Genomic DNA, 70435 nt, shown 5'->3' on the forward strand with positions numbered 1-70435 from the left:
AAGGAGATGGTGGTCTCCAAAAGTAACAAACTCCCAGATGCACTCTTCACACTAAGCTAAGTGCTTAACACATGCACTAATGCATCAACCATGGGTCACCAAAGCACCAAATCTCTCTCTACTCTCCAAGTCACAAAGCCCTTAGAAATCACAAAGCAAACTTGAGAAAAAAGAGGAGAGCACTTATAGGTGGAACACCAAGTTTCAACACCTCTCAATCCTTTCCTAGCACTAGCAAAGCAACTTTAAACCCCACTAAAGACTTGCCCCCACACAAGGAGGAAAAGATGTATAAATACCCCAACTCTAAAAACTAGTCGTTAGACAAATTCTACACTAATCAGAACTTCCAAACCCATGATCGAAACTTCCGATCCTATGAATCCCAACGGTCAGATCTAGTGCACATAGCACACAAAGACCTACTAAAAAACACACATCAGAACTTTTGATATATCGATCAAAACATCCAATCCAAAACTTAACTCGAACCAAGAACACCATGTTCCCAATAAACGAAGGTTTCGACACATTAGAACTTCTAATCTACCCATTGAAACTTCCAACATATCAAAACTTGGATTGGAACTTCCAACAACACTAAACACAACTTCCCACACAGATCTGTTGAAAACAATACATCAGAACTTCCAATCCCAACCCAAGGGAATGACCTTTGCAATTCCCAGAGGTTCCAATTCAAACGGAACTTCCGATGCTTTTTACACAGCTACCCAAGAACTCCAAGTTCCCAAATATCGGACTATCCAACCCCACTCGTAACATCCGATACTAAAGAGACTTTTGCCCAATAAAAGCTCTCATGAAATATTCGGAACAACCGATTCTGATACTTCCACACATCTTACTAAGCTTAATGACTTAAGATTAAACTAAATGTCACATGGAACATACCAAACACCACTAATACTTGGCCAAAGACACTTTCCACCACAAAGGTTGACCACAACAAAATTTTTAAGTCTAAACCACCATTTAGATACCTCGAACACACTAAACAAAACTTACTCACACACCCATCACGCACTGAGTATATGGTATGGGCACTTGATAGCCTATAATAATCGAGCTACACATCTGGCAGTCCTTTTTGATAGTACGGCTATCGAACCTATAAACTAGTCTCCCATCAAACCGCTTGAGATCAGCAAAATTAGAAGACATATTCTAGTTATACCTTTTTCCTTGAGCTATTCCGTTGGACTTGACGAACACATCATTTGAGTCCTGACACTTCTCATTTATCTTCTAGGCTTGCCATCAACTCCACTTGATCTAGATGATAATGATCACCATCGCTTCTTATCTCGATCTTCTCTTGATCTTTCAAAAGCTTGATGAAGTTTACTCGATTGCTTCTCATGCACCAAGCACGTGAGACTTCTTTCTTCACATTATTTTTATTTGTTCCCCGCCAAGATATAAACTGCAAGCATCAAATACACAAGTTGTCCACTAATCTTGTTTTGATCTTGCTTTTCCAACTCAGCTTATTGAATATCTCAATTCAATACTTGCCTTTATATGGAATCTAACCCTAACTCACTCTCAAGCACATAGCATATGGGTTAGACTATAAAAACTCAATTGGCAATCTTATATATTTAGGCACTTGATCTCTACGAGTGACTTGTCCTTTACGCTTATTGCCAATCTTCTTGAGTCCACCCTCGATCTCCGACATCTCTTTTCACTTAAGCTTCTTCTTCATCTCATGATATTCCTTAACGAATCCATACTTTATCACTTCTGTATCACCTATAGGACAACTTACTAACAATTCTCAATATAATTATTATATCTATAGATATTATCATTACTCGTATGAGCATCACTTAGAGCTCATTCATCTTGATACATATCTTTTGATTACATGACATTCCTCAATAAATTCATGCTCTATCATCCATGCATCACATATAAAATATTCTATAAACAAATTTTAACATAATTAGTAGTCAATTGGTATTATCGTTAATTACCAAAATCACACTTAAGAGCTAGATATACCTTCACTAACTCACATAACATGATAACCCATGTCATCTCCCAAGTGAGCGATACCAAAGTCAGCCTCGGTGTATGAAGAGAAACACTCCTTCTTAGATGTTGCATGATATGAGCTTGCGGAATCTAACAGCCACACTTTACCACGAGACTTTTCACTTGATAGTACGAGAATATGATCAATATCGCTCTTCAAGTTATCTTTCTTGGAAACCACAACATTTGCTACACCCTTCTTCAATTCCAGACAACCTCTATTCACATGTCTCTAATCCTTCCATTTATAGCATTATGTCCCTTTCTTCTTTTTCTTGTCAGTCTCCCTGCCTCAATCACCTCTAACCAACAAAGTGTATCCTGATGAACACTCACCAATATTGTTCTTCCCCTTTTGTTCATGAGCAAACAACATCGCAAGGATTTCATCCATTTTAACTATCTCTTTGCCATAAGTCAATATAGAAACCAAGTGCTCATAAGACATTGGCAAGAAACATAAAAGAATAATCGTCTTGTCTTCATCATCAATTTTTACCTATACCTTCACAAGGTCAGCTACAACTTAATTGGAGACGTTTTTGTGTTCAGCAAGATCCAACCCTTTCTGCATCTTCGGTTCGTACAATTTTTTGCTTCAGATATAGTTTCTGAGACAAAGTCTTGGATATGAATTGATCGGTCAATTTATCCCAAATCTTCTTAGGTGATGATTAATTCATGACATAGTCCGTAATCTGGTCAAAGAGGCACAACCTGATTGTTGTCGCCGCTTATACTCGCATCTCCTCCCACTTATCACTATCTACTGTGACCAGCTTCGTGATCTACGTAGCCTTTAGGACACCATGCTGTGCTAACATATCTGTAACTCTTATCCGCCAAAGTCTGAAATTGCGAGTCCCATCAAATCTCGTCATCTCAAATTTGAATGCTATCGACGCCATCTGTCTATTGCCGCAAACCGTTGAATACCTTCAATCACGCGTACCTAATGTGTGCTAAATGCATCTCCACACGCTCGTCCCCGCACTTGGCTTGGACGTGCCACCTATGCATAATCCGCTGTTTTTAACCCATCGACAACCACGCTGTACGTACGTGATGAAATTGACTCGCTCGATCATCGTTCACTATTCACCATCAACCCAAACCGGACTCCAACTCATCACATCGGCCGATTCCGACTAAAAAAACCCTGCTCTGCCGATCTGGACTCCACGCGCACTGACCCTGCTCATCTCTGACCGAGCGCAGACTCTTCCAGACTCCGGACCGAAACACCCGCCAACCCGTCTCCCACCGCGGCCACCGGCCAACACAGCGCTGAGCCGACACGGCTCCCTGGCCACGCCAAAACCTGGCCCGCCCGGTCACCCGCCGAGCCTGCCATGCATCTGGGCCTCCCAGCGCCTCCACGTGGACCATTCTAGCGCCAGCAGGCCGCCTGGGTCGCCCGGCTGACACAGCTCCACACCAGGTCTCCCCACCTGGGCCGCTCGCCTCCATCCAGCCTGCTGCCAGCCCGCGCGCCACACACGGCCCGCTCGGCCTAGGCCGCTTTCCCGCGTTCCGCTGTCTTGGGCCCAGGCGCACCTCGGCCTACTGGGCCGGGCGCACCCTGCCAGGGCCGCTCCTACCCGCACAAAGCACTCGCCTGGGCTTCTCTTGGCATGTGCTGGCGCCCGCTCGGTCCCCCTCCCACGCACGTCTGCCTGGTTAGATGCCGCACCCATTTCGTGACTGCCTGAGATACCAGACAGCATCATGTGGAGGTGGACACTAGACGACACCTTCTGCAGTTTTAGAGAAAATCAAATTTGGAACCCAAAAGTGAGAATAAATACAAGTTTTTTTCCTGGTTGTTTGCGCAAAGCAAGATCAACACTGCAGGCAATCTAGCAAGAAAGAATTGGTCGCACAATAGCTCATGCTCTCTTTGTGATCAAGCATAGGAATCTGCGATTCATCTCGGTATTAAGTGTGTTTTTTTCGAGAGAAGTTTGGGTGCATATAGCACGATGGTCGCATAAGTTAGAATTCAAAACTATGCTTCAGCGAGACTAGGATTTTTCAGTCATTGCCTGATGGGAGGAGACAATGGTGTCCATCGCAAAGGCTGATTGGAAGGTTGTCATCTCTATTTTTATCTACACATGCTAGAATATTTGGAAAGAGAGAAATAATCAAATCTTCCAAAACAAAAGCATACAACCAACTTAGATTTCCTACATGCTAAAAGATGAAGTTGAGGCCAAGCTAGGAGTGGACATAGCGCCAGGCTAGTTGGTTTTGTGTAGCTTTTTGGTTGCTTTATCCTGGGTGCTATTCTATGCAGCTGTAACCGTTTTCTTTTCTTCCTGTTCTTCATCTTTTAGTTGTTGATCACGGTCGCGAGTGGTACTCTATAGTTTGAACTTGTTGTAATTCTCTTTCTCCTATAATGAGTGTCAGATCTCATTGGTGTAAGAAAATTTCTTCCACAATAAATACGATGAGAGACTCATCTAGAGGTAAGACTCAAACTTAGAGAAGAAGTAGGAAAAAAAAAACCAAATGTGTTATTGATATTGATAAGAAAAGATCCCCCCTCGATCTAATGGTTAAAGGTCTGTATTTATAGTGTCGTTATGGTGCAAATATATAAGTTTGCCTTTACAAAGATAACAATATTAGCCATCACTATACCACATACACCTAGGACTGGTTCGATTATCCAGCCTGGATCTAGACAGAATACTTTTATCCCTACTTAGAAAATATTATCCACTATGACAAATACAATGGTGCAAGTGGTCCTAAGGGCGATGTACTGGGCTGACCGCCTATTACGGTGCCGCATTGTCCAAGGTGTTAGGTCGGCCACCACTTCACTTGCATGGATATTAAATACCAGTCACTTTTTTGCAGATGAATGATGTCTGGTGGACCCTCTCTGATTAATCTTTTGCCAAGGTCTGATGGCTTACCCTTCGGTTTTCGGGGAGGCTACCCTGTCTTTCAGGGGATAGGGGCTCCGGAGAGCCTTGTAGCCTGGAGAACTGAAGGGCCTTCGGAGATCCGTGATTCTCAAACATAGGCTGATGAAGCTAGAGATATCGGGATCCTTAATAACGACCCCAACCCAACAAACCTCTTGCCCTCTTCTTCGGGGAAAAAAAAGAGTATGGAGGAAGACCCTTGGTCCTATTTTTGCCTGGTGCAATACCATGGTGGGAGCAAAGGGGAGAACACAAAGACTTTGGCAGAAGTGCACAAACAAAGGTGGAGAAGCTCCTGCGGTTAAAACTAAAGAATTTTTGGAGGGCAAATCTGGACTTTTGCCACGTAATTAGTATACGTGGCATGTAAATGGGCCTAGGCCCATGGGGTTTGAAGAGTGTACCTATCTGTGAGAGTTAAGAAATTTTGCAAATATATCCATTAAACTTATATCGACAATTACAATATAATCAATATTTCAACCGTCCCTTAAAGACTTGCGTTACAAGAGCACGCAAAAGGATCATTGCGCACATTTCGTTAAGAGGTGCTTATAGCTTTTTGAAGAGCTTCCCTGATCATCCCAGGCGCAAAGCCGGTAGAACTGGCAAACTGCAATAACTCAAAATCATAAGTAAATCAAACTCGTACTATGAAAGAAGTGAGCACTAATTATTGATGATTTCGTAGCTGCTGATGACCTGAGCTTGTATCTTCAGTCCCAAGAGACCATTCGTTGTCGACGCCTGCACCGAGAGAACGTCAAGATGGAGGCCCTTGAAGGCGTCGAAGAATCGCGTCATCAGCAGCTCCTTCCACCGGCAGTGCACCTCCAGCAGCACTTCCATGCCGATGACGGTGACGTTAACGTTGCTCGTGCCGTCCTTGGATAGGACCCAGTGGTGCTCCCTCTCCATGTCAGTACCGCTGAGCTCCAAGGCCTTCTTCGTCTTGGCTCTGGCAGAGACTCTCTTCACAGTGATCTCATTGTCATGGCGCCTTAGCCTTGTTGTTTCGCCTGGGTGTGAGATGGGTTCCCTCCTGGATTCCAGCTCTTGCACCCTTTGCTCAAGTTCTTTGAGGTACGCTATTGTTTCTTCAAGGATGGATACTTTGTCCACCTGCAACAATCAACAGCTCAGAAAATAAGTCCCTGGAAACATAGAAATTTTCAATCGACACAGAAAAATAACTGCATTACCTTGTGGATGGACGGAACCAATGACTTGAGAATCAGGAACATCTCGTTCATCTTTTCTCGACGCCTTCTCTCTGACATGACATGGTTCTTGATGCCACTTTCCTGGGTTGTCTTGGCGGTGCGTTCACCACCATTGTTCGTCCAAGCTCCGCCGGCTACCACTTTCTTCAGCAACTTCTGTGGCTCTCCGATGACCGCCACGGCCAGTTCATCGGAGTCCGATCTTGTCCAAGCCATAAAACTCGTCACGCGAGAGCTATCACCAGGCGTAGCCTCCGCCGCCGCCGCCGCCACCAGAGAAGAGCCGTCCATGATCCAACTATCCTCAAGAGGCTGCATGTCCAGTTCGTCCCAGATGCTAGAGAAGTCATCGATCTCCATTGCGATCTGCTCGAGATTGTTGGCACTGTACAGGCAATCGACTTCACCTAGCTCGCGTCCCTCAGCTATGATTGTTTCCATGGCATTTTGATCCAAGTCATCGGGCAGTACGATAACATTGTTGGCATCTACGGTTTGGTTTTCTGAAGGGTCCACCGTGCATGCCGGAAACTGCAGTTCGTTGAAAGATGTGGTGGTTCGGTTTACCAAGTCTGGGTCCTCTGGGACCTGACAGTAGCACTTAGTTTGGTGAAAATCTGATGCATTTGACCTTGAAGAATCCAAAATTGAGTGTAATAACTTGTCTGAACTGTTTGCAGAATACTATGATTTATGTTTCAAGTGCAAGGTATATACATGAGCTGTACGAATCATATAGTATACATTGCGAGTGTATATATTATCATGCAATGCATAAGTAAAAAAAATCTACATCAGGAACCGTGGTATAATTAATACTTTATTATTTATGATTCTTCATGGGCAATGCATAAGGTGCGGCGAGAGCCAACTTATTTAAGTGGCTTAAGCTTGGAGAAAAAGTAGAGAGAAAGAAAATACCTTGAGTGATGGAAAAATCTGTCCCTTGACATGGCGGTTATAGGTCAATATTTATATTGCCATCTAGAGATACAAGTTGTCACTGTACAACTGATACATAGGGCCAGTCTCGTAAAACATTGCTACGGTAAGTGGCAATGACTGTTATGGCAAGCGGCCACAATACTTGGTCGGTCGTATGTTGCAGCTCTGGTCCTGCCTAGTGTGTTAGCTCGGCTGCCAATCACATCGGCACTAAAAGCAGGTCACTTCTGGCAGATACCATGTGGTTGATGGGCCCCTTTCTCGCTGGTCCTACTGGGGGGCCATTACTTCCCCAAGCCTCTTGGGGTTAGCGGCTTTTGGGGGTCCGTAGGTTCGAGAGGCATGGGTATCCATGGTAACTCAAAGTCTAGGGTCTCCAGAGGATTTTTGATCCTGGTGGCCCTCGAACATAGGCTAGCGAGGCCTAAGGACGTCGGGAGTCCTTGATGGTGATCCCCCAATATCAGCCCCTCGAGAGGGTGGCCAGCGGAGCGGTCGGCCCCGCAGTCCTCGGAGCAAGGCCTCCGATGATCCTTTGCTCTGTTGTTGGGGGGCCCATGGTATTCGGTTATTTTGAGTCGTTTCAAGTGCTGGTCCAACGATCGAGCCGAATGCCCAATGCCACATGCGGGAGAGGGTATTAAATGCAACATACGGTTAGTGGTGCAATCATGTCTTGCCATGCGATAGTGGGACACGTGGCGTCTCGGCATTGGAGGGTCGTGGAGAACGGTTTCGCTTCCCCATGACCGTGGGCGAAGTGACGGTGGGTGCGCATGCGTCTCAAGGATTCAACAATTCTTCCCCTGGTCTATAAAGTACGGATCTCAGTAGAGTGGTGTCCTTACCTGGCATCCTTGCTCCTTTCCGCCCTTGCCCTTGCGCCTATGCCCACTGTCCCCAACACTCCCAACCTCCATCACCGACGAGCGCTCCATGCTACATCCCAGGGACCTCATGACTCTCTCTGGCGCTCGTGGCAGAGATATTTCCCCGGCGAGGGACCACGCGTCATCCGGGAATCCTGCTGCCGCATTGGCAACCTCAGTCGCCGCCACCCATTTGGTGGAATCGGCTTCCGCCACCACCGGCATGAGTGAGCCAGCAGCGGGCGAGGACGTCGATGCGAGCATGCTAGTGGGAGCCATGGCGGCAGAGGTTCCTCAGCCATTTCCCAAGCCACCGCCGAGCGTGACGCTCCGTCATGCCAGCAAGAAGTACCCACTACAAACCAACAAGCTGGGGGTGTGTGATAGCCCAAAATTCTTAAACTTGTCATTAAATATTAATGAGCAACATTAGAATCATAATTGAAGTTTTGAGCAAGTAATTAATTCAATTGAAATTGAAAATTAAATTGACAAATTTAATAGAAAATGATGCACTGTGAAGGAACTCACAAAATTTCTATGCAACATAGGGTTGGAAATAATTTTATAAATTAGTCCATGTCACATGAAAAATATTAGTGAATTTTCCCAAATTTTTTGTATTCAAATTGAGGCCTTAAAAATATGTGTAATTTGTAAAAGGTTGCAAATTTGAAGAATTTTAATTCAATTTTGGGTCAAACAAATTAAAATAAGTTGCACATCAATTATAGTTTCATAAAAATTTTGTCTCACGATTTTTGGGGCTTAGGAAGACATACTTTTGACCAGAGAGATGAAAGGGGATATTTTTCTCTTTGTTGGTTACTGTTCCTCATGGCTCACCGGTCATCCCCTCCCTCCCCTGTCTCGGCTGAGGAGCTTCGAGAGAGGCTGGCCACTGAGCCACACAGCCATCCACTGAGACACGATGTCGGCGCCGACTTCCTTGACTTTGAGCATGTTGGTCGCTACCCTTATCCCCTCCCCCCCCTCTCTCACTAACCCAAACTCCACATAGCAGAGTGGCGCACAATACGGCACCGCCGCCACCCAATCCACCATGCCGAGCCCCGTATGGCCTAGCTTGTGCGCCTAGGAGCACGGAGGAAGGTCACAAAGTCCCTCCATCGCCGGATTCCCTTCTTCCCCGGCTGGATTCCTTGCACAGGCGCCTTATTCTTCGGCACCGGACAGCCAACTCCACCCCTCACCATTGAGCCGCCTCACCATCACCTCTTCGCGCCAACAGAGCACTCAATGAGCTTCCCTGTGCCCTCGTAAGGCTTTTGTGCGTGCTCATTTTGTCTTGACTTGTCGCTGGCGTGGCTTCTGTGTGAACCGCCCACCGCTGCCGCCTCTATGCTTGCCGCTGACCTTGTTGTAGCCAAGCCCATCAGCCGGTATCCATGCCGTTGGATTTGCACGCCCACATTGAAGATTTAGGTGCCCTCGGCCGAGTGGTTTGCGTCGCCTTTTCGCCGCTGGTGTGCCGGATCGAGCCGTCACTGAGTTGTTACTGCCGTGCTCCACCGCTGGTTGCTTACCGATCATTGCCGATCACCATGTGTAACCCAATCGTGATCCCCATGTCGCGTTGATTCTGTGGGTGAAGCCAGGCCGAGCCGCTGGCCGGTCGTGGCGCTGTGCTTATTTAATTTCGAATTTTTTTAAATGTTTAATAATAATCAAATAAGAAAATCATAGATGTTTTAAAATTCATGGCACAATACATCGCATCTCCACTATTGTCTTACACTATGGAGCATCTTTCATTGCATATCATCATACTCATTGCGATACATTGTCATCTTTATTTAGAAATCGATGCTTCGGAGTGTCGCGTGGTTGAAACCACAAGCGAACAAGTAGAGTTTTGTGAGTGTTACGTAAGAAGCATCACGCAGGCACCAGGCAAGCATCTATCATATCTCTCCCATATTTTTGTGAGTTGTTGGTCAATTTACTAGGTCTTGCTATATGTCATATATGTATGTTTTAGCGAGTCGATGTCGTGAATCGGGTACATCCTATTTGTTGCGCAGTGCCTACCTTGATCAAGTTGTTAATCCTGATCCTTGTAGCCTAGGTATAACGTATTATGGTCTAACTTAAAAGTGATATGAGAATTGGTTAGTCTTTGCATAGGTCATCAGTAGAAGTCAAGCGATAGATATCACCGTTGTTCACGAGCTACAGGTCTTTCAACTACTGTTACAAAGGAATGATAAGTTGGGATGATGAGTTGGAAAAAATGAGACAAGATATGAGCGGGTGTCAGGGAAGTTCGGGAGAGGAGACCCAGGTGTCATAGACTGCTTGCATCGTTTAAGCACCGTCTGTGGTGTCATTTGGCTTAAGCACTTCATGTACTTACCACATGTCGATCTAATGGTAAGATAAGCTGATTATCATATACTATGCTAACATTTGACTTGTGGTCCAATGATGCGCAAGAAAAAAGTATGAGGAGATGCAAGATGGTGGGGAGCCGGAGGTGTCCGGCACACCTCGCGGTAACCCTGTGTCATAGGGGCATGAGCAAGTGGGTAGTTTTGGGTATGAGAAAGGTTATCTCGAGAGCCAAGAGGATGGACCCGAGTCGTGTGGGTAAAGATGTAACCACTGCAGGGTGTAAGAACAATTCGAATTACCGCGCTCTTGGTTATGAGCATACTTATATCCATTGGGCAAAATCATAGAGTTTTGATCAGTTTGCGAAAAGTAATGGAAAGTATGTGGGCTTGTGGGAGAACCATGTGCTAGTACTTATTTAAGTTGAGCAAGTTTACTTTATTGAAATTTATGTTTATTGTCAGTCAATGCTAGCGGTTTATGTCTTTACATTGGTTAAAGTACTTTCCGCTGAGTAAACTTAACTTTGTGGTTATTCCTTGCTATTCAACTCAATGTATTATCCTTAGAGTCGAGATAGTACATTCCCATATTGTGTAAGTCTTGCGAGTACCTTCGTACTCAGGACGCGTACCTTAAGTATATACAGGTTACGACGAACTCGTATACAAGTGCTTTTATCCCGCTGGTGCTGGAGATGGACAGGTGTAGAGATCGAATGCCTGAGCTAGTCTCAGTGGTGCATTATGGACAATGGTACCACTGGCAGTTTGTTTTATTAATATCTTTCCATTGTATATGAAAACTTTGATCTAAGTAGAAGCAGGAACTCGGAATAAGGTTTGTAACAAAAGTTAGAACTTTTATACTCTGTTCATATCTTATGATGAAACTATGTTGTAAATGGTATATGCTGTGATATTGGGCTTTGTTGAGCATATATCAGGACTGCCAGAATTACCTCTGTTTTAATCGACTTCATTGTTGATTAATCCATGTTTAATTTGGACAGGTCTGACAGGGCATCAACCGTCACCGAGACCAAGCTCTATCGAATGGTCGAGGAGGGGAAGATCCCTTCTAGATCCATTGCTCGTGTCTCGCAGAAGGGGGGGGGGGGAGGAGGCGATCCCGGCACCGTAGGGCCATGAGACCATGATCTTCGAGGCATTCTTCAACGCAGGCCTTGGTTTCTCGATCGTGTCGCTCCTCTAAATGGTGCTCCACCACTTTTACATAGAACTCCCCCAACTCTCAGCCAAAGCTATCTCTCGTCTGGCCATCTTTGAATTGGCCATGCTAGCGGAGGGCTGTGAGGGATGAGAGGAGCTCTTTTCCACAATTCATGAGCCAAGCTGCTAGCCGAAGACTCAGATGGAGGGCGGAGAGACGAAGGCCCTCAACTTTAGTAGCATGAACATCCAGCTCCGCCAGGAGTACCATGACGCATTTCGGGCGAATGCCATTAATGACGGTGGTATACCAGGTGGTCGAAGGGGTGATTCTACTATGACGTGGGCTTTGGGTCCCCCTCCGCTCCACTAACCGGGCATTCATTATGTCCAGACCCCGATGGTGGACATACTCAGGGCCAGCTTGCTTTGAGAGTGGCGCTCCTCCGGAAGGTGGACCGGAGGATGATCATGCATGATCTCGTGGGGGAGTTCATAATGCTGTGCATTAGGCCTCTTCGGGCAGATTGGGACCACGCCTTCGAGCAAGGTGAGGAAGGTGAGCCGAACGCGTACTCTAGGCCCACCGTCAATTCAGGTGAGTCCTCCCCTTTGTCTAGCATCGAATCCATATATGTGAGATGTCTTTTACTTTCAAAGCAGTGCCTTACTATGGAACAGGTGACCGAGGTCGTGGACAAATTCCTCGGCGAACCTTCTGTTGTAAAGCGGGACCAGCATTTGGAGCTAGTCGAGAGCTGGGAGTGGCACAACCGCGTCTGCTCCCACCTTGGAATGGTGGCTTCGGCATGGCCAAATTTGATAGAGCCCTGGGTCATCGGAAAGCAATGGAGCAGGGCCTCGGGTGCCATAACCTCCGTGATCCCCATGATCCCACTCCGGACTCTACCCCCATCTAGCCTCGCAGCCTCGTGCACTATCTCAGTGGCCGAGTCTTTCGAGGAGGAGTCATGCAGGATAAAGCATTAGAGGCATGTCAAGGGCACCGACGGTGTGAGCGGTGTGACTGAGGATGAGTCCTGGGCCGAAGGGGTGGCCTGGGGAAGGCTCTGGCTATCCTAGACCCGGCAGGCCATGGCCAAAGCGGAGGGGGACGTGATGTCTCCCTTGATGATTAGGCGGCATGGGGGATTGCTAACCCCTTCGATAACGAGGATGTCATGGGTCCCGTTACTAATGCGACTGCTGGCATGGGTCAGGCATTGTTTCTATTTTTACCCTACTATGCTTGTTCCTAAGGTTCCCGACTTTTGCGTTTTTTCTTGTTTACAGGGACCATCGAAGCAGATTCGACCTCGACCTCTGCATCGGAGGTTTTGGCTCCCTAGGAGGACCCCATGACTCCTCCGGAGGCACTCGCTCTGGAGACGACTGCTTCATTGCCTCGGGGCGTCTCCCGTGGTCGGTGCTGGGGAAGCCGAACCCTCCGTGGCAGTCGCCTCAGCACTATAAGAGAGGGGCTTGAGCTTCGAGGCCCTGACCCCTGATGACTTTGCACTACGCCTGAAGGCATAGAGTGCCTTTGCATCTGCTTCATCTCTCCTTAGGAGCGGGGAGGTCGAGCTATCTCTAGCTCAGAGGCCCTTAGAGGAGGTGGCGTCGGGTCTAGAGGCGGTGGCCTGGCAGGTACATCCTTAGATGAAGCCTTTCTGGTTTCGGCCTTTGGACAACGCCAGACCCTCGCGACGGCCCATGACACTAGTCATGAGGAAGTAGCAGGGCTACCTCTCAGGGAAGGTGATGAAGTGCCCACAAACTTGCCCCCTGGATCGGTACAGGCTCAGAGCCTCTCGAGCATGGTCGATGTTGTGGATACTGGGGCACTGGTGTTGTCAGGATCTACGCCCTCCAAAGCCTTCGGCCTCATCGGAGCCCTTTTTTGCAGGAGGAGGTGGCAAGGCTAAGAGGCCCCCGCTTGAGAGGCTAGCATCATGGGCTCGATGGAGAGGGCCACGACAGCATTCATGGCCTCCCGATGGAGCCGCTCCTCCTCTGCGTGACAGTACTCCTCAAACTTACACATGAGGGCATCCATGGTGCGCACCGGGTGTCGGTGCAACCGATCGAAGAGGGGCCCGGAGGCCAAGCCTTGGGTCACTGCATGGAAGACCGACGACTCTGAGATGGCCATTATCTGGGCCTTCGTTTGTGTGAACTTTCAGAAGTAATCCCAGAGGGTCTCACCTGACTGTTGTTTGACAGCGAACAGACTCCCAGAGGTTACTGGCTAAACAAAGGTGCCCTAAAGTTATTGCAGAAGGCATCTTAGAGCTGGGTCCAAGTGTAAATGGCCCTCAGCTCTAGCACCCAAAACCATCGGAGGGCTACCCCTTCTAATGCGAGGGGGAAACATTTCGCCATGGTGGTTTGCCTGCATCCGTTGGCCTCGATGGCCAGGGCGTATGAGCGAACAAACTCGCATGGGTCCGAATAGCCCTTAGACTTAGGAAGCTTGGGGGTTTAGAACCCGTTTGGGAAGGGCTCTTCCTACAGACTTGCCTGCAAGGGTGAGTTGAAGTCTAGGGGCGGAGCCTCGCGCCGACCTGCTCGAAGCTTCAGGTGACTACGGACTGACCGTAGGCGATGCTTGGGGAGGACGAGGAGCGAAGATGATGCTTTCACTAGCCCCCGGAGCCTGACCCACCACTGTGGTGGTCGTCATGGGAGCAACGATGGTTATGGCCACGACCTGCTACGTGGCCCGTAGGGCTGCTTGCAACTCCTTTAGTTGGGCCTTAAGGGCCGCCATGTGTGCCTGTTCATTGGTCGTGGAGGCATGTACAACTGCGACCTCAACCGCAACCCCTTAAGGTGCAACGAGGTTCTCCCTATACTGCTATTGAAGGGCCTCTGAACCAGCATTGCCACCAGCGTTAGCCACAGTCGGGGTCATGACCGGATCAGTGGTGGCCGTAGGGCCCTCGTTCCGTCCAAGAGTGGACTCGTCATGATCCCAGGTTGGGGTGCTGGTGTCGGCATTGCGAGCATTTAGCCGTGGCTGCCATGCAGACTTTCATGCAGGCGTTGCTATGGAGCCAGCCACTCGGGTCGCCACCTTGGTGGTCTTCTTCTTCTGTGGCATTTTACCTCTGTGAGTGTTACACTATTCCTCCCCATGGACGACGCCAATTGTTGGTGGAAGAAAAAGTCTTCCACGAACAAGGTGTAGCGAGAGCTAACCTACTAGAGTCGCTCAATCTTAGAGAAGAAGTGGAGAGGAAGAGAATGCACTGAGTGATGAAAAAATATGTCCCTTGACGTGGTGGCCATGAGTCAGTATTTATATTGACATCCAAAGTGTAAGTATACAAATATACCCCTATGGGTTGGTAGAGATACAAGTTGTAACTATACAACAAGGATCTAGGGTCAGCCTCGTAAAATATTATTACGGCAAGTGGTAGTGATCATTATGGCAAGCAACCACAATACTTGGTCGATCGTCTGTTGCGGTGTCGGTCCTGCCCAATATGTTAGGTCAGCCGCAAATCACATCAGCATTAAATGTCGATCACTTCGTGACAGATACCACGTGGCCGGTGTGTCCCTTTCCCGCTATAGCGAACATGGTCCTTTTAGGGCATGTATGTGATTTTGGTGATTAATAAAAACATAGTCAATGAGACTAACATGTTTGTCAAGTTTGCCTTAGTAAGTCTTATGGATGCAACATATGAAGAAGCCACCAAAGTGGGACAAAGATTGGATTAAAATGGACAAGTCCTAGGAAAAATGTACACGCCAGATGGTCGACCCTGAAGGGCTCGCACACTCCGGAGTGTTTTGTCAGAAGTGGGAATTTGAAGTTATACACACCGGATGATCCGACGATGAAGTGTTGAACACATCGGAGTGTTTCTCAGAGGAAGATTAGAGTTGTACACGCCGGATGGTCTGGCATATACACCGAAGGCTTCACCAGAGCATTTTTCAAGAGTTGGTTTCAAGTGATGAAGAGTTGGTCATACACGCCAGATGGTCCGACGATCAGAAGCTTGTACATGCCGGATAAATGCACAAGGGAAGTAGCTCGGTTGGCTCAAGTCTACACACCGGATAGTCCGGTGGTGAAGTTAAAGGTAACACCGAAACATCTGATGTTCTCAATGAGTTTGAGTGGAGTTCGAACGGACAGTGATAGCTGGCAACGGTAGGTTATGAGTGGAGGATACACAACAGATGGTCCGGTGTCTGGAGTTGTGCATGTCAGAATATTCAACGTTCATGAAAAATGTAATCGTTGGGGCAACGGCTAGTTTGCAGGTTTGAAGCTATAAATACCCCCCACTCGATCATTTGATTGTGCTGGAGTCCAGAGAAGCTCACATACACTTTAGAAGACATCCAAGCTACCAAAGTGCTAGAAGTGATCATCTAAGACAATTAGCATAAGATTAGGGAGTGATTAGTGCTATTATACATAGATAGAGTTGTTGCTAGATGTTGTTAACTAGAGAAGGGATCAAGGAGTGATCCTAGATTGTACCAAGTGGTACGCCGATACCTTGAAGTCTTGGTGACTCCTCGACATCGTGAGCCTTGGTAGCTCAAGCTTGTTGACTCTCCAACTTGGTGTGGAGTGATGGCAAGACACTTGTATAGGGATGCAGAGATCATTGCCTTAGCGACTCAAGCTCTGAAGTGAAGACGGTGGAAAGTGACACGAAGAGATGCTTGTTGTGAGCCTTGCCTTAGTGGCTTGGTGGCTCAACCTACTTGAGGTCTAGGTGGCTCAATGGTCATGACCAGGTACTATCCAAGAGCAATAGCCCAGGTGGCTACTCTAACGTGGACTAGAGGTGACGTTTATGCAATCGATACCATAGGATAAAAATCATTTATACCGAATTTACTCTCTCTACCTTCCTTACGTTTCTGCATTTATATACTTGTAATCTACCTTTGTTTGTTTACTTTCTTAGTGTAGTTTTTTAGGATTGGCTATAAGTTGTAAACATTTTTAAATAGTAGAATAGACACACTAGATGAACCTAGAGCACATTTAGATAGAAATTGATATAGCTTTATCTTATGAAATTTTTGGAGCCGATTAGTTTTAAGTGTCATAATTCATCCTCTTTTAGTATGTCACCGATCCCTTTCATCGGCTGATCCTACTAGGGGGCCATCGCTCCCCAAGCCTCTGGGGGTTAGCGGCCTTCGCGGGTCCACGGACTCTTGAGGCTTGGGTCTCCGTGGCGACTTGAAGCCCAAGGTCTTCGGAGGGGTTTTGATCCTCATGGCCCTCGGACTTAGGCTGGTGGAGCCTAAGGGCGTCAGGGGTCCTTAATGACGACCCAACAATAATTAAATTTTATGTAAAAAACAATGATAATGAAGAATAATATAAATAATCAATTAATTTTATGAAAAAACTACGATAATGAACAATAATTTAACTAAAACATGACAAATGTTTACAATTATGGCAAACATATCCATTGGTACACATTGGTTTTAAATGGTTGTATCTGTGTTCGTAAAATGCATGTCCGAAAAAGCTATAGCAGTTCCAAAAAAAAAAAGCTATAGCAGACTATTTAAAACAATGATTCACTATGAAATTGACTAAGAAATTTGTGCTGGAGTTTTATCAGGTGAAGTGGTGAGAGGGATTTTTTACTCCAGCATGTGTCCCACAGCTATTTCATCGCGAAATAAAGTACAAGCGGTACATCTTAAGCAGGGATGAACTTACCGAAGCAGTGGTTCCAAGCTCAAGCACACCACTCATGAGAGGGATGCAGACGATTGTCTGTAAAAATACGATTCGTGATGCAGATCGAGTATACAGTCAGGAATTTGCAACGTACAGAGTCTGAAAGGTGCAGATATATGTATGTGGACAATACGAAGCATTAAGCACTAGGTACCTGAATGGACGCGCTCTGCGCGAACGGGCCGATATGCCATAGTAGTCATATACAGTGTGCCCGTACCATGAAATAAATCACCCAACGAGGCGTAAGAGCAGAGAATCCAGCGAGGTGAAGCATGCGGTTAGATTTACATGGACATGCATGAACTCCAGTCATGGAGAGAGAATAATGCAGATCGATCGATCCGTCAGAACTCTGAAACACGTACCTTTACCAGGAGGGCGCGGGGGAAGGTTTTGCCATCCGCGAGATGAGCGTTGCACAGCCAGACATGTTCGTTGCTCGCAAAGCTTTTGCCCGGCAACCTGGCATGAATCAACCCAAACACGTCATGACTCATGACAGCAAATGTTACCACGATAAGGCTCGTCATTTTTTTAGGACTAGGCTCGTCAGGTTAATCAGTTCTTGATTTCTTGCTAGATGCTCGATGTCTCTCGTGGAGGTCGCCGACAATGCTGGCAGTTCGCCGTACCATTTCATTAGTTTTTGCTTAAATGGATCGAGTAATTGCGTGCATACCCTTGACCAGGCCGGAAGGCGTAGGTCATGCAGACCACGTAGTACCACTCGGTGTCCCCGAGGTCCTCCGGCGACAGAAAGGCTTCAGGCCGCGCCGCGCGGTGGTCGCACTTGCCGGACAAGAGGGACTCGTAGAGCTCCCGCAGCTGCTCGCTTCTCTGCAGGACGAGCTGGTCGGCCGTCAGCTCCATCGAGTTGCTTATCTTCCTCGTCTTGACCTCGCCGTTGTAGAACCCGTCCTTCCATGTCAGCACTCTACAAGTTTCCATTGTCAAGTCCTTTTTTAGAGAGGAGAACTCTGATGCGCGGTGAAGTTTAGGGCCTTTTGAAACAGATGAAAATGGAAGAATATTAAAGGAATCGAATTGTAAGATTTCCCCCCGTCCCCCCTTTGGATCCACTTAGGACAAGGAACAGCCCTCAAAAGTTCTACGAAATTCACATGGAATGACTAGTTTCATAGAAAGTTTTGAGAAATTCATCTATGTTTTTAAGAATATGGTCATCCAAGTTGTTTGGTTGGGAGAGATGATCCAACTTTATGTTGTTTCGAGGGACGGGGCAGATAGAGTGAAATAATTAACTAAGTTATATATCTAAATTTTAAATAATTATAGTTAACTATACAATAAATTATGTTCAAATATTCCTCTACACATTTTTCCTAAAAAACTCCATCGCACTTCTAATTAAATAAAAATTTGAACAACTCCATATTAAATTTAATTTTGTTTTCATGGTTCCTATTTTCATGAATGCTTTTGGAAGTTATATCAAAGAATAATTTGTTTTTCTTTGGAAAAAGTAGAATCAAACATAAAGCAACAATATGCCATTGCTGGATATGATATTTTTTAGTTTGTATATGAGCTCACATATAAGCTCAGCATGCAAGTGGTGAATTGCGCTATCAAAACTGTATAAATCTCTTTGCCAAATATTGAGTCTATATTACTATGTTACCCTTGGTGGCTGCTTGAAATTGACCAAAAGATGGCATAACTCCAGTTGATGCTCCTCACGGCTGCAGCAAGCTGGTTCCTCAAGTGCTTCACAGGTTGTGGTTTTTCCTGAACTAGAGCTGATGGCGCCATTGCCACACCGAAGCAAACTTCATGCAGCTGTCAGAAGGTGATGTTAAAATAAGCAAAGAAGCACAGAATCAGCAAAGATAAGTTGTAACTGATCATCTACTTCAACTAAATTTCGTAGCTGATACTGTACAAGCAGTGAAGGAGCCTAGTGCACAAAGAATAGAATTTGATCTTAGGCTTGTAGTAGGAGGCTATGAACTTCAATCGACCTCTGTGATCGGATTTCTCATGAAGCTCGAAGAGCAAACTAGGTAGGAACTAGCTATGAAGTAGGAGCAAATAAAGCAAGAGCTTGCAAGGCTATCCAAGAACAGGAGGGACACCACCACTATAAGGGAAGCGCTTACTTGAGCAGTAGACCAAGAGCTAGCTCAGGTGCCAAGCATATACATCCACATGCACTATTGGCAATGGCAACCACAGTCGCAGAGAATAAGTGGTCACTACATATAGGATGCAGATCTCAAGTGTCGGGGCAAGACTTTGACACATGTGCGGCTTATTACTATGCAGCAATAAGCCACTAATATCAGAGTTTAAGGCCAAGATCCCCTACCTTTTTGACATATTAATATTGAATCAATTTTTTACTTGAAACTTGTAAGACATCCCTCAGGCACTCCTGTGTACGTCGCCGTTAGCATTAAAAAATGCTTTGCCACATGAACACATCTGTCATTTAAGAGTTTACGGTTATCCAATGGGAAATGGGGCGGGGATCGAAATCCTCTTACTTAGAAGTCATGGATAAACAGTGAAATGTGAGGGTAAATAGTATCCTGATTTTAAATACTGTAGCAAAATATACTATAGTATGTTATCGTGGCTGAAAATACTGTATCACTGTACTGTAGTGGTACTACATCAAATCTAATCTATTCACTCAAATCCAACGTTTTACGAAGTCAGAGGATCTCGTTCCGAGGATGGCGGCTTGTTTAAAAAAGAAGAAAGAATACATTTGTAACCGCATGTATTATCTATTCTTTCAATTAGCCTTTGAGATCTGTGCTGGAAATCCTACATACTACTTGCTCCAGACTAGTTTTCCACAAACTCTAGCACAAATCATAAATTAAACCGATGGTTTGGATATATAAGGCATGCAGGCGCATGTACATGCGCATAACGGCATTCGAGCATATATGTAACCACACTTTTCTCGATTAGGAAAAAAAAATTGAAAGATCTCTGAGCTACGTACAGAGATCCTTGACATCTCTTTGAGCATCGGCCGAGAGAGCCTAAACCAAGGGGTGGATCCAAAAAATTGAACCATTGGTGTCACCGGGCAATAATCTTGCTGTGCCATGGGGTCATGTCCTGCTCCGTTAGCAGCTATCTTACCTTGTTTTTTTGCCAAAAATCACTGGGGTCATAGGATCCCGGTAGATCTGCCCCCGCTCTGAACAGTGTAGGATCCTACCAAGCCTAATAAACTTAGCCGAGGGTTCAGATGGTGCAGGCTGGTGCTTCTTTTGCTTCACTCAATGCTTAAGTGGAGTAAACAGTATGTGTAGTAATCCCTCTCTGATCTCAAATATACACTACTGTAGAAAACTAGGAATAATATTATTTTTGAATTGGTAGTGAATAGGAGACAGTGATACTATTAGAGTAAACACTAGTAAGTGTAGTACTCCCTCTCTGATCCTAAATATACAATACTACAGAAAGCTGGCAATGATGTTATTTTTGAACCAGCAGTGAATAAGTGGCAATGATACTTAGTAGTATCACTATCGGTTTTAGAACCGGTGGTAATAGAGTTATCACTACCGGTTTGTGTTACGAATCGGCAGTGATAATCAATCCAAAATCTGATTTTTTTTTTGTGATCGATTTTTTTTTGCACTCAACGAACAACCCTGTAGCTTCCCGTGGGCTTTTCTCACTTGTGACGATCCCTCGCGGCTCATGTGGTCGCTCTCACTCGAATATAGCAAATTACGCATCCGTGTATTTTGTGGGATTCAAACTGGCAACCTACACCCTCACGCACAAGCTTTCTAACATCTCACCTCACAGTCTTACCTGATGACTATGTTAAAATTTATTCTTTTGACCTTTTCTGTTCAAATTTTTTGACAGATATTTGAGTATGTATGGCTTTAAATGAAAAGTTTATCAACTACAAAGTTATACATCTCATCAAGACCAATAATATTCGTATAAAGTTTGTCTCCATCCGACTCCGTATGAAAAAGTTTATCTTCAATTCGTGCACCATTCAGTAAAACAAACATAACTTTTACATACGGAGTCCGATTACGATATTCGACCTCTACTTTTGAAGCTAACGAAGAGGCGCATCTGAAAAATATAAGTGTTTATACCTATACCTTTCTTGGCCTGCAAAAACGGCTCAGAAGACCCTCGATGGGACCTCTGATGTTTTTTTTATCGAAAATTGACCTTCTCTAATTTTCTTGAATTTTTTTTTGGAGGCATAGTGCTACATCCAAAAGTCAGTGCTGTGTAGATGTTTCATAAATTTGAGTTACCAAACTCACGATAAAAATCTTTAAAGTTGTAATTTTTAACTTTGTGGCTTTGTGTGTGGTTTTTTAATCATTCCTACTAGTATTACACCAGATCTGATAATTTACTTTGTAGTTTAGTACGTGGCTTTCTTTGATAGTCTTTAGGTGCTTATTTGGTCATTTATATTGTTTCAAATAAAAAGTTATCAACTACAAATTTATAGATTTGTCGAGACTATAATTTTCATATAAAGTTTGTAATCATCTGACCCCGTATGAAAACGTTATGAATTTTCAAAAAGAGCTACATTTAATAATGAACCGATAATAATATTTGATTATCACTATCGATTTTTGCTGAATAGGCTATTACTGTTGGTTTTTTTTAAGAACCAGCTTTGATACTTTATCACTACTAGTTATTTTTAACCTACAGTGAAAAAAGGGCACGAATGACTTTTTTAAAGTAGTGATAAGTCTGTTAGGACATCGATACGATCTCCAATATGATACTTTAACTAATAGTATCTTTTAGACTATATTATTTCAAATAAAAAGAATGGTATATTATGACATTATTTTTCCTGATGAACCTAATAACACCAACCTATATTGTCAATCTATATAACTTTTTTGTTATTAATGGTCAAATATAAAAATATTTGATTTAAGATGAATCTAAATAGATTTATATTTGAGATCGGAGGGGGAGGGAGTAGCACACAGGCCGGCTCTACGTGTGGTCAGTGGTGGAGCTTGAGCGAAATCTGGGGTGGGGGGGCAGACACACATCTTTATAACAACCATTCAAGGCCTATAGATGGATAAGGAGGGGGGGGGGGCTAATAATATTGCATGGACCAAATTAGCTACTAATACTGAAAAAAAAATTGAATCCAAGGGGGGGCATAGCCTACCTTGGCCACTACCAAGCTGCCTCCATGCTTGTGATCTAAATGCACGCGCGTGTATTACTTGGGCGCTGAAGTGAGGTGAAAGCCAGCTAGCCTGAAAAGCAAGAGTCGCTCGATTGTGTAAGCTAGATGGAGAGCAGCAGGAGCGGTCGGGGCCGACCACATAATTGTAGAGGGTGACAACGCTCATGCATAGGGCGAGCATCACCGACGGAATTAGCTAGCATTTCCAAATATAGTTAAGGATCAGCACATCGTTCCACAGTACACTCGATCACGACCAAGAACTACTCCGGAGTAATGCGCAGCCACTTGTACAAGGGACCGCTTGTACGAAACTTTATTGCCTACGGGAGGTGACTTTATTGAGCTCACCACAATTATTGCGGCCACGTACACGACTTTTGTATATAGTGGGTGCGGGGACTATTCTGTTACAGTAGTCCATAGCAATCTTAACGAAGAGCAGAGAGGCCAAATGCAAACACTACCGCACGGCCAATATTCCGTTATTCGGTAACCGTATCCGTGTGTGCATGCATATCCTTGGCCGAGTTTAAAAAAAAAAAAACTCGATTAGGGTCACAAACGTGCCCAGTAGCCAAGTTTTCAAAAAACTAGACTAGGATATGAGAATAAAACCCGATTGCTGATTGACAGCAACCACCCCCAGTAGCTACCATATCTCAGGAGATTCTCATCCTTAAATAGCCTAATTTTCATAATATATATAACACTTACATTGAAGTGCATTGGAAGTAATTTCCTTGTGTATCATGCCTGACATATATCACCCAGAGCTTCAGGTGTCGTAATATATCATTTCTTTTTAAAACTAAGAGTTTGTGTAATAAAAATAGCTCCCAGACTTGTTCAGAACTCATTTTTGTCACACAAAGAAAGGCTGACAAAAAGTTTACATGGTTCGCACATATTGGAGCAGTCCACAATGACCAGGTGTAAATAGAAATTTTCCTGAAACCTGTTCAGCTAAGCAGGTTCTAAGAAACTTAACCAAACTGCGTAGTTGAAGTCTTAATTAATACAGGTAAAACAAAAGATCAATTGACACCATCTTTGGGAAGTTTTCTAGACCTGAAAGACCACATTAAAATAGTATCGATGGCGTATTCCAACAAAGGCACTGGTCAGGGAATTAAGACGGCTTAACTGACACGGGTTCGTTTGATTTTAGTATTTCCCTTGTCTCAAGTTGTCATCGGAAGTGAAATCAAAGGGTACGGCAGTTGGTACACACTTCATTAGTTCATTTCTTCGAGCACAAGGACCAAAGCGCACCATGCACGCCAACACCCTCCAATAATCAAGAGGTTCACCTAGGGTGTGTTTGGTTGCCCGAACGTCCTCAGCCTGGCTCGTATGGCTCATGCAGGCTGAGTTGAGACAGGCTGAGGAAACGTAGTAGGGTCTGTTTGGTTGGCTGTATGTGCTCAGTCTAGCTGAGAAGAGATTATGTTTGGTTGCCCGTATGAGTATATGTTACATGAGATTGAAATAAAAAATAAGTATTAATATGATGTTTATTTAACATAAATACACTCTATAGTACTTAATTTATCATATTAAATTTTAATCTAATTTAAAAGATATTAATATGAGTTAATGTTCACTAATTATTCATCATTAACGTTAATCTGCTGCATCCCGCCGGCCAGGCCCGGGAGAAACGGCCGAATCCGGCGTTTCCCGCCGGCCTGGCTGGGCAGATGCATTTGCACCGGCGGGTGCAGCGCTTCCGACCGGTGCAGGCATCCAAACAACAGAGCAGAGCGGACGGCTGCATCCGTCGATGCATGCACGAGCGGAGCAGGGAATCCAAACACACCCCTACCGGCCGGCCACATGCAATACCATCACGTGACTGCATAGGAAAGAAGTAGCAAGAGGTACGCCCACACAAACTCCATTTTTGTTGAGTATTTTCACAGACCTTGGTGGTACCGGAAGTAACTGCACCATCACGTGGTTGTTGACACATGGGTCAACTCTTGGTGGGTTTCGCGTGTCATGGACGAAATCATCCCATGTCATTACGTGATGATGCAGTTACATAACAGTTTACTAAGACTCATCACTGACAAAGTATACAGAAACGGTTGTTAAAATAGACGTGTCTATAATATGGTCAGACGTTTCGGTGTGCCAAAAGTCACAGCCGACTTTTGATAGAAACCATATGTGATAAGACAGACGGACATTAAAAAAAACTCGTTGGTGATGTGTCATAAGATACAAAAGGACAATAATAAAAATCGTCTGTGATGTGTTACAAGACACAGACGGATATTAAAAAACCATTTGTGATTTGAAGACTCAGACGAATATTAAGAAAAATCGTTTATGATGTGAAGACACAGACAGATATTAACAAAAAACCAACTATGATGTATCATAAGATATAGACAGACATTAATAAAAACCATCTATGATGTATCATAAGATACATCATATGGATATTAAAAAAATTGTCTGTGATGTGTCATAAGACATAGACGAATATTAAGAAAAATCGTCTGTGATATGTCATAAGACACAGACATACATTTTAAAAATCATCTGTGTCTATAGGGTAAATATTTTATGATTTTCCAAATGACATGAAATGAAGAAAAATTTATATAAAAATTATAACTCTCGACGAGATCTACAACTTTACAGTTTATAACCTTTTCATTTGAAGTCATTTAAACGTCCAAATAATTATACAAAGTTTTAAACCATAAAGGTCAAAATGATAAAATATCCTATTGCTATCGGCAATGATGTATAGGTGAGATGGTAATGAGGCTACGCGTGAGACCGGAGGTCACACGTATTCGTGCGAAAAATCGCGTGAATTGAGTGATGACATGGCATGGGTGTGAAAAGATTTTATTATTATGGACATTAAGAAAAATCATTTGTGATGTGTCATAAGATAAAGATGGACATTAATAAAATCTATCTGTGACATGTAAGAAACAGATGGACATTAACAAAATCATCGGTGATGTGTCATAAGACACAAATGAACATTAACAAAAATTATTTATGTATAGCTATATTACAGACGGAGTGTTACCCGTCTATGACAAGCTTAATATTACAGACACTTTTGCAGAGACAAAAAATAAAACCGTCTATGATAAGATTTAACAGCCGTCTATGATGACCCATTCTGAGATAGTGATTCCTTCGAGGTACCAAAAGTTGGTACTTAGATATCAAAATTTAGTTTCTCTCTAGTTATAATTTTTGGTGACCACTAATGATGGTAAAAGGGCTCATTTTTCTTAGATGGTCTCTTTATAACCCGACTGTGGCTCACACCTATTGAGTTGTATGCGCTAAGCAACTCATCAAGCAATTCACTTATGCTTCAATGCTCCCCTCACATGGAGACTCTTTCAGGTTTCCTCACGCGGAGACTCTTTCAGGTTTCAGACATAAAAATAGTAGTCGGTTATAATTTTTTATTTAATTGTATCCATCATGACTTGAACTCGAGATATTTAACTCTGATAGAATATTAAGCTGTATGCATCAACTAACTCACTTAAAATCTAAGCTGATGATGAAAGATGAATAATTAATTTACGAAGTACTTGAACAATGCCAACAGTCAAGGAAACGTTGACCCATGACCAGCCGCCCTTGCAAAGCGTCGAGGATAATTGTAGCATCATTGACGGCACAAAATCAACCAATGGGAATGCAGAATCGTTGACGTAAAGGCACAGTAGTGTGGCCGCAAGAATAGTATAAAAGAATGTTTTGCTTGGCAGAAGGGTAGATATTTTTTCAGTGCATTCAAATCTTCCATTTGATCGCATGTTGTTTGGTTCTGATGGGCAACACGGTCAAGGAAAAAAGAGTAAGATTCCGGTTCATCTAGATAGAGATCTAATGTTTTTTATAAGGAAACGGGCAGGTTCTCTGCCTTTTTATTTTAGAAGGAAAAGAGTTTAGAAAGAGTACAAATTGGTTTATGAAAGTCAGCTCGAAACGGCCCAGAGGAAGTTATATGACAAACCTAAAGGGTAGCTAAAGACAACGTGACATTGTACTCAAAACAAACTATTAGTTCTCCTTTTGGTCACCCATCGGTGTCATGCGCCAACTGGTAATGTCTTCCTTAGCTCTGAACGTCACCTTCTCGAAGTCTTCTCGCGTCCTTCGAACACACGTCTATTTCATTCCTTCAAATGTTCCACCAAGCGTACAAGATTTTCCCAGTTTTCGCGTTGCGCTCCCTGCTTGTTCCTTGCGTTAGCACCCTATGCAACCACTCCGTGAGAGTGTGCTGCAACTCGGGTGGCTCAAAGTTTCGTGCAATGTGGCACCAAAGCCATACTTGTGAGGTCACAAGCCTAGCATAGGAGCACTGGAGGAGCAAATGTGTAGCTGTCTCTGATTCCTGGTGGCACAAATCGCAAACAATTTTGTTCTCCATGTCTCACGACTGTAAGACATTACCCGTGAGTAATTTCCCGTGCATGACCGTCCACGTGAAAAAAATGCACCTTGGGCTCTGCATTCGCCTTCTAGATGAAGAGCGTATCCCTGAAAGGCAGACTCGCACCCTCGAATTGTACCTCATAAGCAGATTTGGCCATGTAAGTTTCGGTGAAAGTCCACTTCCAGGATACCGCATCCTGCACCCCGTGTTGCAAGGCCACCCCTTGCAACAATGTCCAGACCTCGACGAACTCTCTCAATTATTGACTGTTGTGCAAGCGCTTAATATTTGTGATCCATCTTGAGTTTGTTTGACGATGCTATATAGGTGTCATGCCATTTGGGCTAGACAGCCATGGCCAAACCACCTGTTCGTCCGGAACAAAGCTTTGTTCCCATCTCCAATTTGAATGGAAGTTGATGCCGTAAAAAGCTCATTCTCGTTGGTGTCTAGCTGCACTGAGAAAGTGTTCCATGGTCTGCTATTTTCAGACTAGAAAAACCATGGCCACCTCATTCTAAGCGCTCTGCAGAAACGATCAAGGTCCAGAAGACTAGCTCCACCAAGTTTTTTCAGACTACACATTACCTCTCAGTTGACAAGGTTGCAACCACTGCCCTCACCCACTTCTACTCTGGGCCAAATGAAATGCTTTCTGATTTTGTCAATTGTTTTTATTAGCCATTTAGGGAGCTTGAACATTGTGGCGTGATATATGACAGTGGATGTTAGCATCGATTTCATCAATTCAATCATTCCCGTCTTTGTTAGATGCCTACCTTGCCAATTAAGTATCCTTCCTGCCGACTTGTCAATCAGTGGTTGGTAATCGACCTTTCGAAGTTTATAAAGGTGCAAAGATAGTCCTAAATATAAATATTTGCAAGGGAAGCACTTTACTTTCATTGGGAAAGCCTGCAAAATGTCATCAAATAGAGATCTAATGTTTCCTTCTCGATTCCACGAAGACTCCGTTAAGGAACATTGTTGGGAAATTATCCCTACGGGCAACCCAGAAGCTAATGCTTGATGAAAACCCATCGAGGCTGGACATTTCTGACGATTTTGGGTCCTCCCTTACAAATTCTAGGTGTCAGGGAAAAATCAGGTCTTGTAGCGACAGATGAAGGCTTCAAATTAACTGAGTGTCTGCGTTTCTAAGGGCCCTGAACTTTTTTGTTTTACGGTTTTGGTAAAAACTCTCAGGAAATATGAGTTTCATTGTCGGTCTAGGCTTGAGTGTATACGCCTGAGATACAGTCAATGAAATTATCTTGACGGTTTTCGCTACTTCCATGGCAGTTTTCGTCTGAATATTCCTATTTCTGGTAGTGAGACATCAACATATGAGACGATGTTTTATTACTTGATTTGCTTCGTTCTAGCTGGCCATTGTTAATGTCTTACTAACTAAGCTCTTGGGCAGACAGAATTGGATGTCATCTATTATCTTAATATTTGAGGTGCAAAAGGAGCTCCCACGTTCGCTCTCAATACCATAAAATTACCACATTAATCGGGAAAAAAAGAAAAAGATCTAACCACTCATTATTATGAACATCTAACGGTTTAAATTTATCCAAAAAGTTCAAAAAAAAAGAGATCAAGACCTTAACCACAAATTTTTTAATCAAAGAGTCCACCACAAATTTTTTAATCAAAGAGTCCAGGTTCCATGTTGATTTCTTTTTTGTAGTAACCACGTGTAACTGAATGATTATTTTTTTGTCGGTAACCACTGATTGTTTTTTTTTAACATCAGCATTCCATTGTAGTTGATCTCAATTCATTCACTCAGAGGTCATGTAATAGCATATAAAATAAAAGTGTGTTTGTACAATTAGTACACCTATAAATGCCTAAAATTCTTCTAACTATTAAGCGCAAACATATTGAAATTCAGTTTTGCAACAGATCAGTTCCTTCAGATGAACACAAGTGCAAGTGATAACATTTAAAGTTAAAATTTGCTTTTACAATTAGTGAACACATAGATACCTACAATTATTCTTACTCCTAAGGGCATGCATTATGGAATTCAGTTTTGCCGCTCATAAGGTTCCTTTGATTGTTTTTTGAACATCAACATTCCTTTGTAATTGATCTCCATTCATTCACTCTGAGGTCATGTAATAGCATATAAAGCAAAAGTGTGTTTGTACAATTAATACACCTATAAATGCCTAGAATTCTTCTAACTATTAAGCGCAAACATATTGAAATTCAGTTTTGCAACATATCAGTTCCTTCAGATGAACACAAGTGCAAGTGATAACATTCTTACTCCTGAGGGAATGCATTATGAAATTCAGTTTTGTAACAGTATAGCTAAATATTGGTAAGTATAGACAGTATCATATCATATCCTATATGTCATATCTGCATTTTTTTCACAGGATTTCGCACTATGACATACAAAAAATTGAGTCAGTTGACAACATGTGGACAAGCATGGAAAATTAAAGTGAAAGTGATTAGAATGTGGGAGTCAATTAATTTTGCAACTGAGGAACTTATGAGCTTAGATATGATTCTTATAGATGATCAGGTATTGCTGTAACACTTAATATTTAAAACACCTTGGTATGTCATTTTCCTTTTAGTTATTAATTTTACTGATCATTGCGAAATTAATATTTGTTTCACAGGGTGAAACAATTCACGCTACTATATGGAAGAACCTGATCAACAGTTTTAAACCAAAGCTAAACGAGGGTTGTATCTATGCACTTAGCAATTTCAAAGTCCAAGAAGACACTAGGTACCGTCCAGTTAAGAATACACTTAAAATAGTATTCATTTACAATACAAATGTCACGAAATTGGAAGAACAATCAAATGAGTATCAGGACTATTATTTTGAGTTTGCCTCTAGAGATATACTGCTAGAGCGGAGAAATAGTGATAAGCAATGCTCCGGTAAGTTTACCGTTATGTTTTTTTATAATATAAAAATCTATCTATCTATTTTATATTATTTTTAATTTAAATTTTTGTTTTCTAAATTTGCAGATGTTATTGGATTACTCATAAAAATTAAGAAAGTAGAAACTAGAATGATAATGAAAAACACCGCCAATCCACGACAAAGGGACATTCGCGAGATAGAACTTTTGATAGCAAAGTAAGCATGTTAATTTGTCTTCATTCTTATTTTATTGGAAATGATATGATTGATTGTTTGCAATTTAAAATTAAAATTGTATAATATTGCACTAAAATTTCAGGGATCATAAAGTCAGGATAACATTATGGGGGAACTTAGCTCATTCTTTGACTGAAGATCTTATTGGGAAGCAAACAGTCTTAATAGTTACATCAACAATGGTGGATGGACTTCAAGGTATTTTCAATTTATTTACTATGTATCATTATATTTGCAAATTTAGAAACACTAACATATTAATATTTTTAAAAATAGACATGCTATTTCTAAAATCAGGCAATGGCACAAGATTATATACAAATTTAGATATACCAGAAACTTTAGAGCTTATTGACAGGTATGTGAAATGATGTCTTTTTTTCCAAGTTTCAATGCACAGCTAATTTTTTTTTTATTTTGTCCTAATGCTTTATATTTTATAGTCTCCAAAATGAAGAAAATGTAGCAAAATTGATGGAGGTAGATAAAAGTACACAAGGTACAATAAAAGAGCAAATGTTTTATAACAGACGAACTTTATTGGAAATTACACAAATGAGACATGACAACCCAACAGATCAGGTACAACATAGAGTTCATATATCTGTTTTTTATATTGATTTAATGTGCATCATATTTTAAAATATTTAAAAGACTAACATCTGATTTTCACATTGTAGGATTTTGTATTTACGTCAAGAGCTACGATTGATAAATTAGATAATTATTCTTGGTGGTACATGTCATGCAAAGTTTGCAACAAAATGTGTATTAAGATAGAGAACCAGTATTATTGCAATAAATGCAATTCAGAACCAGAAACAACAACTCCTAGGTATTGATACTGTACTAAATTTTTTAAATATTTTTATTTCATAGCCCTAACATTCATGTTATGTTAGATATTGGATCCGACTCCAAATTAGTGATCACACTGCAACTACCACTTGTAGTATATTTGACGATGAAGCACGAAGAATGCTCAACACAACCATCACGGATTTGCTAGATTTACATAATGGAAAATCTGAAGAAGTTCCACAGATTATACATGAGTTATGTGGAAAATCATTTATTTTTCGATTCAAACTCAGCAGCCAGAATTTGACTGAAGGAAAAGCATACTATTTAGTTAAAAGAACATTTGTACCCAACAAAAAGCTTGAATTGGAATATTCAACAAAGAAAAATGAAGAGGTAATGGGCGATTTTTTTCTTCTATTTTTAATTCATTTTCCTTATGTCTTTTCTGATTGTTTTGCTTAGCAGGAACTAAACATCAAGAATTCACCAACCATAAAGACTTCACACATAGTGACACATGTTGAATTATTGGAAGATAGCGATATAAGCAACATGGATTACAATAAATGTAAAGGAAAATTTTCATCATCGAAGAAACTCAAGGATGTCAATCAAAGAAGAGAGAAAGTAATGATTGTCGAAGATGACTCAGATGAAGAAGAAAATAATATTACAGTTTGTAGCAAAAAAAGTAAGATTGATGATGGAAAATTGTTAAAGAGAAGACCTCAAGTTGATGAAGCTTTAGACGTTGAATACAATCATTCCAAAAAGAAAGCTGAATTAGAAAAATCCATTAAGATCGGCACAAGAGTGGCCAAAAAGATTGATGAGCTTGAATTGAAATTTTCGAATAATCAAGTTGAGGAAATAAGATTGGCCAAAAAGATGAACAGGGAAAAAAAGAAACGTGTTGTTGCAGAACAAAATGTTGGTGAAATGGTAAAGGATGACAAAGATTCAAAAAGGCAGAAAAAAAAATTTAAGGAAAGTTGTGCATGGAAAAAGAACAGGTTCAGTAGTTGTGATGGAAGCAAAATCTTCAACTAATGAGGTACCAGAATAAATAACATTTTCATTTTACATGTTGCTTTAATAGGTATTTAGAATTTAACAAGTATTTTTGTCTATGTGTGCGTGTGTTTTATTTGTAGGAAGAAGGCATCGATGATTCTGAATTTCTAAGGGATGATAATCAAGTTATCTTGAAGTCAGCCAAAAGGTCAAAGAAAAATATTTTCCACGGAAAACATAAAGAAATAAAGGTTGCATTGTAGACAATAATTTCAAATATTCAGCCATTTTACATATTAGTTTATTTTTTTCATAATTACAAATAACAATAACAATGCTTCTTTACTATTGATTACAGGATGACATTTACATGCAGAGGGAATCAGATTGTTATAACAATGAAGTACGCCAAAGAAACATAACATCATATTTCATATTTATTAGTCAATATGTAATTGTATAATATTTTTGATATGTTTTTGTAGGAACAACAAAGGGAAATTGGTGAAAATAGAAATCATCAAACTGCTCGAAAATTAAAAAAGAGAAAGTTGAACTGTGAAACAACATCAGATAATATCAGCAATCCAAAAATTTCAAATAATCAGGTACTCCAAGGGACATATAATTTGCAGTTTATCTTATCGTTGATGGCAATATTTTTACTTTAACAATATTTTGCAGACAAGTTATGAAGAGAATGAAGATATTATCAATGTAAGTGACTTTGACAAAGAATGCAATGAGGGGAGCCACATACCAATGCAGAAAGAATACAAATCAACAAATCAAGTGGAGCAGCCAATTCAATACAAATCAACAAGAGCAAGGAAAAAACCTGCGAGATACACATCTTAGGATTAGGAGATGTCAGGAAGCACTTTGGGAAAGTAGCCTAAAAGAAGTAGAAATATTTTTAGTTTATATTAATACATTATTTGAATAATTTTTCATGTCACTTCATCTTGAAGAAGCTAAAATAGTCGATGCATGTACTATAAATTTTACTCGACAAACATATTATAAGATAATGGGAAACCTGAGTCAGACATCTTATTAATGTTAAGTACTTATGATATGTAAAAAATCAGCTGTAGCATGAATTGTTTACAAATCACACGTACACTGGTATTCATTTGAAGCAAATAGAACATACATATTTGACCAAATCATCCAAACAATCAGGTAAACCCACCACCTCTAATTTCTTAGTACTCAAAAGAATAAGCAAGCAGAACATCAAAATCTTACCTCAACAGTTCTTGATTTCTCCTGCCACATGTATATGGGGGAAGATACAAACTGAGAGTAGTTCTTAACTAAGCCTTGAATCCTTGAAGGGTCTGCAAACTCATACTAATCATCAGGCTATAGAAGTCTCAGAGTCAGTCTATTCCTTAATGACATAAGAGCTACTGTCAGCCACGGCTTCCCACACATATTTTTATCTGATTTTGAGATCTTAGTGGACACCACAACCTGCGATGTGTTTAAGAAAATGTTAACAATCTGAGCTTGTGTGCAAAAAGAATAAAATGTGTTGCATGCAGAATATTTTACAAAGATAACATCCAAGAAATACTGCATACCTTCTCTGCTACAAGAAAAGCTGAGTAAAATCCAACACCAAACTGACCAATTAGAGTGTTGTCAGCCCCAAGGTCTTTGTTCTCCTGAAGAGTAATCCATTTCACATTAGAGAAAAACAATAAAACAATTACACAGAACATCGCATTTTTGCCTAAACCATACTTATACACTTCGATGTTTACATAATTGAAAAGGAAGGTACGACTCTGCACCTGAAAATCCTAACAACACTGATTGACAAATCCCATCTGAAACAACTTGAATTACATATATGAATGGTGTCCATGTCTCATCTTCACGTGCTACTCGAACTTCTCCTCGGTCACCTCCTCGGCTCCTCCCTAGCAGGCTTCTCCGCGACAGCCGCATCACACCTCACCTCGGCCAACCTCCCCTTGCTACTCCCGGACCCCTACCTGACCTCTCTTGAGCACCTTGCCGCTCTGCTCCACCGGAGCGGAACTGAGCTCGCGGCAAGCACCCTCCCCCTCTTCAGCATCCTCTTCTTCTTCTTCTTCAGAACTTATTCAGGAACAAAATTAAAAATTGAGTTATTAAGAGCAGTCCAGCAATAAGAATCAATCAAGCTACTAATTTCCCACAACTTTGAAGTTAGAACAACAATTGTACTATTAGAGCACCATAGTTCCCATTCCACAGAAAAATATCCCATGTGCATAGAAGGGAAATAACTCATCATACTGCTAATGTGAGTGCTGAGATAAAGAACCTATTATTCCTTTGTTTCTGTTGGATAGTATATCACAATGGTGATACATGACTAACTTCTATGCATCGCTTCCAAAACTCAAACCTGGAAATGAACTCAACGAATTAATTCTTTGGAATTGAAAATGGACTTTGTTTTACCTGTACTAAAGCTTTCTAGGAGTGCTTGAAAGTAGGTCTTGAACTTAAAAGATAGATTATAACACTCTCTCAAGCTCCACAATAATAGCAGTCTCTCATAGATGACACTATTAAAATCTTTTAATCCAAGAAACTGCAACGCATTGATCGAATTTTTTCTTCAAAGAACTAAAACTGTCATTTTGAGCACCACTATTTCCATTGAAGCAAGGAAATAAATATTTTAATTACATTTTCTATCCGTCACCAAAAAAGAATTATTGCTGTTCCTATTCAGTTTCAAAAAAAATCTACTCTTTTTGGAAATGAAAATTTTTCTCTTCAAGGAGATAAAACCATCATTTTGAGCACCACTACTTCCATTGAAGCAAGGAATTAAATATTAGGGGTGAGGGGCGGTAGTGGGTGGATAAGGGCGTGAGGGTAGGATACGTCTCCGAATCGAAGTTAAGCCAGTACTCCGAATCGAAGTTAAGCCAATACTGGATCAGGAAAACAGCTATACATATACTTATACATGTACTCGACATTGGGAGGCAGGTGCATTTTTTTTTTGCGCCCTTACTGCTTCATGCACTCCTTGGTGTGGTGTCTTTAGGCTCAACCGCTCAAGCTGCCAAGTCCCAGGTCCTACACAAATTGCGCATACTATTTTTATTTTCTTTTTGCAGTCCTGCAATCCAGCCACAACTCATATTGTGCTTTTATTCAAGGGTCAGCACCAACGCCTGGCAAACAAAAAGAAATTGTAACGGTATTTTTATCTTCAATTATTCCATATATTTTGAACTAATCCTTATATGCTTTTCTAATTACCAAAGTGTATTGAATATACTTTTTTACAGATCAAGAATTTACGAGAACAATCAAGAATTCAAATTTCCATATAGATATTGCTCAATCAGTATTGAACATATACTCTTCATAAAAAAAAGAGGTGATAATTATCAGACTCTACTTTCCTAATTAACCGATATTCTACTTTTCTTGCTTCAATTGTCATGCAATTCTGACTTGGCAATCTCTCTCTGTAACTGAAGTTGTTTGCCCAATCTTTTGAAGACAATACTCTCAATGATAGTTATAATGAAGCAACTATAACTAACAATTAAAAAACAACAGTACCATTGTAGGAAATAATTAGAAGGTTTCCTGCATCCCAAATGGCAAAAGTGATTGTCAGTAAGAAGCTACACATACGTACCATTATGGCATTATCTGAATATGATTAGAAGGGGATAAATAAACTAAAGAAGCATGGCTGCATATAACAACAACCTAAGCTTCTTTGTGCCCAATCACTTAGTATGGCCGATTAAACCAAAATTGGCATCAGTAAACGCATAACAGCTTCTATGATATTGCACCTATCAACCGTTTTTCTTGCATCGCCAACTCATCATACTGCTAATGTGAGTGCTGAGATAAAGAACCTATTATTCCTTTGTTTCAGTTGGATAGTATATCACAATGGTGATACATGACTAACTTGTATGCATCGCTTCCAAAACTCAAACCTGGAAATGAACTCAACGAATTAATTCTTTGGAATTGAAAATGGACTTTGTTTTACCTGTACTAAAGTCTCCTCCTCAAACTCCTCAAGCAGGTCCCTCGCCGGAGCGGTGGCGGGAGGGGTGAGGCTGTCCTCGGCGTCGGTCCAGACGGTGTCATCGGCCTCACTGGGGCGCGCCCACGCGGCGAAGTCGGTGCCGAACACCTCCTTCCCGCCCTCGTCAGTGGGCTCGACCCCGTACGTGTTCTCGAAGAGGCACTGCCTCGCCCGGCGCTGCGAGGGGTTCGTCTTTAGCTAGAGCGCCGGCCTCACGGGGGCGGAGACCCGCTGCCCCGGGCCAACCTCCAGGACCCACCTCGGGGAGGAGGCGTCGTCGCTAGCACGCCCGTTGTCGACGAAGGCGTAAGTCGCGCGGCGCTTGGCGGCACCCAGCACGCGGAGGGCGATGCGCCGCCGACGTGGAGGTAGAGCTTGGCGGCGGTCGGACGCTGGTACTTGAGATCGAGCGACCTCAGCTTGGTGTCGAGGGCCTCGAGCGAAGAAAGGGTGGCGCCGCGGAGGAGGTCGCCGTCGCGCTGGCCCGCGCTCGCAGCGGGCTCGGAGATGGGGGATCGGGTGTTGTAGTCCTCCTCTTCGTCGGAGGAGGTGAGGTCGAGGTCCTCGCGGCTGTGGGAGCTGCCCATGCCGATTGCGGTGGAGGGGAATTCGGCTTGGGAGTTGGGAGCTGCGACATGGGGTGCGATGCGGGACAGAATGTGATAAGAGGTGGGGAAAGTAAGGTCGGAGCCACGGGATTTTTTTATTTTTGGTCGGTAACCTCACGTAACAGAATCGGTGTTGTAATGAGTTAAGTTAGATGTTGATTTTTTTTTTGACATTAAGCACATGTAATTGAATTGGTTTAAGACTCCAAGTTTGATAGTGATAATTTTGTTTGACGGTAGACATGTTTTCGAATCGGTTTCAGATCACAGGATGTTTGGTTGAGAGGCCTATATATTAAAAAATATATGATGAAACTTTGCATTGCATTTATTTCTCCGTCAACCTGTATTGGTGCTGCAGGTTTCTTGCTAGGTATTTTTAATCTTCGTCGGCTCTCATCAGTTATGTATTACGTAAGTATCTTTTGCTTTCTTGGTGGGTTTTTATTGACCTGTATTGGTTCTGTGTTGCAGAAGAATCGTTCAGATTATTTTTGTCAGATTGGTTTTTGTGCCGGTTTTTTTAATCTCACCTCCGTCCAAGTTTTTCGTCGGAATCAACCTGACCGCACCATCATCTTGCTACTATGGTATAACATCCTGATCAGCTGACTTTTTATTTGTTTGGTGGTCTTTCAGCTTCTGCCTGTTGACTGGTAAGTTTATTTCAATAAGTAAAAGATGAATTCTCTAAAATTAGTTTTGACCAAAAATTAAACGCAGAATTACTTACTCATATATGTATATTGCCTTTAGCATTCTGACTCTGAAACATATGTTAATCATTGTAGTAACTTGACAACTTCAATGTTTATTTTAATTACATTTTTTATCGATCACTAAAAAAGAATTATTGTTGTTCCTATTCAGTTTCAAAAAAAATACTATTTTTGGAAATGAAATATTATTAAAAAAACGTAGGCAAACGTGTTCACTCTTATTGGAATACTGTGATAAATCTGTGTTTAATGATTTATTATACGAATTCTTCTTCCAACGAATGTACAACAATCCGTCAGATACTAAGTTTAAGTTTCATTCACAAGGTTCCCAAAATTTTTATACAATTTTGTAATTATTTAATTCTATCTTTCACCTAAACTTTTACAGGTCTCAAACAACTTTCATTTGACAAGCTACCTTCCATATTAACAAATATCCATATCTCAATCAGGCTCAATCAAGCTGCCCAATGGAAAACCAGCAAAAAGAAAAGGCATCAATTTCTAGAAAGAGGAGGAAAGAACAAATGGAACTAAAAAAGATGAAAAAAAGAGCTATGACTACAGATGAAACAAAGAAAACAAAGGCAAGATTGGCGAGAAAGAAGAGAAAAGAAATACTTCAACAAAAGAGGGAAGCAAAGCGTGCAAGAATAGACAATAGGGAGATAGATGAAGAGACCAACAGCCAATCTACTAGCGCGAATTCATCAGAAGTTGATAGTGAGATATGGAACTTTGGAAAACCAACATACAGATGCAACTATTGCAATGCTTTGCTATGGTACGAGGAACGACTAAAACCCAAAAGATCAACTACAAAGCCAGCTTTTGGAATATGTTGCAAACAAGGAAAAATCAATTTGCCTCCACACAAGAAGCCTCCACCTTACCTTGAAAACCTGTTAACAGGTGAAGGAACAGTTTCAAAAAACTTCAGAGAAAACATCAGGAATTACAACTCAATGTTCTCATTCACATCCACAGGAGGAGTTGTGGATAAAGAAATAAACAAAGGATATGGACCATACGTTTTCCGCATGCATGGCCAGAACTATCATCACATTGGAACTCTTCTACCTGAAGAAGGCACCAAGCCACGCTGGGCGCAGCTATACATATATGACACAGACAATGAGGTGGAAAACAGAATAAGCGCATCGAGAAGTGGCGAGGGGAAAACACCGATTGATCCAAACATCGTTGCCAGCCTTCAAAACATGCTTGATGAGAACAATATTCTAGCTCAATCATTTCGAATGGCAAGAGACAGGTTCAAAAACCTAGACTATCATGATTACACTCTGAAGCTAATAGCACAACCAAATAGAAATGGTACGCACGGCTTGCCATCAGCATCTGAGGTTGCCACACTGGTCGTCAAAGATCCAACAAACGAGATTGAGGGACGTGATATAATTATTGAGTTCAAAGATATGAGGCCTCAGAGGATATCAGAAACTCATCCAAAGCTCATGTCACTGCAATACCCACTGCTATACCCATATGGAGAAGATGGATTCAAACTTGAAATACCATACAAACAAAAGGAAGGAGTTACCTACAAAAGGAACTATGTAACTATGCATGAATACTACGCATATTATCTTCACCATCGTCATCAACAATCGATTGCGTTGCTAATGTCAGGACATTTATCTCTACAATTCTGGGTTGATGTTTTCACATGTATCGAACAAAAAAGGCTTAATTGGATAAGACAAAATCAAGGAAAGTTAAGGACAGAACTGTACAGCGGCTTGCAAGATGCAATTGAACGTGGGGACAATCAGACAGAGCAGGTTGGAAAAAGGATAGTATTACCCTCAACTTTCACAGGATGCATAAGAAACAAGCTCCAAAACTTCCAAGATGCAATGGTGATATGCCGTTGGGCAGGATACCCAAACCTTTTTATAACATTCACATGCAACGCAAAGTGGCCAGAAATCCAGTATATGCTAGATGAAACAGGAAGCAAACAAAAACCAGCAGATCGACCAGAAATTATAGACCGAGTCTTCATGATAAAACTAAGAGAGCTACTAAGAGACATAGTGGAAGGAAAACACTTCGGAGAAACTACATCAGGTATGTGCCATAAAAAATAAAATGACATGTTCATTTTATTAAAATTTAAAAAAAACAAACAAACAAAACTAACTACTTTGAAATTGAAATTCCAATGCAGTTCTCTACACAATAGAGTTCCAGAAAAGAGGACTCCCGCACGCCCACATATTGGTATTTCTTAAAGACAAGAGTAAGTTCTATGATCCAACACACATCGATGATATAATATGTGCTGAAATCCCAGACAAGAATGAAGACCCAAAAGCCTATGCAGCTGTTGAGAATTTCATGATGCATGGCCCATGTGGAGAAGCAAACCCAAATTCTTCATGTATGATAGATAATAGATGCAACAAGCACTTTCCAAAAAGATACAACTCAGATACTACAATCGATGAAGATGGTTTTCCAAAATACAAGAGGCAAGACAATGGGAGAGAAATCAAAAAAGGAAATACAACACTAGACAACAGATTTGTTGTGCCCTACAACAGGAATCTGTTGGTCAAGTTTCAAGCTCACATAAATGTCGAGTGGTGCAACAGGTCTAGGTCGATCAAATACTTATTCAAGTACATTCACAAAGGCGATGACTATGTAGTAGGACTAATAAAGGATAAGGACAAATCGAACAATGAAATTGACGAGATTAAGAAATACCTACAAATGAGATACATATCAACAACTGAAGCATGTTGGCGGCTATTCCAGTTTGAACTAAGTTATCGAGATCCACCTGTTGAGAGGCTAAATTTTCATCTAGAGAATGAGCAACATGTTATTTTTCCAGATTCAATTGATATTGATAAGATACTAAGAAGGGAGGCAGTGAAGAAAACTAAATTTACTGAATGGATGGAAGCGAACAAGGAGTACGAAGAAGCAAGAAGATTAACATATGCAGATTTCCCTACTAAATGGGTCTGGATCGCTAAAGATAACAAATGGAAAAAGAGGAAAAAAGGATATGCAATCGGAAGGATATACTATGCACATCCTGCAAGTGGAGAAAGATACTATCTCATGATGCTACTAAACACTGTCAAAGGATGCAAACATATGCGGACATAAGAACAATAAATGGAGTTGTTCATCCAACATTTAAATCAGCATGCCAGGCGATGGGATTCCTTGATGACGACAAAGAATGGATAGAATGCATCAATGAGGCAGCTAACTGGGCAACAGGAACACAGCTACGCCAGCTATTCACCACCATATTATCCCACTGTGAAGTTACTGAACCCAAAAGACTATGGGAATCTACTTGGGAAGCTTTGTCCGAAGACATCCAACACAAGAGAAGACTAATCCTAAATTTTCCAACACTGCAACTGACAGAATCCCAGAAGAAATCATATACTTTGATCGAAATAGAGAAAATAATGCGACAAGCAGGAAAGTCACTAAAGGACTACTCAGGAATAGAACTGCCAAACGCAGATGAGCTAGAACAACTTGGGAATCGATTGATAAACGAAGAGCTTAACTACGACAGGGACCTCTTGAAGAATGAGCATCTCAACATACTCAACAATCTAAATCCTGAACAGAAAAAAGCATACGACGCAATAATGGAATCAATCGACAATAATCTGGGAAAGCAAATATTTGTCGAAGGCTACGGCGGTACGGGAAAGACATATCTATGGAAAGCAATCACGACGAAACTACGATCTGAAGGGAAGATAGTACTTGCAGTAGCATCATGCGCCATAGCTGCTCTTTTGCTCCACAATGGGAGAACATCACACTCCAAATTTCACATTCCCATTAACATAACAGATGAATCCACATGTGAAATCAAGCAAGGTTCCCATCTAGCTGAGCTCCTAAAGAAGACATCACTGATATTATGGGATGAGGCTCCAATGGCGAACAGAAATTGTTTCGAAGCACTCGACAAAAGCCTCAGAGATATACTCAGGTTTACCAACAATAACAGCGACAAAAAACCATTCGGTGGCATGACTGTAGTGCTGGGGGGAGACTTTCGACAAATTCTTCCAGTGGTGACAAAGGGAAGGAGAGAACACATAGTGAATGCATCCATCAAGCGTTCATATTTGTGGCAACACTTTGAAATTTACATTTTAACAAAAAACATGAGGCTCACCTGCACGTCTCACAACATAACTGAACAACAGGATGTGCAACAATTCGGTGAATGGATACTAAATATAGGTGATGGAAAAACGACATCAGATGAAGGAGAAGAATGGATCAAAATACCAAGCGACCTACTTCTACAAAAAGGAGGCAACCCCAAAGACGCAATCGTCAAAAGCACGTACCAAAACTTACTGGCGAACTACCGAGACCCAAAATTCCTAGAAGAAAGAGCCATACTATGCCCAAGAAATGAAACAGTCGAGGAGATAAATGAGTACATTATGAGCCAAATAGAAGGTGAAGAAGTAACATACCATAGCTCCGACACCGTTTGCAAAGCAACATCAAACAGTAACGAAATTGAGCATATGTACCCTACGGAATTTCTCAACAGCTTGAAGTTCCCTGGAATACCAAACCATGAGCTGAAGCTGAAAGTTGGCTTGCCGGTGATGCTCCTTCGAAACATCAACCAGTCAGCAGGTTTATGCAATGGAACAAGAATGACAATCACTCAACTTGGAAATAAATACATCGAGGCAAAACTAATTACAGGAACACATGTGGGCGATAAAGTATACATACCTTGAATCATCATGTCACCAAACGATTCTAAGTGGCCTTTCATGCTGAAAAAAAGACAATATCCTTTATCAGTCTGCTTCGCAATGACAATCAATAAGAGCCAAGGCCAGTCACTAAACAAAGTCGGGCTATATTTACCTAAACAGGTATTCTGCCATGGACAACTATATGTGGCGTTATCTAGAGTCACGAACAAAAAAGGACTAAAGGTGCTAATCAACGACATACAATGTCCAGCTGAAGATACGGCAAAAAACATTGTGTACAAAGAGATCTTCTGATTAATTTTCATCGGGGAAAACCAAAAGGAATCATCAATCTCAAACAAAAAAAAGGTAACAATTTCAAATATTCATGAATTAATATCTTTTAGCAATGAACTTGAAAACAAAATATTTCAACATACTTACAGTCATAACAACATCGTAACGGCCAACAAAAATCTTTATCAACGTTGGTTCATACTGTTGTTAAGTGTTACATGAAGTTTGTACCAGTACTATATGTAGTGCTTGCACCACAACAATGGTCACTTCAAAAACAATAACATAATTACATGTATTTGCAAGCGAATCTGCAAAACAATGATACGCAGCATCCACATGAGGAATTAGCGGTTGAAGAGGAATTACATAGCAAGTTCAGCTCTGTGAGGTTCTTGCTTCCTTTAAATGTCTCCATAATACTCCCAGTCAGATTGATATATTCTAAGAGAAAAATCTTATCTAGCCGCGTAATTTGCGCGGGCCTCCTCGCTAGTTTGTACTATACTTGCTCCGTTAAGCTAGGTAAGCTGGTTCCCACGAAGTTCTGATCTTTGACTGTGCATGAAATGAAGAAGAGAACTAAAAGGCGTGGCTGCCACTAGGGAAAGAGATCAACTAATTACCTAAAAAAAATATTTAAACTGTGCGTGGGTTCTGTGGCAGTTGATCCAAGCGGTCAAAATCAAATCCGACGGTTCACAGCCCCTCTTAGTAATATATTTACTGTAGCACATCTGCATTTGCTTCTTCAACGCAGAGGATGCCGATCCGCTCTCAGCGTGTCTATTGGTGCCTAGGATTGACGTCCCGGCTGAGAACAGTACAGATAACAGATGCGTCGTTTGGTTTACCTGAGTGGGTTAGCTGACAGGTTCTCTCACTGGCTCCAAAAAAGATAACAGATGTGTCGCTTTGTGCAGTAGGTGCACTTCAACTGTTAACTCGAGAAGCTCTCCAATGAATGCAAGATGGATACACACGGCTTACAAGCTTTTCATGTTTGACTAAACCATCCTTATTAGAAATCTTGATGATGAAATGAACCAATAACTCTACGACAACTGACGGACAGCCACACGCCATCGCCCCCCCTAACCTTAATTTACACCCTCCTCAAGCTCAGAAGGCGACAAAAATGATATGTCACCGCGTACGTCCCTTCAGAAAATACTGCCTGTCTCCACCACAAGATTTAAGAGAGTGACATGAAAGCAAAGCCTTTTTTCAGCTCCATCTAATTGGGCCGTCAACAAAAGCACACGTCGTTTCATGGCTTGGATCACAGTACGTAGTAGTTACGCGCACCGGCTAATTGCATGCGATCGCACGGCATTGCTATAGGCTAACAGGCCTTTGTCTTCAACATAATGGTTCACTTATCCTAACAAAAATATATTCATTCATTTCTCATATGTCGTGTCCTACTGTACTCCTGTCTTGTAGATGTATCTACGTACTTTTTGGTGTTCTTGGTAGCTACGACAACTCAAGCAGTCAAGCACAATGTTTTACTAATAACTCCTTCAATTTACGCACGAACTTTACCCCAAGGTACTAAATGATATCTATTATATCATAATACTGAAAACAAGGCAGTCTTTGTTAAAACAAGGTTAAAACAAAGGGAGCATCTCCTTGACATGTGATACGTATCATACATCAACTAATACCCCCCACAGGGCGGATTTCTAGCCGAGGCAACTAGGGTTGTGGTCCCAATCGTGGTCAAAATTTCCCGAGTATCCCTTTAGTTTTCTTGGCTTAATATACACCACCATAAGCCGACACTAGTCATCACCAGGAAGCCTAAAAAGCCCTAGTCCTCCTCTGTGCCAAGCCAACCTATGACCGAGTGCTGGCCCATGTGCCTCCTCGGCTAGCCCGTGTGCCTAGGCTCCCCTCTCCACCATGCTGCATAAGCTTGAGTCGGGCTAGCCCACTCGCCCACCGCCCTCTTCTTCTCCAGCACGCACGAGCTCAGGCATAAGCTGCCAAAGACCGAGCCACACACGCCAATCTCCAGCCGAGCACCCTCAAATCCCGCCTCTATCTCCAACAAATTGCACCGAATCCACTTGAAATCAGATCCCCATTCTATCTCTATCTGATTCCCCCTTAAAATCTCAACGGAATCGAAGCTTTATCTCGGATTCGAAGCTTAAACCGCAGCCTATATATATCACGGGTTCGATCTACTTGTGGAGGGAGGCAGAGGGAGGACGGACGGAGCCATGCTGCGCCGGGCCCCCATCACCCGTGCTTGGTCAAGATCCAGCCACCTGGGAGTTGTGTCGTGCCGTTCTAGCTAGATGCTGACCCACCGAGCTCCTCTGCCAGTAGCGGAATGGCCTGGGGGCAGGACGGCCGACGACAGCCAGTAGCTGGCAGGTAATTGTTCCCTAATTCTCCATTCCTTTTTTCAGCTTGATTAAATTTTGTATCATTTGCACACATTAAAATTTGATTATATTTATATTGCATCTTCTAGTTAATTAGTACTATAATTACACAATGAAGAGGACCAAGACTTTATCATCTAATTATATTCATGTTGCATTCTTGATTACCAATTTTTGTTTATTAATTAATTATAATTTTACATCCTGGTTTTTTACTAGGTTCAGTTTCACATGCTATTATTGATGAAAACATGAGAGACTCAGATGGACAAAGTACTTATTTATTAGGTAATTACTTTTGTATCATTACATATTTTTATATAGTTCGTTGTACCGTATAAGTATGAAGTTAAAGTACTATCTAAATTCTATACTTTTTACTTTATTTTTGTTATATATTAGTATACGATCTGATTTGAATGGTTTAGACGTTTAATTGTTAGCCGTAAATCTTGCCGGACGAAGAGCTCCGCCACAGCCCCCGGCGTGCTAATGCGCACGGATCTCACCAGTTCGTTTTGAGTCGCTGGTGAAAGAGTTGCTGGGAACGGGGCAAGGAAGAAAGTGGAGGCGTGAGGCAGAGGAGTTGGATAGAGTTGTTTACTGGATAATAACTTGGCAAACATTTACCGAATATGCCCTCCTAAAAAAGGTCAAGCTTTATTCCAAGTAGGAGTATAATTCACGTGCATTACAGTTCGTTCGTCGAAGCATCTAACTGTATTTTTTGGGGGGTAAAATGCCAGATTCACATTTTTCAGGTGACGTGAAAAATTATTGGATCCACATTTTTGTGACGTGAAAAATATGTTATATCCACATTTTTAGGTGACAAAAATATGTTGGATCAAATGTTGAATCAACCCGATCTCGTATCAAAATGTCTTGTACGAAATATTGAATCAATATGGAATGTAAAAATGTTGAACCGGTGAGTCCTAAAAAATATTGAAATAACCGCACTTCGGAGGGGAAGAAGAAAAACATAAAACAACAGAACAAACAGTAGGCCTAAACCAAACGACAAAACACCATCAACCTGGGCTGAACTTAACTTGGGCCGGAGGCGGGAGAACTCAGGCCGGGGCAGGAAATGAACACTCATGGGCCAAAAATGAAAAATTAAACAACCCACTGATGGAGTGAAAAACAGCCCACATCTCGAATAGACCGGTAGGCTCGCAAACGCAACCCGAGACATTTTAATGGGCCTGAGGCCCTAAGCATTTGGGATTTGAAGAGTTCATCCAACGGTGGGTGTTTATATATATATAGGACACCTATTCTATACTCCTAGGAGTATGTACTCCCACATGCAATATACCACCTAAACAAACACTTTATACTCTTTTATCATTTTTAGTATACTCTAATACTAATTCTAAGATACTCCAATATGAGTTGTATGAAAAAAAATTCAATGTTAGCCTTTCATTTTTGCTATATACTCTTTTTTATACATAAAAGAAGTATATACGCAAATTAAGATAAAAATCATGGAATTTCATAAAAAATTTCGTGGGATTTGTATTGTAGTATCTTATAATTACTAATGAAGTATATTTAAAGTGATAAAGAAGTATAACTCATGTGTAAAAGTGGTATATGAGAGGTGGGAGTACATACACCCAGGAGTACATACTAGTTTACCTATTCTATACTCCTAGGAGTATGTACTCCCACATGCAATATACCACCTAAACAAACACTTTATACTCTTTTATCATTTTTAGTATACTCTAATACTAATTCTAAGATACTCCAATATGAGTTGTATGAAAAAAAATTCAATGTTAGCCTTTCATTTTTGCTATATACTCTTTTTTATACATAAAAGAAGTATATACACAAATTAAGATAAAAATCATGGAATTTCATAAAAATTTTCGTGGGATTTGTATTGTAGTATCTTATAATTACTAATGAAGTATATTTAAAGTGATAAAGAAGTATAACACACGTGTAAAAGTGGTATATGAGAGGTGGGAGTACATACACCCAGGAGTACATACTAGTTTATATAGGAAAACTAGTATGTACTCCTGGGTGTATGTACTCCCACCTCTCATATACCACTTTTACACGTGTGTTATACTTCTTTATCACTTTAAATATACCTCATTAGTAATTATAAGATACTACAATACAAATCCCACGGATTTTTTTTATGAAATTCCATGATTTTTATCATAATTTGCGTATATACTTCTTTTATGTATAAAAAAGAGTATATAGCAAAAATGAAAGGCTAACATTGAATTTTTTTTCATACAACTCATATTGGAGTATCTTAGAATTAGTATTAGAGTATACTAAAAATGATAAAAGAGTATAAAATGTTTGTTTAGGTGGTATATTACATGTGGGAGTACATACTCCTAGGAGTATAGAATAGGTGTCCTATATATATATATATATATATATATATATATATATATATATATATATATATATATATATATATATAGGAAAACTAGTATGTACTCCTGGGTGTATGTACTCCCACCTCTCATATACCACTTTTACACGTGTGTTATACTTCTTTATCACTTTAAATATACTTCATTAGTAATTATAAGATACTACAATACAAATCCCACGAAATTTTTTATGAAATTCCATGATTTTTATCATAATTTGCGTATATACTTCTTTTATGTATAAAAAAGAGTATATAGCAAAAATGAAAGGCTAACATTGAATTTTTTTCTTACAACCCATATTGGAGTATCTTAGAATTAGTATTAGAGTATACTAAAAATGATAAAAGAGTATAAAGTGTTTGTTTAGGTGGTATATTGCATGTGGGAGTACATACTCCTAGGAGTATAAAATAGGTGTCCTATATATATATATATATATATATATATATATATATATATATATATATATATATATATATATATATATATATATATATATATATATATATATTGCAGATGCATTCATGAAACTTACATCTACAGTTCAGCTGTCGTGGTATCTGATGAATCTCAAGTACATTAAGCGAACGCAACACTTTCAGACATCCCTTCACCGCTTGCTTATAGCTTTCTGAAGAGCTTCACTGATGATCGATCCCAGGTGCAAAGGTGGCATAACTGGCAAACTGCAATAATTCCAAGAACATCGATTACTGATCAAACTAGCTCATACTAAAAAGCATGAAAATTAACTAGTCTTGTATAGCTAGATACAAGACCTGGGCTTGTATCTTCAGTCCCATAAGACCATTCAGGGTGGACGCCTGAACCGATAGAACTTCCAAATGAAGGCTCTTGACGGCGTCAAACACTCGCGCCATCAGCAGCTCCTTCCACCGGCACTGCACCTTGAGGAGCACCTCCTTGTCCATGACGGTGATGTTGATGTTGCTCGGGCAGTCCGTGGAGGCGACCCAGTGCTGCTCCTTCTCCAGGTGACCGCTGAGATCCGAGGCCTTCTTCCTCCTTGCTCCAGAGGCTCTCTTCCCGGTGATCTCATTGTCATGGCACCTTTGCCCTCTTGTTTCGGTTGGGTGTGAGATGAGTCTCCTTCTGGATTCCAGCTCTTGTACCCTTCGCTCAAGCTCTTTGAGGTAGGCTATTGTTTCTGCAAGGATGGATGCTTTGTCCACCTGCAAAAACAGTTCAGAATGTAAGTCCTAGAGGGATTACATGCAAATCAACACCGAAGAATATGTGCATTACCTTGTGAATGGACGGAACCAACGACGTGAGAACCAGGAACATTTCGTTCAGCTACTCTCGGCGCCTTCTCTCTGACATGACGTGGTTCTACTTTTTATGATGAATCTATTAATATCATTTTCATGTGATAATTGTTAATATATTTTTTATAAGTATTCAATGTTTATAAAATTTGACTTTACACATCTTTAAACAACATTTATTTAAGAACAGATATAGTATTCCATGTTGCCAGTAACATGTTGTCCACCATTTCTGATCGAGCCCCCAGGAACACACGATCAGCATCCAACGGCTGCAGAGACGCCCGTCGACATCAAGACTCGGGGATATGGGCACATGATAAACGTAGCCTCCGATTATCATATCCGAGACTGTACCGCACTCGAGTCCACCCGCGAGTATTTATTTATTTATTATTCTTCCACCTGCAATAAACATAGCCATCCCTTAGATCTCCCACTGACAAGGCGGCCGCCAGCCATCCCTCTTGTCCGGCCCTACAAGGCATGGACATAAATACCCAGCACCTCAAGTCCTCAACCACGGAACCACCCCTAGCCTGACACGGAGGCCCCACACCCTCGCCACCCGACCCGCACAAATTGGAGTTCCACGCTGCCCACGGCCAACCAATCTCTTCCCCCAGCTTTTAAATCCGAGATATTTTTTGTCCGCGTCCTCGTCAACCGCAGCCGCCTCGCTGTCCCGGTGCTCTCCGCCCGCCGCCGACACCGCCTCCGCCGCTCGCTGCAGCACCGCCGGCGATGGACCGCGAAGAAGGTAAAGCAGCGCAGAGCCCGCCGAATTTGGGAGCGATTCCGGCTAATCTGGGGCCTGGTTGCCATTGGTGTGCAGCGACAGAGTTCCTGGGGCAGGTGCCCCTCCTGCAGTGCCTCCCGGGCTCCTCCATCCGCAGGATCGCCGAGGCCGTCCAGGTGAAGCGCTACGGTACGTACTAGCGCGGCGGCGGGCGCCGCTGTTTGTTAGCCGGCTAGATTGATTGGATCGTTTGATCGGTTGTGGTGTTTCAGCGAATTTTCCTAGTTTTATAACTAGCTCTGTTATCGAATCGCGTGCTATTTTGCTTTGGTCACAAATGTGTGATTTGCGAATTTGTTTGTGGGCTCTATTCATACACACTGATTGCAGCCAGATAGTTTTTTTTTTTTTTTTTTTTGAACGGCGCTTCCCCAACTTGGGCGGCTTTTGGGAGGCCAGGGGGTGCAGGACGGGGCTCGAACCCCCGCCGGTTCGACTCCTCCTTGGAGTCTTACCACCGGGCTCCATGCCCGTCCTCGCAGCCAAATAGTTATAAGGGTAAGCGAGTGCGAATGAAAGCTCTACCGAAAACAGGGTAATGCTTTTCCATCCACGCGCTAGCTAATAGTCCACAATTACTTTTGATGATGTTTAGTTGTTTAACACTTTGTGCCTGCCCAGCTTGTGGACCTGTTAAGATTTTTCCTGTGAAATGGAATGATTAGTAAGATTCTGTATCATTGAATGTGGTGTGGTGCCAAGCTGATTTATGTTTGGTATTGAAACTGAATTTCTGTTTGCTTCTGATGCTGGTACTTTGCAGAACCTGGTGATTATGTCGTTCGTGAAGGTGAACCTGTTGATGGCCTTTACATTATATTGGATGGTCAGGTAAAACTTACACTATTACTTACTTCTATTTGCTCCTATGCTTACATGCACTGTTGATTAGATGCCGAAACGAAAGGGACATGTGCCCTAAGCGTTCACAAAAAATACCTTTTATGCCTCATGGTTGCCACCCATCTTCAGCATTGTTACTTCATTGAATCTGCAATGGCGCACACGATGTTGATAGAAATAATTTTTTGCTTCATGGTTGACACCTATCTCCAATATTGATACTTAATTGACTCAGCACTGGCACATACGTGTGTGTTATCACTTATCAGGGAAAAATAATAAAATACCCTGTTAGCAAACGGCTGTTTGTACTGAGTCCTACGACACTCCCTTGTAATTAGCTGAGATAGTTAGCTAGTTTGGTTAGCTAGTTTGTTAGATTAGTTAGCCTATTCCTCAGTCTTGTATGTGTATAAATACATCAGTGATCAATACAACAAGTGTGTTGCATCCAATCAACCTCTTAAATGGTATCAGATGTTAGCAAACGGCTGTTTGTACCGAGTTCTACTGAGTCCCAAGGCACTCCCTTGTAATTAGCTGAGATAGTTAGCTAGTTTGTTAGATTAGTTAGCCTATTCCCCAGTCTTGTATGTGTATAAATACATCGGTGATCAATACAACAAGTGTGTTTCATCCAATCAACCTCTTACAGACCCAACAAGGGGATATCATATCAGTACTCAATTCAAATAGATGGACTATGCCATTTTGACTTGGCTTTTCTTTCAAGGTTAATTCCTGGCATACAAGAACCATCATTTGTATTTTTTTATAGCAATGATGATTTGTATTGGTGTTTGGGCGAAAGACTTACACTGGGCCCCATACTTTCAGGGTAGCTTATTGTCCTATTCTTCTATAGCATTTTCCTTCCCCAACTGTATTTATACTGTCATGTTGCTGTTTTTCATACTTTTCACTCAGTTATTTTGCTTTCGCATTTGTTATCCCCAAGAAAATATGCTACAATTACAAGTACTTTGCGATCTACCAAAATGGGAGAGGGGACAGAAGCTGATGCTATTCTTAGCAGTGATACTTTTTGTTACTTGAACAACATTCTCATTGTCTTGAAGGCTGAAGTTTCCGCTCCTGCAAACACAGAAGAAGCAAACCGTCCAGATTATGTGTTAAATAAGTACGACTACTTTGGTTACGGTAAGACCTTTCATGTCATGATTGTTTCTATTTTAATCCAGTTCTAACACATTATATAATCTGTATGGAAAGGGTATAAAACTCTATATTCCATAAATCATTTCCTCTTTAATTACTGATGATTTGTATTATTTGTAGGGGCCAATAGTTCCGTTCATCAAGTCAATGTTGTCACACTATCAAAGGTACTTATTTTTAAAATTTCCATATTTGACTTGACATTCTTTTAGCTGTAGGAATCCCTTTTGTAGTGATACTTGTCTGATTGCTTTCCGAATGGGTCTACCTGTCTCTAGCTTATTGTTGGCCATCTATTGCAGCTGACCTGCTTCATATTGCCCAATCAATACGGACATTTGTTACAACCAAAAACAATTTGGAATGCGGAGGAGACACCTGAAACCCATTCTTTGCTGGAACAAATTTTGCATTTAGAACCACTAGAGGTAAGTCTAAATGTAATATGTTTTTGTTTTGTTATAGATATGTAATATATATGGCATACAGTTTGATCACTGTTCTGGAATTATTAGTCAGATATACTAATGCCTGAAACATATATGCTATAGATGCTAAAGCCTCAATTTTGTTGTTTTTCACTCTTTTACCAACTCCAGTATGCACCAAATGGATTTAAGAAAGACAGTGGAATTGTGTTATTGTCATTTAAAGACTAACCTTTTGATTTTAAACCATCTGGGTCATGTGCTTTGATTTGCATCACCTAAAATAAACAAATATAATAGCAGATTCGGCAGTTTCAAATCTGCATGGTAGCAGTTCCAGATTTACTAGTTAAAAGACAAACATGACAGATGTCGTATCATAATATTTTGCAGTGAAATATTTATCTTGCTTACCAAAATTCTTGTTTCTATTTTTTTAGATCGATATCTTCCGTGGGTTTACTTTACCAGGAGCTCCTACTTTTAGGCAAGTTTATGGAGGACAGTTGATTGGACAGGCACTAGCAGCAGCATCCAAGACTGTTGACTGTTTAAAAATGGTGCATAGTTTGCATGCGATTTTCCTTGTTGCTGGAGACAATAACTGTAGGATTCTTTAAACCTATGTGCTCCTTGTGTCAACATTAATTTGTCCAATCAAATGTAATTGAAACCACTAATCTATCATTCATTTCATAAAGACATGATATAAGCAGAAGCTTTTAGTTTGGCTTATATTTATTATTATACATTTAATGTAATGTCATGATCAATTAAATAACAGTCAGTATATTCTACTTCTGCAACTTTTCTGTAAATCTGAAGCCCATACAGCCTATATCTGGCTTCTTAGTAAGCTGGAGATCCTTAATGCACCTTCCTTTTATCAAACAAAGAAGTTTGATGCTCATGGTTGTCTTTGCTTTGTCCTCTGGTGTAGTGCCAATAATATATCAAGTTCATCGGGCGCGTGATGGATCCAGCTTTGCCACCAGAAAAGTGGAGGCAAAGCAAAAAGGCCTAGTTATATTCACTTTGATTGCTTCTTTTCAGGTGATTATCCTCGTGGTGCTTATACCTTTGTAAAGAATTATATTGGGATCTTCATTGGGCAAACTAAATTATTTATGCAACATGCTACGAGCGATGATTGTCATTTGTCAATCTTTTGAACTTTCGTTGTAACATGGGAAAACATGTGCCTTGTTCATGTTAAGAATCTGTTAGATAGTAGGTCAAATGACGGTTTTAAACCTTGTAACCTCCAAAATGTTGCATAAAGTTCCTTTGGTTATTTTAAACTGTACCATCGGTCCAAACTATTATCAGATTTAACATAAAATGCAATTGAAAAGAAAACATGAACAGTTGAAGAGAAAATTGAATCCTTGTAGTACTAGCACAGAGGAATGCTATGCCACCACATACTCATGGCATACTATGATCGAAGTTCTTTAAACTCGTAACTTTCACGCTATATCCTCATCAGCTACCAATCAATATCATCCTAGTCTCAAACTTGATTAGTACATTTATTTATGGACCATGTATAAATTCTTCTGTGGTGCAACTGCTAGTTTGAGATATTTGGGAACTGCAACGGCCAGCCTCATGAAATGAGCCAGTCTGCAGAAGCAGAATGTGTTCTGACTATCCGATCAATTGGTTCTCTTGCAGAAGGAAGAACTGGGGTTTGAACATCAGGCTGCAACCATGCCTGATGTTCCACCTCCAGAACAGGCAAGAATATTTCTCTTTCCTTTGACATCCGCGGAAGAAAGAACAGACAACTAATAAGCAACCAAATGCAGCTACTAAATATGGAGGAGATACGTGAAAGACATCTTACTGATCCACGCTTCCCGACGTAATTTTTCTGACTTCCTATCATATCTTCTGATAGTTAGCTAAATTAATGTTGTTCTCAGGTTATTTATCATTTTAACCATAAAAATCATAGCCTTCAGAAGCTACTTCCTTTGTGCTGTTAAAAAAGCATTATGAAGCTACTTCATCATTTTATCCAAGCATGATGGTTAATGCGAAAAGTCGGATAGCACATTTAGAATATCAGATATTCTTTTTTTAAGCAAGTTCAATATTGTTCATCTCTTTAGCGCTTGCTGTGTGGCAGAATCTTGACTGTTTAGTCATCTGCAGGCAATATAGGAACTTGGCTGCCAAAAAAAAGTTTGTGCCCTGGCCCATAGAAATGAGATTCTGTGAAGGTTCAGCATCTCAACATAAACCAAGGTATCTATAACCGTCTTTTTCCCTCAGTGCAGCTTATTTGTATTTTCACTTCACATTTTATTTTATATTGGCCTAACTTTAGGCAAGGTCACCATAAAATTTCTATGTTTTTTTAGATAATTGGATAGACCTTAAGAAATATTAATCCTGTAATTCAGTATAGATCCTAAATACCATCACAGCAAGATGTTTCCTATTGCATACTATTAGTATAAATAGTTATGATTCAGTAACGCCTCATTCTTTTTCAGCTTAAACTTCTGGTTTAGAGCTAGAGGAAAACTTTCAGATGATCAAGCTCTGCATAGGTTTGTCATTTGATCACTGTACACCATCGCTCCTTCTTTCTGTACTCGCGCATAATGTTATTCCTTAATACCGCAGATGTGTTGTAGCATATGCTTCGGATCTACTATATTCTGGTGTCAGCCTGAATCCTCATCGGCAAAAAGGTTTGAAGACGTACTCGCTCAGTCTTGATCACTCGTACGTTTTCTGTAACCTTCACTCAATATAGTGATTTCGATCACCATCTCTTCAGTAAATTCTTGTTTTCTCTTACCGCTGCTTGTCGTCGTTCTGCAGGATTTGGTTCCACAAGCCTGTGAAGGCTGACGACTGGTTGCTGTATGTGGTAAGCGATTTATTGGGCATATTCTAGTTGATAAAGATACTACATAAGCTTTCATTGTGAGGTTCTTGTTGTGCTCCTTGAACACAGATCGAGAGCCCATCTGCGCACGGTGGCAGGGGTTTCGTTACTGGACGCATGTTCAATCGGCAAGGAGAGGTATGAACTTGCTGTTCCGCCAGAGCTTCGACTCGGCTGCGCCCGTTGTTGTGACCGAAATGATTGTGATCCTCTTCTTGAATGCTCAGCTTGTCATGTCGCTGACCCAAGAGGCGCTGATTAGGAAGGAAAAGACACGAGTACCAAACCCGAGGCCGAAGCTTTGAGAGGTGCAGAAGATTTGTACCCTCTCTTTTTTTTTCAATTTGGTTTGGCACCAAAATATAGAATATCTTGCGGTATATAGAAGTAAAAGGTGACATCAATTGTTGTGAGCCGGCCGATTTTGTAACCTAGTACACTGCTAACAGACCTACTGGAATATGATTGGCCGTTGGGGAAATAAGCAAGACCTTGGGATCTCTTTAGTCGTAATTCACATCATGACATTGGCGTGCAGCAGCTTCGGCCTCTTCGCAAGGCGCAACGACAGGCTTGGCGTTTGCACCTTTCTGGAGTATAGATGTGTGGTTACATTTGAAATACTGATATGAAAAAAGAAAAAAACAAATTCGGTTGTGCAATGCTCAAAATATGTACCACGATCCCAGTTGTAATAAGCTTGCCAGAACTCAGAACAATGCCAAAAACAAAGAACGCTGAGTAAATACATTGTGCATACAGTTCGCCTTGAACAAATAAACATCCGAGACCAATCTAATTGTAGTTGTCCTGAGACTCTACCAGCAAATCAGCAATCAATCTTAGTGTAGAAAACGCAAAGAATCTATTACTAAACACTACTGCTGAATCCATCTTTCTGTTACAGTTGCAAGTAGTTTCCTGTGAATGGCACTGCTATGATATTTCATGGAACACAATGGTCAGTGACGAGAACTACAGAACTTACATCCAACACGGCAACAACGCAGTGCGTTCTGATTAAATACACCTAGAAAACATATTTCATCCACCATCTAATTATTGCTGTCTTGTCAGTAATCAATCTCTGCCTAAATATTGCTGAATCAACCTTTTTCAGCACCAGAACAGTACAGATGGCACGTCAAGGACAAGGAGTGAGCACACGCAGTCTCATGCGATGCATAATGCCTCAGACAAAAGCATGTTAACAACTTTACAGTTTTCTTCCAAAAACAGGGAGTATATTCACATTAAAATTCTCCAACTTGTCGTACCGAGCAACAGATTCATTCACTCTCTCAAGTACCCTCGGCAAAGCAGCAATATTAGCCTTGATCTGGGATTTGAGGATCTTTAGTTTTTCAAGCTTCTCTTGTTCTTCTTCAGCAATAGATGTTTCAGAGACCGTTGGAACTTCTGCAATAACCATAGAGGCATCAGACATTATTTAATTATGAAGAGAAAATTGTGTAAATATCGTTTTGAATTTATTGAGTTTGGCACTTACTCACTTAGTGGTGCAAGCTAAGTGAGAAACAGTACAAAAAGAGGCAACAAGAGACAAATATTTTCGTAATTAACTGGTTGATTACACGGAAGAAAAAATGGGGAAAATCAATGTCCACTTTGCCAGGTTCGACATACAGAAAGCAAGGCTTCTGTGGGATTGGGATGTGGGGTGGGATAATCGTTATCCACAATAGGAAACGATGGAGGGCTAGGATTACCCAACCCCTACGCCCTATCCCACTCCCCTATCCCTAAATTCCAAATAAGCCGTTAAGCAAATAACACTAACACTCTGAGCAAATCACCAGTTAAGCTAAAACTATAATGTAACAAATCAAAGCACATCGTGCTTGCTTGCATCGCTTCTGGGAATCATGAAACAGTTTGCAAGTAACAGGTTTGTTTTTCATTTTTTCTGAAATTAACATATCCCCTAATCGTGCAGACGGCACACCATACAGCAAATTGCACAGCAAATGTAATGTGGGCATATGTCAAGAACTCAGGTACTTCAACTAAGTATAACCCGTTGCATTTAGAAGATAAGCATTGGGAGACAGCTAATTTTGTCACAAGGCAGCGGAAAATGGCGGCTACCATTTAACAACTGAGCCCCATACAAAAATTACCAAGACCATATCTATAGGTCAACCATTGATTCCTCTGAACATAGGTCACGAATTCGCAATGCAAAGAAAACCAAATCTCCTCCACCTTTTCTCTTGCTCAAAGTCGCAATTCAGAATAGGATAAGAAAAAAAAGGCCTGCACTTTCCCCCATGCCCCCCAAATAGAACCAAGCAACACTACAGGGCCTTGCGTATCGACAATTAATCCCCAGAAAACCACAAGAAGGGAGCATTTCCACACAAATACTTCGAGAACGAACCTAATGACGGCATGACGCACAAATTACACTAACCTCACACAAGGGGGCTGACCAGTCCAAAACCCTAGCACTGGAGCAAGGCAGGAAGAAGGGCAAACCCTGGCAGGCGGGTGGGCCGAGTGCAGCGAGGAGGGAGGCGGCGTCGTTGAGGAGAGGCGGGTGGCGGTGCCGCGGCGGTGCAGATCGGCCATCTTCCTCTTCAGCTCCTCTATATCCTCCGCTTCATCCTCTCCGGCTGCGGCGGCGGCAGCGACAGGGGCCGGTGACGGTGCCTTGCGCTTGCGGTGGCTGGGAGAGGGACCAGCTTGTCCTAGCGCGAGCGAGCCGCCCGCCATGGAGAGAGTGGGAGCGCGCGGGGCCGAGGAGAGTGGAGAGAGATCGGAGGGAGGTAGGGAGGAACGGGCCCAGCGCGGGGTAGGGAGCGGAGCGGATTCAATGTGTGATTTTTTTGAGATGGTACATTCTATCCCACTCATATTTCGGAAAAAATTTAAAAATACATAACATACTCGATCGTATTTATTAAAATAGATAATATATCAATATATTTACAAATTTAACATACGTATTTGGTACTTTATTTACCGAAAATAGTGAACAGTATCATATTCAGCACCGAATACAGCTAGCTCTCCCGTGGTATGAACAGTGGTCACGTTAATTAAATTTCGTTTCCACTCTATATCAAAACGGTGGTCTTCTGTTACTCAAAAAAAAATTAAAACTTTTTGTATGTGTTACATAATCCATGTGCAACCTATTTTAATTTGATTCACCCAAAACTCCTCTGTATATTTTAAACTAAAATTCTCCTAAAAAAAACTACTTTTATAACTTTTAATAATTGTTAGTGTCTCAAATAAATTTCTAAAAATCTAGAAAAATTCACTAATATTCTTATTATGTGATAGAATATTATGTGATGTATCAGTAGCAGTTCGTGACTAGAACCAGCACTAATGTATCAGTACCAATTTGTACACGAACTAGCACTGATAGTAAATTTCAGTATCGGTTCTTAATGACTCAATCACTGTTCAGTATAGGAGGTTAAGAACCGACAATGATATATTTTCAATGGCGGGTTTTACACAACTAACATTGATGAGGTGACACTAATGACTAGTTCTGTAGTAGTGAACCGTGCCTCCTCCACTTGTGTCTATGACAACAACCCTATCACCGCGTCCTGCCACCGCTCACACTGCCTCTTCCTCCCCTCCCCTCTTCTTCTCCCTTATCCCTCTCTTCCTCTGGTCGCCTCTCTTTCTCTCTCTAGAACTACTACTCTATGCTCGATGGGAGCGAAGGCTAACTGGTGGACCCACGGCGAGGTTGGGAGGAGTGGGTTGATAGTTCGATTTGTGCGACATGAATACCAAAGCATTAGACATGGCTCGTGAACCAACCGAGCTGGATTAAGCCTCCGGCGAGCCTGATTTCCTAGCTCGGCTCGCTCATAGTCGAGCTCAATCGAACTAAGCCGAGCTGATCTCGGCTCGACTCGTTTTCAACCCTATCGACATGCATGCACACGTGCAGCAAGAGTTGGCTCTAATACTCTCTGTAACACCCCGCGTTCAAAATTCATTTACAGTCTAGCTCACCTATAGAGCGGACCCGCATACGCATATCATCTATCTTACACTTTCGTCATTGCTTCGTGTAAAAGGGTTAACTCAGAGGTACTATGTTTGAAGTGTGAAGGCTTATAAGCTGGTCCTAACCTATTTAAAATATTAAGGTGGTACTGAACTCACCACACCGGAATACTTGAGCCACAAGGGCCAAAACTATAAAAACTAATGGACCGAAGTATTACAATAACCTTAGCACATCCAACCCCTCATATAGCCTTAGATTTGGTCAACCAAATAGAAACTCTGCTCAACATGTCTAGACAGATACAATCAACTTTGAACTGGAGATGTGGGTCATGCATGGAGTTGCGGACGTTCGGTTGTGAGCTCGGCCACTTCAAAGTTCTTTCCCTTTGTTATAAGCCTCAACACTCAGTACAAGTTGTAGTATCTGAGCCACATGTTAAAACGCACACCACACTCTACATGCGCACACCAACACACATCGTAAGACAAACAGTAGATCTATAACCTATATGCACACACTGCACATCCCTAAGGAGGTTGACGAAGTCACACAGGTTTCATAGGCGGCGGGCACGTCACAGTCCCACTATGGCTCCACACGTATGAGGCTAGAGATGGGAATAAATCTTCGGTGAGACACCCAATTCAATCCTAGAGATCGAACCCATGTGGGTGGGGCGAGCACCATCGCTCCCAACGACCGAGTTATGAGCTCGTTCTCCGGTCAATTAGGAGTTCACTTTGGAGTAGGTTGTAAAAAAAGATGTCCACTCGTGAGTCATGAGCTACACTAGCCTTTGTAGGAGCATAAATTGGTGAACTATGTATACCAACCGACTCTTTTTAGTTCAATCAATTACACTAGTTTTATGAAAATATGAGAAAAATAGTGTTATTAGTTCCATTAATTATACTATGGATACCCATTAGTGTTATAAATTAAACTAAAGATAGTACCATTAGGTTCACCAATTTGTGCCCCTAGTTTCAAACAAGCTGCACCTCTAATCTCGATATAAGTTCACGACTAAAACAGGCTCATAATTCAAATAATGTGGTTAAATGTTTAACTTACTCCTTCCTAGGCTCTTTTGGCTTAATATCATTTGGATAATTGGATGCAATGCAGGGAAGTAGAAGCTGTGCCAAAGAAGACCTAATTTCCCTCCATATGTATGATCTTTCCCGCGCTTTCAAGTCAAGCTCGAGTAAGAGCTGTTATACCAGATGGTATTATACCGTCCTATGGTTGCTCAGCTTTTCCACGCCGAGCTCGATCTGACTCAAACTTTTTATGGTTGATTAGCGGTCAAGCTTTTTCGAGCTCGAGCTTACTCAAGCTTTAAATATTATATAGTTTTACCATTACATATTGATGTAAAGCTTTCAAAGTTAGTGTTGGAAGTTAAGTTACGAAGCCCCTAATAGTAAATAACCCCAATAAATAAGAACATAGTGATTGGCGTAGAAGTAAGTGGTGTATCAAAAACAGTACCCAGCCATCTATGGTGGCAGGACCACAGAAACCACCGAAGAGCTTTTGTCTGTTTGGTGCCCCTGGTGGCCAAGATATTTCTTCCTCCAAGTTGGTGTTGACGTGTTAGCATATCTAAGTCAAGATCAGATGCAAAACGCAACCATGGATTTCGCAAGAATATTCCCACCTAAAGCTATCCTAGAATTTGTAGCAAACACTCTCCCCCAATAAGTGGGCATATCCCTCCTATCCCGTTTCCTTGCTTTTCCAAACAGAAGCAGGCACCCAAATCTTAAATTATTCCTGTGATAATTCGACCAAGACAGGAGAAGTTATTCCAGGATAGCACCAGTGACATAAATTTTGAGCAGTCAGCATAGTGGAGAAACTAGTAGTTTGATCGTTACAGCCGCATATATCGTCAACCGCAGCAAAGTGCGCGACACAAATTTGCACATTGGAAAAGTGAAGTTTCAGCAAATTTGGATGAGTTCGTGAAAAAGAAGCAGCAGCAGAAGAACTGAATGTTTGCGGGCCTATCGTATTTAGGTCTGGTAATGGGTAGAACCCACTCCACACCTAACCCAATCCATAGCAAAATAGTTTCTTTTCCCAACCCAACCTAACCCATAAAATCAATGCCTAAACTCCACCCCAAACAACTCACCAGTTTAATTCTACCCAAATCAACTCAGTCATGGGTTAAACCCATGGGTGCCTGCTGCCTACTGCTACCTGCCGCTTCGTGCAGCTGCTTGCTGCTACCTGCATTACTTTACAATGCAAGAAATAGAGCAAGGTATTCTTCATATCAAAGTATCCCGACTAGAAATCTCAATAACAACCACAATACTATATATATACTTGCAAATGAAATTATGTATTACAACACTATAATTTTAAGCTGAACTTCGTTACAACTTTATTCCAACATTTCAGAGGTTTTAAGAATTTGAACTTGATGCTTCGGTAGTATCTTGAGTCGCTTCTTAAGAGCTTAGGTGTTGTCGAGTGCCGAAGAACTTGAGACGTCGCACACTGTCGATTAGATCCCGCAAAAACAAAGAGGTAAAAAAACATATTAGAGACTTAAAGTAAGGATGAAGATGGCTGAAAAGTTCATGATATACTAATTCAATTGTAGTTGTTCAGAAATTAAACAAGGATTTGTCTAGAGTACACTAGTCTGGACTACTGAAATCAAGAATTATACAAACTAGACTACATCATAAATTGAATTCAACATGAACGAGAAAGTCTCAAATTGGCATTGTGAACTGTAACATGAATACGGAGTAATAAATATGTAATAATGCAAAGTTTTACATGCTTTTCATGTGCAATGTTAAAATTTCTAATAAACTATGTAAAGTGCTTGTAGGCCGATAGCAAAACATTTCTACAGGAAATAGTGTAATCGCTTTAGGATTGCAAGTAGCATATGAGATTATGGGAAGAACTACTAACATCTGAAAACATTCAGGAAAGCATTAGAGTTCTAACCAAACTAGAAATTAAAAACTAGGTAATCTAACATATGCCGTGATTACAATACACCATAATATAATCTGACTACAATCAGACTATAGTGTAGTGTGTAAAGAAGAAATACATTCTGACTATAGTGTGGTCATTACAATACACCATAAACTATGATCATTGACTATATCAATACAGAAAAAGAAGCAATACACTATAATCTGACTGTAGTGTGTAAAGAAATATGTGGGTAGTGAATCCTGACAAAGTGAATTAGGATAACACAGGAATTAGGACAAGAGTTCACTTGTATATAATCTGACTATATGCGGGGATCCTGACAAAGCAACTACCAAGACAGCTTTGCATATAATCTGACTATATGCGGATTCCGGTGTAATCTGACATCAAGATTCACCAGTTGTACTAATCAGTTGGTGACTACAACCAATCAATGTCCTGATCCCAAATATATTTTTCTTCTCGCCACTCTTGTCTTGACCCCCCACGATCGGAGCTAAGTACAAACTAAACCAGCTCTCGGCCCTAAGAAAAAAATCATTCTCCAAATCAGAGCTAAAGCTAAAATTCGAGATCGCACGAACAAAGCTAGAGCATTCCCAGATCTCGATGCCTATGCGCCGCCAAAAGAATTAATCCAACGTCGCAGCAGACCGCGAACGCGCCAAGAAGGGAAAGGAGAAGAAGAGGAGAGATGTCTCGACCTACCGATCCAGAAGGAGAGTGAGGCCCCGAGGACCTTGACGGAGAAGACGCAGGTGACGCCGGGGAGGAACCCGAAGACAAATGCCCCTCCTGCCGAGCTAGCTATGACCCCGATCGAGCTCGCTGCAGGAGCTGGTGGATCGAAGAGGGATTTGGGGAGGGGAACAACTGGTCAGATCGAATAGAGAGCTCTACAGAGGAGCCGTTGGACTGGTGGATTCGAAAAGGGGGCCACCTGATCAGCGACGTCCATATTTGTTTTAGGAAAACTGAGTTTAAAAGTTAAAATTGAAATAAATAGTTAGCTTTTACAATTTGCTTTTTTATAATCCACCTCCCTTTTACACCGCAATATAGTATCTATCGGTCACCGGCTTTTTACAGATTATAATTACAGAAGGTACGAGAGTATCTTTAAATTTTAGATGCTATTAGTCACCAATACCATTACACAATCTAGGTTTTTACAATTTATAATCTAATTTTTCATAATACATATTTTTATAATTTATAATCCAAAATCCGTTTTTCATAATCCATATCTAAAATAAACATACATTCAGTCTTGATCAATGAGCAGTGACACCGCTGACGTGAGGTAGCAATTGGGTTGAGAGGAATGAGTGAGAATCCAAATATGAACCCATGAAAAAATGAGAAAAAAAAACTTATTCTAACCCTATCCAATCTACTTTCTAGCAAACCCAACCTAACTCTTCCCAATAACTTTGTCAACCCATTTCCACCTATCCCAAACAAACCCAAGAGTCAACTAACCCAAAAAAAAAACCCATTTTAATCTAACCCATTACAGACCTACCTAGCAAAAAAAAAAAATTGCATCCCCTCCCTCTCGTCTCATAAGGAGGCAGAGAAAGTGCTTCCTAGATCTGTGGGCCGGTCGGATCTGGGGTGGTCGCGCAGCGCTCGTCGGTGGTGCAAGCCTAGCCAGGCCTAGTCAGTTGATTTCGCACTTGCCGACACCCTTGGCTCAGATCTGAGCGTGGCGGGGAAGTAAGCTAAGGACCGCTGGGTGCGACCTCACCTTTCTCACTGCCTCGAGTCAACTCCTGGGCTGTCGTCACCCCAACTCATGCTGGATTTGGCCTTGTGTTGAGGTCTGGCACTTCTAATCGTCGTCGTCATCCTTCGTTATGTATGAGCCATCAGACATCCTTCACCAATATTTGAGCTGCCAGATCTCAAAACCATGACCTCCCCAAGTGCAACCTACTCGCCACCCGGTCTGCTTGCAAAGAGGTCCGTACCAAAGCTGCATTGTCCCGAGTAGTCCTAGGTTGATCCTTTGCAGTTGTGCCACAAATTATAAGTGGATGGTTGAAGAGGCATCGTGATCCTTGTTGCAATATTGCTTTGGTTCTGAGGGCAATCAGGTTTATCATCAACGTGTGGCACTCTGGGGGAGGTGAGGTGTTTGTGCTATGTGATTCTTCTGCGTGTCCAACGTCGCTGTCGAGCCAAGGGGTGATCCCTCGCCTACCATTCTAAAGCAATTGTTGGCTTGTCTTGGCGATGCGTTGTTTGCCATGGTTTCAACCTTGAAGAGCTTGTTGTCCATCTTACCTTTGCTTCTATTCTTCTCTCTCAAGCTTAGTACAATTGTGGTCCTCTCGTCTTCAGGAGTTAGCTAGCTTGAAGATTTAGGGTATTGAGTGATGCAAGATTTCTCCTTTTCTTGGCTATGTCATGTGGTTTATGTGTATTGGCGCTCGATGTTATGTTGGTGGGCATCGCCTCCTACTCCTGGTGTTCAGGGTGGAGTCTACTAGTTGGATCTTAGGTTTGTATTTTTTTTTTCTTGTTTCCTCCTACTTTATTAATATGAAATTGGCAGGTCGTTAAAAAAAAAATGTTTGCTCGAAAAGCTGGTTGGACTTCAGAACATCGATTGGCGTCCGAAGCTAAATAATATTAACATGATCAAACGTTTAGTACAGTTCACAAAAATCCCTGCAACCATGCATCTAGCCAACAAACCGGCAAGATTTTTTGAATACCAACTTTAAGCTGTAACGAATCTACTTACATCCATCCATGCGACATGTCTGCACATCTAACTAACTGAAGATTCGTGGAGCATTTACCAGGACGCGCAGCGAGCAGTGGTAAAAACTCCGCATGCATGTATGCGCGGGCCACGGCGCGCGTCATGCGGCGACGGCGTCCGGCGCTGCAGCCGCGCGCCTCGGCGAGACAGCATGCCGCGGGGGCGCGAACCTGATGGTGAAGTTCGGCGCCTCGCGCTCCTCCAGGCCGCCGTCGTCGAAGTTCTGCGCGTAGCTGAGCAGGTCGTAGTTGGGCCCGCCGGCGCCGAGGATGGAGCGGCCGTGTCGCCTCCTGCGCCGCGCCAGGCTGAGCTGTTGACGCAGCCTGCGCCACAGCGCGGCGACGCCGAAGCGGCCCCAGCACGAGGCCATCGCCCCGCTCGTCCGCCGGTACATGTCCACGTCCGCATCCGCATCCCCGTCCTCGCTGCACTCCTCCATCGCCGGCAGCCTCCCCGGCGAGCCCCGCGTCCACATGGCAGCTCCCTCTGCCAGAGAGAGAAAGAGGAAGAGAGAGAGAGAGCAAGTGGCCTGGCAAGTGATGTGTGTGTCGCTACTTGGTCTGCTGGTTGGCCTGGGCGGATGAGGCTGATAGGAGCGCGGGGCGCGAGGGAGGGAGGCAGGAACCGTGGGATGCGACTGCGAGACGGACGGCCGCGACGGGAGGAGGGGAATCAGGGACTCCCCTGAGGGAAGCGGTGTGTGGTGAGGTGTTCCCGGCTTCGCCGGCACATTCCATCGTGCCAGCGGGATCTCGGCTGACGTGGCGCTCATACGGTCCCACAACAGGGGCACCGGACACGTCTTTTCAGATCCGAAATGCAACCTATTGGCGCCTCCGTGGGCTCAGTTTGGGCGTTTGGCTACATATCTAGTCCAACAATACAGCTTGGACCTTTATAAGAGCATCTCCATTGTGGGTTTGAATCGAACCGTGTCTCGTAGGAATCAAATCGAGCACATTGGAGCGGTCGATCGAAGGTGTTAGAAACCAAAATGGCATTTTAAATTACAGTCGAATCATGTTAAATAAAAAATTATTTTCTGTATATAGCCATTGGCTGGCTGACTTCACGCTATATCCACTCGAATGAGGAGATGAGAGAGGAGATTTTTTTTACTGGCCTGTGAACCCGCACACATTGTAAAAATAAGTACCAAGAGGGAGGACATCTCCTATGATTTTATTAAGAGGATATTAGACCTCAAACCTGAGTCGGTTTAGTGAGATCATACTCGACTGACTGTTAGCATCGTGAGAGACTTTACACCTGCACACATTGTAGCAAACGAACCGTAAAACAATCGAACCAAATGCTCCCTCTCAAATCAAACATACACTAGAGGTGCTCTAAATGCCAGTGAGAACTGTGTATCATTTGTATCTAAGATATACAATGCAATTTGGGATTCCAAGTACTCAATCTGGTTATAAATAATTACTGTTTTGATAAAGATTTGATCAAATTTTTAAAACTTTAACTAACAATATATTTTAAAATATTTAATTTTAAAATTTTAAAATTATATGTATAGATTAGTTTTGAAAAATACTTCTGTAATATTACAAATTTAATATATTTATAAATATATTTTAATAAAAATATAGTGATTAAAGTTATACGTTGAAGACCGTGTGTTATCTAAAGCGATATGTATTTATAACTATAGAGAGTAATATTTTGCCAGTTTAATATGGTGTGAGGATTGCAAATTTGAAGCTTGCTCATTATGAGGTTATACTGTTATGTGATGCGGTAGGTTTGTGTGTTGGAGTTGCAGAAGATCCCAGTTCAGATGGCGGGAACAGGTTGAGATTTGCATATTGTCGGATCAGAGATCTATTCGGTCATTTTAATTGGTCCCTTCCAGAACGCCGGAACTTTATGTCTACTCATGTGAGAACCAAACGGTTTCCTGTAAATTTTCTGCGGAATTTCCATTAAATTCATACATTCCGAGTCGTGCACTAAGTTTGGAGTGCATGCTGTATGCTTTTATGCCTTTGTTTGGATGTTCCAAATTTGAGTGAGAAATTGAGATTTCTCACAACTGAAAGTGGCCATGTCGGCCTGTTCAAATCAATTTATTAATCTCTATATGACCGTATAAATCTCTAAGAGGCGGTCGCTTAGCTAAGATAAAGACAACACCTACACATTCTGTTTTTGTTCTCTCCCAATGTCATCCACCTGAAAGCTCACTATAATAAGAACTAGCACATCAACATGTGCGATGCACAGGTTAGAAATTTAACTTACAACTGAATTCTAGATAATTATGTTAATAATGGTTATATGCTAGGATACATCAGCTATTATATTTAAATATTAGAATGTAAAATATAAATATAATTTTTATTCATAATATTGAAATCATATTTATTATTTGTGAATAGATCTAATTTATAATTTTTATTTTATGTGTTATGCAAATTGATTTTTATTTGTTTCTTGATTTTTTGAAATTATTATTATTTTTAATGTCGTCACCGTATCTCATATTATTTTTTTGAAATATATTATAAATTCTTTGATATTATTTTTATGTGATAATCCGTAATATGTTTGCGTTCTGTTGTTTTAATTTTGTAATGTTTGATTACACGTATATTTAATTGTCATATTTTAATTGATTTGAAAAAGTGTGTTTATTGCTAACGTAACTAAGTTGGAGTTTGCTAATGTAACCTTGTTGGACAAAAGGTATAAAAAAATGAAGGAAAGGTAAGGAAAGAAGTAGTCTTGGAGTTGGACTCTATGATTTGTTTTTTAATCTTTTGCTTTTTCTGGTTGATAATCTATGGTTACAGTTAGTCAATCAATTAATTTGACGGTCGGATGCTTTGTTTTTTTATGAGAATTTCTAGGATTTTTTTAAGATTAATGTGGAGGCATTAAAAGGAGCCTCTAATTAGTAAATATAAGATGAGTGGCTGCCACAATTCACTCTGTAAACTCACCATGCACAGAGCTACTCCTCCTATCTCCAGCTTAAGGTGTTGTGCTCTTCCGTGCATGCAAGAGAGTCGACACAAGAACAGGCGCAGATATCTCATCTCCTTCATTTCCTCCACATGGAAGCCTCGAACGGAGGTCTAGATGGAACTTGTAATCAGAACTATTGAATGACAAAAGTAATTGAGACAGTAGAACTTTATAAAGTAGTGAATTCTTGTATTCGTTCCATTGATGGATGGGTGATTATATACATGATGAAGAGATGCCGTTTGGGAGACACTCTCTCCCCAACTGATTACGTAGATTTGATCAATTCTCAACCAGAACTAAGCATCCACAGATCTTGCATGCATTTCCTATATTAAGGCATCTCACCATTTGACCACAAAACTCTTACGCCATTTTTAGATCACAGGAACAAACTTCCCATTTTGCAACGAAACCTTTTACTACCTCCTCTCATTCGTTTAGCTTTCCGCCCATGGAAAATCCAAACAACAGGCAGTGCAAGTTGGCGTGTCTCGGCCTCCGCGTCGCCGCCACCATCCTCCTCCTCCTCTCTCCAACGGCGGCCACCCCGGCGGCGAGCCGTGGGGGCCATGACACCGGCTTGCACAGCAACTACCTCGTCATCGTGCGCACTCCGTACGAGTACGACCAGAACCTGTACAAGAACGTGTCGAGCTGGCACGCGTCGCTCCTGGCGTCGGTGTGCGACACGGCCAAGCAGGCGCTGGCTGCCGACCCGGCCTCCGTGTCGCGGCTCATCTACTCCTACCGTAGCGTTGTGAACGGCTTCTCTGCCCGCATGACGCCGGAGGAGGTGGCGAGGATGTCCAAGATGGACTGGTTCCTCCGGGCGCTCCCCGAGCAGACGTACCACCTCCTGACCACCCGCACGCCGCAGATGCTCGGGCTCATGGGCGGCGGCCGCGGAACCGGCGGTGTGTGGAACACCAGCAACATGGGCGAGGGCATCATCATCGGGATCCTCGACGATGGCATCTACGCGGGGCACCCGTCGTTTGACGAGGGAGGGATGAAGCCGCCGCCGGCCAAGTGGAAAGGCCGGTGCGACTTCAACAAGACGGTGTGCAACAACAAGCTCATCGGCGCGAGGTCGTACTTCGAGTCGGCCAAGTGGAAGTGGAAGGGCCTTCGCGACCCGGTGCTTCCGATCAGCGAGGGGCAGCACGGGACGCACACGTCGAGCACGGCGGCCGGTGCGTTCGCGCCCAACGCCAGCGTTTTCGGCAACGGGCTCGGCACGGCGACCGGCATGGCCCCCCGCGCTCACATTGCGTTCTACCAGGTGTGCTACGAGGAGAAGGGCTGCGATCGAGATGACATACTGGCGGCGGTGGAAGATGCCATCGAAGACGGCGTCGACATCCTCTCGCTCTCGCTTGGGAATGAGGATGCCGTCGACTTTTCAGACGACCCCGTCTCCCTCGGTGGGTACACGGCGATCATGAACGGCGTGTTCATTTGCGCAGCGGCAGGCAACACTGGCCCGAGCCCAGGAACCCTCGTCAACGAGGCGCCGTGGTTGCTCTCCGTAGGGGCGAGCACCACCGACAGGAGATTCTTGGCCACCGTGAAGCTTGGTGGCGGGGTTGAGCTTGACGGCGAGTCGCTCAACGATCCCAACACCACTGTGGGCGAGTTACGCCCTTTGGTGCGCGATGTGGGCGACGGCACGTGCGCCAGTGAGAGCGTGTTGATAGCACAGAATGTCACCGGAAAGATCATCGTCTGCGAAGCCGGTGGTGCTGTCACCACCGCGAAGGCCAAGGTGGTAAAGCGCGCCGGCGCGGCCGGCATGATCGTCGTCACCCCTCAGGTGTTCGGTCCGGTGGTCATCCCGAGGCCGCACGTCCTCCCAACAGTGCAAGTCCCCTACGCGACGGGGCAGAAGATCAAGGCTTACATCCAATCCTCGCGGAAGCGGAACGCGACGGCGACGTTCGTCTTCAAAGGAACAACGTTCAGCACGCCGCAGTCGCCGATGGTGGCACCCTTCTCGTCGCGGGGACCAAATAGGCTAAGCCATGGAATCCTGAAGCCCGACATCATCGGCCCCGGGGTGAACGTCATCGCTGGCGTCCCCTCGATCGAGGACGTGGAGTTGGCGCCTAATGCGGTGGTTCCTAGGTTCGACATCAAGTCCGGCACGTCCATGGCCGCGCCGCACCTGAGCGGGATCGCCGCGCTGATCAAGAATGCGCACCCGACATGGTCGCCCGCGGCCATCAAGTCAGCCCTAATGACGACTGCGGAAACCACCGACAACCTCCGGAAGCCGATCGCCGACGTGGACGGCAGGCCAGCGAGCTTCTACGCCGTGGGCGCCGGGCACGTGAACCCGCAGCGAGCCATGGACCCCGGGCTTGTGTACAACATGACGGCCAAAGACTACGTGCCGTACCTGTGCGGGCTCAACTACACGGACCAGAAGGTGAACACGATCATTTACCCGGAGCCGCAGGTGTCCTGTGCCAAGATGCCAAAACTTGAACAGGACGACCTCAACTACCCGTCCATCACCGCCATCCTCGACAGGCCGCCCTTCTCCGTGACGGCCAACCGCTCCGTGACAAACGTCGGGGCCGCCAGTTCGACGTACGCCGTGGAGGTGGACGTGCCGGCGTCGGTGAAAGTGGAGGTGAACCCACCGAAACTGACGTTCAAGGCGCTGGACGAGATCTTGAACTACGTGGTCACCGTCAAGTCGACGTCCGGCCGGGCTCCGGCTGGCACGATCGAGGGCCAGCTGAAGTGGGTCTCGGGCAAGTACGTCGTGCGCAGCCCGATCCTGGTCACGCCCGCCGGCAGCGCCACGACCGGTGCCGGAAGTCAACGCCCGCGTCAGCCCTAACTTGTTAGCGGTTGATGATTAGATTGTTTCAATTACGTTTAGGCATACAGAGCCAATCCTTCCCTCGATGAGTTGAGAGATATCTATTTTTTCATAGGATAGGTAAAGAGAATCAATAGATAAATAAATATTATGTATGATAGATGGACGGTTGAAATAAGTTATGCGTTAATAAATTTATATGAACTTGTATTTCTTTTTTTCATATTGAATGAAAAGTGCGAATTATCTTT

General features: G+C 42.2%; 6 protein-coding genes and 1 pseudogene across 31 annotated transcripts; 3 read left to right on the plus strand and 4 right to left on the minus strand.

Annotated features, from left to right (window-relative positions):
* Nucleotides 1-5434: 5434 nt before the first annotated feature.
* LOC133887749 (anthocyanin regulatory R-S protein-like) lies at nucleotides 5435-19588 on the minus strand. 4 transcript variants are annotated; one of them, XM_062327718.1, is made up of 9 exons: nucleotides 19434-19588; nucleotides 18956-19113; nucleotides 17993-18247; nucleotides 17679-17775; nucleotides 17465-17479; nucleotides 17290-17346; nucleotides 6209-6817; nucleotides 5709-6128; nucleotides 5435-5619 (listed from the first exon to the last, which is right to left on the minus strand). In XM_062327718.1, exons 2-9 carry the CDS (start codon nucleotides 19084-19086, stop codon nucleotides 5548-5550), a joined length of 1656 nt encoding a protein of 551 aa, XP_062183702.1. In that variant the 5' UTR covers nucleotides 19087-19113; nucleotides 19434-19588; the 3' UTR covers nucleotides 5435-5547. The 4 variants fall into 4 exon arrangements, with proteins under 4 accessions (XP_062183702.1, XP_062183701.1, XP_062183703.1 ...); XM_062327717.1 differs by lacking the exon at nucleotides 19434-19588 and adding an exon at nucleotides 19296-19420; XM_062327719.1 differs by lacking the exon at nucleotides 19434-19588 and adding an exon at nucleotides 19217-19349.
* A 9229-nt stretch (nucleotides 19589-28817) lies between these two features.
* On the minus strand, nucleotides 28818-36707 carry LOC133888286 (heat shock protein 90-5, chloroplastic-like). Of its 5 annotated transcripts, XR_009903776.1 has the most exons (6): nucleotides 35939-36707; nucleotides 34366-34995; nucleotides 33708-34017; nucleotides 33495-33578; nucleotides 33157-33384; nucleotides 28818-32743 (listed from the first exon to the last, which is right to left on the minus strand). XR_009903776.1 is itself a non-coding variant. In XM_062328471.1 (5 exons), the coding sequence occupies exons 2-5, from the start codon at nucleotides 33862-33864 to the stop codon at nucleotides 33225-33227; spliced, it is 285 nt and encodes a 94-aa protein (XP_062184455.1). In that variant the 5' UTR covers nucleotides 33865-34017; nucleotides 35939-36698; the 3' UTR covers nucleotides 32827-33224. The 5 variants fall into 5 exon arrangements, 1 of the variants encoding a protein (XP_062184455.1); XR_009903774.1 differs by lacking the exon at nucleotides 34366-34995 and having other exon boundaries at nucleotides 35939-36698; XR_009903775.1 differs by lacking the exon at nucleotides 34366-34995 and having other exon boundaries at nucleotides 28818-32800; nucleotides 35939-36698.
* A 1157-nt stretch (nucleotides 36708-37864) lies between these two features.
* Nucleotides 37865-40451, plus strand: LOC133889557 (uncharacterized). The gene is made up of 2 exons (XM_062330034.1): nucleotides 37865-39398; nucleotides 39499-40451. Exons 1-2 carry the CDS (start codon nucleotides 37865-37867, stop codon nucleotides 40449-40451), a joined length of 2487 nt encoding a protein of 828 aa, XP_062186018.1.
* A 7355-nt stretch (nucleotides 40452-47806) lies between these two features.
* Nucleotides 47807-48509, minus strand: LOC133887849 (anthocyanin regulatory Lc protein-like; annotated as a pseudogene).
* A 564-nt stretch (nucleotides 48510-49073) lies between these two features.
* LOC133887881 (acyl-CoA hydrolase 2-like) lies at nucleotides 49074-56065 on the plus strand. Of its 17 annotated transcripts, none has more exons than XM_062327877.1 (16): nucleotides 49074-49369; nucleotides 50017-50084; nucleotides 51055-51257; nucleotides 51396-51442; nucleotides 51554-51703; nucleotides 52144-52309; nucleotides 52644-52756; nucleotides 53381-53443; nucleotides 53515-53570; nucleotides 53864-53956; nucleotides 54208-54264; nucleotides 54341-54442; nucleotides 54542-54590; nucleotides 54678-54746; nucleotides 54836-54916; nucleotides 55729-56065. In XM_062327877.1, the coding sequence occupies exons 1-15, from the start codon at nucleotides 49199-49201 to the stop codon at nucleotides 54911-54913; spliced, it is 1485 nt and encodes a 494-aa protein (XP_062183861.1). In that variant the 5' UTR covers nucleotides 49074-49198; the 3' UTR covers nucleotides 54914-54916; nucleotides 55729-56065. The 17 variants fall into 17 exon arrangements, 16 of the variants coding, with proteins under 16 accessions (XP_062183861.1, XP_062183864.1, XP_062183862.1 ...); XM_062327880.1 differs by lacking the exon at nucleotides 55729-56065 and adding an exon at nucleotides 55147-55284; XM_062327878.1 differs by lacking the exon at nucleotides 55729-56065 and adding an exon at nucleotides 55058-55121.
* A 4854-nt stretch (nucleotides 56066-60919) lies between these two features.
* Nucleotides 60920-65199, minus strand: LOC133887882 (uncharacterized). 3 transcript variants are annotated; one of them, XR_009903664.1, is made up of 2 exons: nucleotides 62302-62556; nucleotides 60920-61131 (listed from the first exon to the last, which is right to left on the minus strand). XR_009903664.1 is itself a non-coding variant. In XM_062327894.1 (2 exons), the coding sequence occupies exon 1, from the start codon at nucleotides 65136-65138 to the stop codon at nucleotides 64467-64469; it is 672 nt and encodes a 223-aa protein (XP_062183878.1). In that variant the 5' UTR covers nucleotides 65139-65199; the 3' UTR covers nucleotides 60920-61131; nucleotides 64404-64466. The 3 variants fall into 3 exon arrangements, 2 of the variants coding, with proteins under 2 accessions (XP_062183878.1, XP_062183879.1); XM_062327894.1 differs by lacking the exon at nucleotides 62302-62556 and adding an exon at nucleotides 64404-65199; XM_062327895.1 differs by lacking the exons at nucleotides 60920-61131; nucleotides 62302-62556 and adding exons at nucleotides 63980-64099; nucleotides 64400-65199.
* A 2606-nt stretch (nucleotides 65200-67805) lies between these two features.
* Nucleotides 67806-70202, plus strand: LOC133889558 (subtilisin-like protease 1). The gene has a single exon (XM_062330035.1). It carries the CDS (start codon nucleotides 67806-67808, stop codon nucleotides 70200-70202), a length of 2397 nt encoding a protein of 798 aa, XP_062186019.1.
* The last annotated feature ends 233 nt before the right edge of the window (nucleotides 70203-70435 follow it).

This window comes from Phragmites australis, chromosome 13, assembly GCF_958298935.1.
Source record: "Phragmites australis chromosome 13, lpPhrAust1.1, whole genome shotgun sequence".
Classification (NCBI taxonomy): domain Eukaryota; kingdom Viridiplantae; phylum Streptophyta; class Magnoliopsida; order Poales; family Poaceae; genus Phragmites; species Phragmites australis.

Coding starts and splice junctions, on each gene's coding strand:
- LOC133887749 (XM_062327717.1), bottom strand. CDS start 19,316: ATGAGAAATCCGATCACAGAG. Junction 19,114..19,295: donor TGAGAAATCCGATCACAGAG/GTCGATTGAAGT, acceptor ACCTTCTGACAG/CTGCATGAAGTTTGCTTCGG. Junction 5,620..5,708: donor GACTGAAGATACAAGCTCAG/GTCATCAGCAGC, acceptor GAGTTATTGCAG/TTTGCCAGTTCTACCGGCTT.
- LOC133888286 (XM_062328471.1), bottom strand. CDS start 33,864: ATGCGGCTGTCGCGGAGAAGCCTGCTAGGGAGGAGCCGAGGAGGTGAC. Junction 33,579..33,762: donor CATGGACACCATTCATATAT/GTAATTCAAGTT, acceptor ATTACTCTTCAG/GAGAACAAAGACCTTGGGGC. Junction 33,249..33,309: donor GGCTGACAGTAGCTCTTATG/TCATTAAGGAAT, acceptor ATGAGTTTGCAG/ACCCTTCAAGGATTCAAGGC.
- LOC133889557 (XM_062330034.1), top strand. CDS start 37,865: ATGACTACAGATGAAACAAAGAAAACAAAGGCAAGATTGGCGAGAAAG. Junction 39,399..39,498: donor CTTCGGAGAAACTACATCAG/GTATGTGCCATA, acceptor ATTCCAATGCAG/TTCTCTACACAATAGAGTTC.
- LOC133887881 (XM_062327877.1), top strand. CDS start 49,199: ATGGACCGCGAAGAAGGTAAAGCAGCGCAGAGCCCGCCGAATTTGGGA. Junction 49,370..50,016: donor GGATCGCCGAGGCCGTCCAG/GTGAAGCGCTAC, acceptor GGTACTTTGCAG/AACCTGGTGATTATGTCGTT. Junction 51,443..51,553: donor ATGTTGTCACACTATCAAAG/GTACTTATTTTT, acceptor ACCTGTCTCTAG/CTTATTGTTGGCCATCTATT.
- LOC133887882 (XM_062327894.1), bottom strand. CDS start 65,138: ATGAGCGCCACGTCAGCCGAGATCCCGCTGGCACGATGGAATGTGCCG.
- LOC133889558 (XM_062330035.1), top strand. CDS start 67,806: ATGGAAAATCCAAACAACAGGCAGTGCAAGTTGGCGTGTCTCGGCCTC.